The sequence below is a fragment of the Diadema setosum genome, chromosome 18 (assembly GCF_964275005.1).
Source record: "Diadema setosum chromosome 18, eeDiaSeto1, whole genome shotgun sequence".
NCBI classification, from domain to species: domain Eukaryota; kingdom Metazoa; phylum Echinodermata; class Echinoidea; order Diadematoida; family Diadematidae; genus Diadema; species Diadema setosum.
In genome coordinates, this window is record NC_092702.1 from 14,465,731 (window position 1) to 14,537,819 (window position 72,089).

At 38.3% G+C, this 72,089-nt stretch overlaps 2 protein-coding genes across 2 annotated transcripts; both read left to right on the forward strand.

Annotated features, from left to right (window-relative positions):
- Positions 1-38,402: 38,402 nt before the first annotated feature.
- On the forward strand, positions 38,403-41,153 carry LOC140241819 (uncharacterized). Its single transcript, XM_072321574.1, has one exon. The coding sequence runs from the start codon at positions 38,403-38,405 to the stop codon at positions 41,151-41,153; it is 2,751 nt and encodes a 916-aa protein (XP_072177675.1).
- A 31-nt stretch (positions 41,154-41,184) lies between these two features.
- On the forward strand, positions 41,185-42,186 carry LOC140242162 (integrase/recombinase xerD homolog). Its single transcript, XM_072321926.1, has one exon. It carries the CDS (start codon positions 41,260-41,262, stop codon positions 42,184-42,186), a length of 927 nt encoding a protein of 308 aa, XP_072178027.1. The 5' UTR covers positions 41,185-41,259.
- The last annotated feature ends 29,903 nt before the right edge of the window (positions 42,187-72,089 follow it).

Below are 72,089 nucleotides of genomic sequence, written 5' to 3' on the forward strand. Positions count from 1 at the left end.
TTTCGTCACACTTCTTAATCGGGATGTGGATCATTGTAGCCGACTACATTTTGACCTCCGTGATGGGTGTGTGCAATAATTAATTATCGATCTTGCGAACGCGAGATGGCGCCATACAACCGCGTGGTGCATCATGTTTTGCGCTCGCGACGGACTGGACAAGGGTTCCTCAGTTGTGTCGCCTGATATCCTACTGCACTACCAGATGATTCTATAGGGCTCACACCCGTAATACAATGGAATGTCCCAGACCCCTTCACAAATTCGTACCAAAGATACCAAAATAAATGAAGGAAAAAATTGATTAAAAATCAATGATGTAGTTTGGCAAAAAAACTGAATAGCTGTAGATATTGAGTATGAATTCCTCTACAAGCTGCATTTTGGTTGGAAGATGAAAGCTTTTCTGATGGAATTTTAGGGGACTATATTTCATTGGTTACGTGTACGGAAAATAGGTGATTTTTTGAGTGACAAGAACTCGTAGTCTGGCTTTGCGGACCGCTGGACAGAATTTGGATTGAAGAATCCACCCTGAAAATTTAGTGGATGAAAGGGTATATCTCACTTAAGTTATACAGGATAGTGAAGCTGAAACACCTCATTTCTTCCAGCTATTTTACAGAATTTTTTGAAATTTGATTTTTAACACACATCCCTATGGGGAAATATTTATGGGTGTGAGCCCTATAGGTGTGCAGCCAGCTAGTGACCGGGGAGCACACATATGACAGTAGCGACAACGAGGAGCTACACACAGAAAGCGGCATATCTCAAAACCTAGCTGAAGGAGAAAGCGCCCCCTGGAGAATATCCCCGAAGAGATACGTTTTCTTCAGTTTTGAAGGGTGGCTTTGTCATCTATGTCCATGGTGTGTTGGAACCAAGTTTGTTTTTCTTTTTGCACAATACAGTAACATTGGTCTGGGGTACAGTTGTAATTTCACTGGTGGCATTCTATTTGTAGTAGTAGGTCCTACATTGCATTGAGGACTAAAGGGCTGTCAGTAGCTGATAGCCATTATCGTGATGTACTCCATGTACTACACCTGGGGGAATTTTTTTTTTCTTCTTCTTCTGACAAATTTGCTCTCAGCCAGTCAGATGCAAGGATTTCAGTAGCTTAAAACAGTTTGTCTAACAAAAACGCTTGATGAAATGCCCCCTACCCCCCCCCCCCCGATTGTGTAGATATGCTACAGTTAGCGTCTCTTGGTGAGTTTAATGTTTGGTATTTTAGATGGCATTAATTTTCACTATTTTATATCATAGTGTAAAAGTTTCTGCAGTGCATTTATTGTTTGTGTCATTTTGGGGATGACCATGGCATGATAATAATGTATTGGATCTCAAAGGCAGGTTGATTGATGTCCTGAAGGTTTGGTACATGTATATCTGATGTAATTGGTATGTGAATTTCCGCAATCAAAATTACTTTGGAGGGTATGACTGTGGGGCTGAAAACCCTCATTGCAGAGTCAATTATTATAGGGACGATGACTCTCAAGCGAAGAAGAGTTCGTAACTGGACAAGGGTGCATCCGGTATTGCGCCTCGACAGTAGAGGGCGTGCTTTGAGCAGAAAGGGTACCAGCTATAGTGGAGGTCATATTTCTTATTTGTGACCCTGCACCTCAAAACAAACAAAAAGTCGCCAGACATGAATTTTTAGTTAAGACCATATTCTGAAAGAGCAGACTCTAAGCTTTAAAATGATGTATAACTCAAATCAAATGGACTCTCCTAACCTATCTTAATATTGGAAAGAAAGTACAAACTCAGGAAAAGTGTGAACTGAGAAAAGAGGCTCTGAAGTACAGTGTCTACTCAAGCACTTAACTCCTTAATCTTTACCAAACCGTGCTGGCTGTGCTATGAATGGGACAAAAACAGGAAGTAAACCACCAGAGTAACAACAATGAAGGGATTATTAGATTAAACTGAAATTATACATGCCTCATTAACACATTCTGTCCATAGTTAATGCCAACTTTCAAAGCAGTAGCACTATCCTTTTAAAAGTTATTAGAGTTGAAAGTGAAGAGTGTGGACAAGGTTTTTCAGAAATGAAAGAGGGATTCTAAAGACACACCTAATCACACTATTCCGCCAAAAATGTTCGAGATAAACTGCTAAAAAAACAAACTTTTCTGCCCGTTTTATGATACCAAATTTTAGCATAATGTAAAAGAAGACCCACTCTATCAGAAAATATGAAAAAGTCAAGTTCAGCTAGGTTGATCCATTTCACTTATTTTCAGTCCTCACGCAAAATCAGTGTGTGCGACTTTATGTTCGTTTTGAGGTGCACGGTCACATTTGACTTATTAACATCATTAATGTGTTTTTGATGATATTTGCCCCTACATCATATGAGAAATTACACATTAAAGGGTTATAAAGCTTCTCAAAGGGACACTTTTGAAAATCATGCCCTTTGGGTTTTTTTTTTAAATAATAAATCTTGCAGTGTTGATCAGTTCTTCATAAGATGAATACATAGATGCAGGCAGTTGTCCTTGATTATGGGGGTGTCATCATCGGGGAACCGTCATCATCACATTATTGCCTACAAAGTACTTTAAAAGACTTTGTTTTGTCAGACAGACTAACTTTATGTATTTTGAGCTGTTTCAGTGGTAGCCAAAGCAAAGAAATACATTAAAATAACACAGTCATTCAAAGTTTCGTGATACTGATGACTGCTATGTACAAAGATCTAGTACCACAACAACATAATAAGAAAACAAATTGTAGCCAAGCAGAGTTAAAGGGGGGGGGGGGTAGAGGAGAGGGGTGGGGGGGGGGGGGCTAGGAATGAGAAGGGGGAGGGAAGAAGAGATCTGACACAATAGATCAACATAAACCAGCAGAGCTTGTATGGGATGAATACTTCCCATAGACTTTGTTTGATAAGTACTTTATTTTCTGCAAATCAATATACATAAGTTACATAATAATGAACATGTGGGAAATGTATAAAGTAAATTTAAAACAGAGTCGTTTGACTTGCATAAACAACGATATAATAGGAAATTAATGATATGATATACCGTATGCATGTCTATGCAGCAGGGATTACAATAACGAGACATGAAAACTCGTCACATTGAGGACGAGTTAGGTGATACGCTTGTGGTCATCAGATGGCGGTCATCTGTGATCGACAAGAAACGAATGTGATATAGGCACCTTGAAGTTATATTGAGCGTGCATGCGAAACTGTTTCTGTAACCACTCGGCCACGGGTCATCCACGGAAATGGTAAGACAAAAAACAACAACAATGTATAGATATAACAGGGGGAAAGTCAATGCCCACTCAACACAAAAAAGAGGGATATGGCGTGTGTGTGTGTGTCTGTGTGTGTGTATAGGTGCGTTTATATACGAACGTGATTTTTACATAGACGAATATGTAATACACAAAATTGAAAAAAAAAAACCCAGTAAAATAGCTAAGTATACTGTTTCGTGATCTTGTGAGGTTCGAACCCGCAACTTCACGTCTCTGAGACGTCGCCTTTAACCACTCGGCCATACGTCTCGACGAGAAAATATGGGGAACGTTATGGACTTGAAAGACAGTTGTTCAATATATAACACATTCATCGTACGTTGTCAGTTTGCTATTGACATGACGATCTATCGCACGAATATGAGGCAGATATTAGTACCTGTATGAAATTATTATAGGCATGGTTATCAAATTCCCCTAAAATTTCCTTATAATTGCCTTATTTTTACACACAGTTATGCTATCCCTTTAAACTCGTCACAGTTTAATTAGAATCATTAATATCATACATCAGTACCATATTCAGTTCCATAGCTGATCACGTTTGCTAATTAATTAAGATTATTTGTCTAGAATGTGTCATATGGCCAACCTGTATACACACGTATATACACACACAATGCTAAATGCATATGTATCAAACATCTGTAACACAACTTTGAACTAACTGTAGGAATTATCGCTGCACTTATCATCCATACTTTTTATCACTATCTGAAACTCCACAAAAACCACTAATTGACAAATAATCATCAATACAGAAGACTGACTTAAAGGAACAATGCAAATACCTTTTTTACAATGTATAGCTTGTTACATGTATAAATCAGCACAAAGTAACCACGACTACATTGTGTTACTGAATTGGTATGAACAAATTTCATTTTGTTACAATATACTATATCAGTTTGAAAAGCCCAGCCTCCAAAATTTTGCAGCAGTCGAAGTAATGCAGTCTCCAACGCAAAACAAAGGTATACTGTGTGAGTGTGTGCGTATAGGTGTGTTTACATGCAAATGTGATTTCTACATGGACGAAAAGCCCAGCCTGCAAAATTTTGCAGCAGTCGAAGTAATGCAGTCTCCAACGCAAAACAAAGGTATACTGTGTGAGTGTGTGCGTATAGGTGTGTTTACATGCAAATGTGATTTCTACATGGACGAAGGTGTAGTACTCCATTGAAGAAAAAAAAAGTAAAAAAAATAATAATTATTTTCTTTCGTGCTCTTGTGAGGATCGAACCCGTACGTGTGCAACCTCACGTTTCTGAGACGACGCCTCTAACCACTCGGCCATATGTCTCGACGAGAAAATTAGAGGAACGTAAACTTATGTACGTGAAAGACGAATCAGGAATCATTTCGTCCGCATTCCATTCTCATTTTCAGTTTTAAATTGCAAAATTGTCAACCTCATGAGGAGATTTCAAAGAATAAAATGCATGATTACTGCAGCTTATTGTCACAGCTACAACATACTTAAGTTTCAGAGGAAATGAAGCAAAATCAGCTGAGATAAAGGTGCTTAAACGTTGTCAAGTCAATGCATGGTTTCTAAAAAAATCACCTCCCATAGACATAACACCTAAACTTGTCCGATTTTGCGTCTTTACATTTAAACACAATTTAAAGCATGATGACGTCATCAAGTTTCAAATCTATGACATGGACTTGAAAGGTAAATGTTCAAAGTACAACATATCTGAATTTGGGATAATATTGAGCTTAAACAACAGAGATACGAGCAAATGAATGTCAGAAACAGTACCTTAAAAAAATCAATTCCACTTTTTTGATTTCAGATGATGATATGATGACGTCATAATGTATTCATGGAGATATTGATACTTGAAACGTTATTTCCAATTCATATGTTTTTGTAATATGCAATAAAAACATAGGGTAACCAGACGTTTTAAAGAGCTATGGCGAAATAAACAAAGACATGTTTTTCGCTATATTTGCACATAGACGCGCACACGAAATTTCAACTTTGACGCCAACGCATTCCTTTGTTATAGGTCAAAATTGATCGGAAATCAAAGGATATTATTGCTTAATGTATCAGGAATCCAAATCTGTCAAAAAATGCGCATTTTCATTTTGTCTACGCGCACTACGCGCGAAAATGTGCGGACGGACGCGAACGCGCGAAACGCTTAAAATTGTCTGAAACTTCGAGATTTCCCATTGGTAAGTTGTTTTGAGCCTTTTAAAAGTTTGACGCGCGCGTACGCGCCCGTAATAATGTCCTAGGTAATTAGCATTAAAACGTAAGATAGAGCGTGACCTGAACTTAATGTCCACCGAAAATGATACAGAAATGACCTTTAGTTATGAAGTTATGATCGATCATGTAACATGGTCCGAAAATCACAAAATGGCGCCTAGATGACGTCATAGATATGTTACTGTCATGAAAACCTTATTGTGGCTAGATTTTGTCATGAGACATGTTCCCTGAAAATGTCATGTTATTCCGTAATGTCATTCTTGAGATATTGATGACACAAAATTGTCCAGAAAGAAAGAAGACGAGACATGAAAACTCGTCACATTGAGGACGAGTTAGGTGATACGCTTGTGGTCATCAGATGACGGTCATCTGTGATCGACAAAGAAAAGAATGTGATATAGGCACCTTGAAGTTATATTGAGCGTGCATAACCACTCGGCCACGGGTCATCCACGGAAATGGTAAGACAAAAAAAAAAAAAGAAATGTATAGATATAACAGGGGGAAAGTCAATGCCCACTCAACTAACGTGGCCTGGTGAACATCTATATCATTGCTAGACGGAGAAGCGGCCCTGTAACGACTGAGGTCACTATGCCATTTCTGGCAACTTGGGAAAAATACGTCCCGCATACATAAAACCTATAATCGGCTGGTTTTGATACCTTGCCTTTAATCACAATTTTCAGTGTAATGACGTCATCAAATTACAAAACAATGACATCGTCTTGAAAGACAATTGTTCAAAGTACAACACCTCAGTCGTCGTCATTACATACTATGATCGGTTTGACAAAGTCAACCTGCAAAATGTTGCTGCAGTCGAAGCAATGTGGTCTCCAACACACAAAAAAGAGGGATATGGCGTGTGTGTGTGTCTGTGTGTGTGTATAGGTGCGTTTATATACGAACGTGATTTCTACATGGACGAATATGTAATACAAAATTGAAGAAAAAAAAGTAAAATAAAAAAAAAATGTTTCGTGATCTTGTGGGGTTCGAACCCGCAATCTCACGTCTCTGAGACGGCGCCTTTAACCACTCGGCCATACGTCTCGACGAGAAAATATGGGGAACGTAAACTTATGTATGTGAAAGATACATGGGGAATCGTTTAGTCCACATTCCATTTTCATTTTCAGTTTTAAACTGCAAAATTGTCAATCTGATGAGGAGATTTCAAAGAATAAAATGCATGATTACTGCAGCTTATTGTCTCAGCTACAACATATTAAAGTTTCAGAGGAAATGAAGCAAAATCAGCTGAGATAAAGGTGCTTAAACGTTGTTAAGTCAATTGATGCTTTTAAAAAAAATCACCTCCGATAGACAATACACGTAAACTTGTCCGATTTTGCGTCTTTACCTTTAATCACAATTTAAGGTATGATGACGTCATCAAATATCAAAAGCATGACATGGACTTAAAAGGCAAATGTTCAAAGTACAACATATCTGAATTTGGGATAATATTGAGCTTAAACAACAGAGATACGAGCAAATGAATGTCAGAAACAGTACCTTAAAAAAATTAATTCCACTTTTTTGATTTCAGATGACGATATGATGACGTCATATTGTAATTATGGAAATAGTGATACTTGAAACGTTATTTTCAATTCATATGCTTTTGTAATATGCAAGAAAAACATAGGGTCACCTGACGATTTAAAGAGCTATGGCGAAATAAACAAAGACATGTTTTTTCACTATATTTGCACATAGATGCGCACGCGAAATTTCAACTTTGACGCCAGTGCATTGCTTTGTTATTTGTCAAAATCGATCAGAAATCAATGGATATTGTTACTCAAAGTATCAGGAATCCAGATCAGTCAAAAAATGTGCATTTTCATGTTACTGACGCGCTGTGCGCGCGAAAATGCGCGGACGGACGCGCACGCGCAAAATTGTTTGAAACGCTTAAAATTGTCTGAAACTTCGAGATTTCCCATTGGAAAGTTGTTTTGAGCCTTTTAAATGTTTGACGCGCGCTTACGCGTCCTAGATGACGTCCTAGGTAATTAGCATCAGAGAAAGAAAGATAGAGCGTGACCTGAACTTTATGTCCACAAAAACTGATACAGAAAGGACCTTTAGTTATGAAGTTATGATCGATCATGTAACATGGTCCGAAAATCACAAAATGGCGCCTAGATGACGTCATAGATACGTTACTGTCATGAAAACCTTATTGTGGCTAGATATTGTCATGAGACATGTTGACTGAAAGTGTCATGTTACTCCGTAATGTCATTCTTGAGATATTGACGACACAAAATAGGCCAGAAAGAAAGAAGAATAAGAAAAAAGACAGATTTTGACAATCACAATAGGTGATACGCTAAAAGCGTATCACCTAAATAAAAAGAAATAAAGAGAGATTTTGACAATCACAATAGGTGATACGCTGGTAGCGTATCACCTAACGAGACATGAAAACTCGTCACATTGAGGACGAGTTAGGTGATACGCTTGTGGTCATCAGATGACGGTCATCTGTGATCGACAAAGAAAATAATGTGATATAGGCACCTTGAAGTTATATTGAGCGTGCATGCGAAACCGTTTCTGTAACCACTCGGCCACGGGTCATCCACGGAAATGGTAAGACAAAAAAAAAAAGAAATGTATAGATATAACAGGGGGAAAGTCAATGCCCACTCAACTAACGTGGCCTGGTGAACATCTATTGCATTGCTAGACGGAGAAGCGGCCCTGTAACGACTGAGGTCACTATGCCATTTCTGGCAACTTGGGAAAAATACGTCCCGCAGACATAAAACCTATAATCGGCTGGTTTTGATACCTTGCCTTTAATCACAATTTTCAGTGTAATGACGTCATCAAATTACAAAACAATGACATCGTCTTGAAAGACAATTGTTCAAAGTACAACACCTCAGTCGTCGTCATTACATACTATGATCGGTTTGACAAAGTCAACCTGCAAAATGTTGCTGCAGTCGAAGCAATGTGGTCTCCAACACACAAAAAAGAGGGATATGGCGTGTGTGTGTGTCTGTGTGTGTATAGGTGCGTTCATATACGAACGTGATTTCTACATGGACGAATATGTAATACAAAATTGAAGAAAAAAAAGTAAAATAAAAAAAAAAATGTTTCGTGATCTTGTGGGGTTCGAACCCGCAATCTCACGTCTCTGAGACGGCGCCTTTAACCACTCGGCCATACGTCTCGACGAGAAAATATGGGGAACGTAAACTTATGTATGTGAAAGATACATGGGGAATCGTTTAGTCCACATTCCATTTTCATTTTCAGTTTTAAACTGCAAAATTGTCAATCTGATGAGGAGATTTCAAAGAATAAAATGCATGATTACTGCAGCTTATTGTCTCAGCTACAACATATTAAAGTTTCAGAGGAAATGAAGCAAAATCAGCTGAGATAAAGGTGCTTAAACGTTGTTAAGTCAATTGATGCTTTTAAAAAAAATCACCTCCCATAGACAATACACGTAAACTTGTCCGATTTTGCGTCTTTACCTTTAATCACAATTTAAGGTATGATGACGTCATCAAATATCAAAAGCATGACATGGACTTAAAAGGCAAATGTTCAAAGTACAACATATCTGAATTTGGGATAATATTGAGCTTAAACAACAGAGATACGAGCAAATGAATGTCAGAAACAGTACCTTAAAAAAATTAATTCCACTTTTTTGATTTCAGATGACGATATGATGATGTCATATTGTAATTATGGAAATAATGATACTTGAAACGTTATTTTCAATTCATATGCTTTTGTAATATGCAATAAAAACATAGGGTCACCTGACGTTTTAAAGAGCTATGGCGAAATAAACAAAGACATGTTTTTTCACTATATTTGCACATAGATGCGCACGCGAAATTTCAACTTTGACGCCAGTGCATTGCTTTGTTATTTGTCAAAATCGATCAGAAATCAATGGATATTGTTACTCAAAGTATCAGGAATCCAGATCAGTCAAAAAACTGATACAGAAAGGACCTTTAGTTATGAAGTTATGATCGATCATGTAACATGGTCCGAAAATCACAAAATGGCGCCTAGATGACGTCATAGATACGTTACTGTCATGAAAACCTTATTGTGGCTAGATATTGTCATGAGACATGTTGACTGAAAATGTCATGTTACTCCGTAATGTCATTCTTGAGATATTGACGACACAAAATAGGCCAGAAAGAAAGAAGAATAAGAAAAAAGATTTTGACAATCACAAAAGCTTATTAGGTGATACGCTTTTAGCGTATCACCTATTGTGATTGTCAAAATCTGTCTTTTTAGGTGATACGCTTTTAGCGTATCACCTATTGTGATTGTCAAAATCTGTCTTTTTTTCTTATTAGGTGATACGCTATCAGCGTATCACCTATTGTGATTGTCAAAATCTCTCTTTATTTCTTTTTAGGTGATACGCTTTTAGCGTATCACCTATTGTGATTGTCAAAATCTGTCTTTTTTCTTATTAGGTGATACGCTATCAGCGTATCACCTATTGTAATTGTCAAAATTTCTCTTTTTAGGTGATACGCTTTTAGCGTATCACCTATTGTGATTGTCAAAATCTGTCTTTTTTCTTATTCTTCTTTCTTTCTGGCCTATTTTGTGTCGTCAATATCTCAAGAATGACATTACGGAGTAACATGACATTTTCAGTCAACATGTCTCATGACAATATCTAGCCACAATAAGGTTTTCATGACAGTAACGTATCTATGACGTCATCTAGGCGCCATTTTGTGATTTTCGGACCATGTTACATGATCGATCATAACTTCATAACTAAAGGTCCTTTCTGTATCAGTTTTTGTGGACATAAAGTTCAGGTCACGCTCTATCTTTCTTTCTCAGATGCTAATTACCTAGGACGTCATCTAGGACGCGTAAGCGCGCGTCAAACATTTAAAAGGCTCAAAACAACTTTCCAATGGGAAATCTCGAAGTTTCAGACAATTTTAAGCGTTTCAAACAATTTTGCGCGTGCGCGTCCGTCCGCGCATTTTCGCGCGCACAGCGCGTCAGTAACATGAAAATGCACATTTTTTGACTGATCTGGATTCCTGATACTTTGAGTAACAATATCCATTGATTTCTGATCGATTTTGACAAATAACAAAGCAATGCACTGGCGTCAAAGTTGAAATTTCGCGTGCGCATCTATGTGCAAATATAGTGAAAAAACATGTCTTTGTTTATTTCGCCATAGCTCTTTAAAACGTCAGGTGACCCTATGTTTTTATTGCATATTACAAAAGCATATGAATTGAAAATAACGTTTCAAGTATCATTATTTCCATAATTACAATATGACGTCATCATATCGTCATCTGAAATCAAAAAAGTGGAATTAATTTTTTTAAGGTACTGTTTCTGACATTCATTTGCTCGTATCTCTGTTGTTTAAGCTCAATATTATCCCAAATTCAGATATGTTGTACTTTGAACATTTGCCTTTTAAGTCCATGTCATGCTTTTGATATTTGATGACGTCATCATACCTTAAATTGAGTTTAAAGGTAAAGACGCAAAATCGGACAAGTTTACGTGTATTGTCTATGGGAGGTGATTTTTTTTTAAAAGCATCAATTGACTTAACAACGTTTAAGCACCTTTATCTCAGCTGATTTTGCTTCATTTCCTCTGAAACTTTAATATGTTGTAGCTGAGACAATAAGCTGCAGTAATCATGCATTTTATTCTTTGAAATTTCCTCATCAGATTGACAATTTTGCAGTTTAAAACTGAAAATGAAAATGGAATGTGGACAAAACGATTCCCCATGTATCTTTCACATACATAAGTTTACGTTCCCCATATTTTCTCGTCGAGACGTATGGCCGAGTGGTTAAAGGCGCCGTCTCAGAGACGTGAGATTGCGGGTTCGAACCCCACAAGATCACGAAACATTTTTTTTTATTTTATTTTTTTCTTCAATTTTGTATTACATATTCGTCCATGTAGAAATCACGTTCGTATATAAACGCACCTATACACACACAGAGACACACACACACGCCATATCCCTCTTTTTTGTGTGTTGGAGACCACATTGCTTCGACTGCAGCAACATTTTGCAGGTTGACTTTGTCAAACCGATCATAGTATGTAATGACGACGACTGAGGTGTTGTACTTTGAACAATTGTCTTTCAAGACGATGTCATTGTTTTGTAATTTGATGACGTCATTACACTGAAAATTGTGATTAAAGGCAAGGTATCAAAACCAGCCGATTATAGATTTATGTCTGCGGGACGTATTTTTCCCAAGTTGCCAGAAATGGCATAGTGACCTCAGTCGTTACAGGGCCGCTTCTCCGTCTAGCAATGCAATAGATGTTCACCAGGCCACGTTAGTTGAGTGGGCATTGACTTTCCCCCTGTTATATCTATACATTGTTTTTTTTTTTGTCTTACCATTTCCGTGGATGACCCGTGGCCGAGTGGTTACAGAAACGGTTTCGCATGCACGCTCAATATAAGTTCAAGGTGCCTATATCACATTCTTTTCTTTGTCGATCACAGATGACCGTCATCTGATGACCACAAGCGTATCACCTAACTCGTCCTCAATGTGACGAGTTTTCATGTCTCGTTTTTTATTCTTCTTTCTTTCTGCCACATTTTGTGTCGTCAATATCTCAACAATGACATCACGGAATGACATGACATTTTCAGTCAACATGTCTCATAACAATATCTAGCCACAATAAGGTTTTCATGACAGTAACATATCTATGACGTCATCTAGGCGCCATTTTGTGATTTTCGGACCTTGTCACATGATCAATCATAACTTCATAACTAGATGTCATTTCTGTATCATTTTCGCTGGACATAAAGTTCAGGTCACGCTCTATCTTACTTTCTAACGCTAGTTACCCAGGTCATCATTAGGCGCGCGTAAGCGCGCGTCAAAATTTTAAAAGGCTCAAAACGACTTCCCAATGGGAAATCTCGAAGTTTCAGACAATTTTAAGCGTTTCAAACATTTTCTCGCGTGCGCGTCCGTCCGCGCAATTTCGCGCGCAGAGCGCTTAAGAAGCATGGAAATGCAATTTTTTTGACTGATTGGGATTCCTGATACTTTGAGTAACAGTATCCATTGATTTCCGATCGATTTCGACCCATAACAAAGGAATGCACAGGCGTTAAAATTTGAAATTCCGCACGCGCGTCTTTCTGCAAATATAGTGAAAAAACATGTCTTTGTTTATTTCGTCATAGCTCTTTAAATCGTCCGTTGACCCTATATTTCTATTGCATATTACAAAAGCATATGAATTGTAAATAACATTCCAAGTATCAATATTGCCAGAGAAACGCGATGACGTCATCAAATCGTCATTTTATATAAAAAAAAGTGGAATTGATTTTTTTGAGGTACTGTTTCTGACATTCATTTGCTCGTATCTCTGTTGTTTAAGCTCAATATTATCCCAAATTCAGATATGTTGTACTTTGAACATTTGCCTCTCAAGTCCATGTAATGGTTTTGATATATGATGACGTCATCATACTAGAAATTGTGATTAAAGGTAAAGACTCAAAATCAGACAAGTTTACGTGTTATGTCTATGGGAGGTGATTTTTTTTCAAACCATGCATTGACTTGACAACGTTTAAGCACCTTTACCTCATCTGATTTTGCTCCATTTCCTCTGAAACATAAATATGTTGTAGCTGAGACAATAAGCTGCAGTCATCATGCATTTTATATTTTCAAATCTCCTCATCAGGTCGACAATTTTGTAGTTAAAAACTGAAAATGAGAATGCAATCTGTACGGAATGATTCCCGATTGTTCTTTGCAACTGTATATTGGTCGAATCCACGCGGCCACTTGTGGGAAGTTGAATAGCGCCATCTCAGCCAGCACTGTCACGACAGTATAATCATACATTTAAGTTTCGCATAGAATCTCCAGGACAGCCATATGGCGTAATCGCTTAGCGCGCTGGGTGTTCATAACGCCATACCGGAAGGCGAGAAGTTCGACTCCCGCGGAAGTTTTCTCTTTCTTTTTTTTCTTTTTTTTCCGGCAATTCAGCTTTACTCCGATGTCATTTATCGTATTATTTTACCAAGTATACGTAACCCGTGAACACGGCTGCTCTATTTCCCTCGTTTTGTATTGGAGTTTGGAGATTGGGTTTGCTTCATTAATTTTGTCACACTTAATGTTGTAAATTGCCCCTTGTTACAGTGTCCCGCTTGCCACCTTTCGTTTGCTCTTTCCTTTTCTCTTCATTGGTTCTTGTAATATTGTAACAGGATAGGTAGGAACATGTACGTTTAGATAACTGGCAGGAATGGGAGCTGAATTGATTAACTCTAGTCCAGGTGTATGGCGTCTCGCTCATCTCTTTGAAATTCCAGGTTGTTATTGTTTGACCCAATAACGGAGTTGTAGACAGGTTTTATGTTGCTATAGAGGTATCTTGTGCCACATGAATGGAAGGCATCACTGTTTAGTAGTAGTAATGAACTTTTTCATGTTGTAAATGATATAAAGATATGAATTTCACATCCAATCTTCGGGACAGCCGTGTGGCTTTATAGTCGCTTAGCGCGCTGCATGGTCATTATGCACTACCTTAGGACGAGATGTTCGGGACCCGCAGGACGCTATTATTTTTTTTTCTCTCTCTCTCTTTCTTTGTTTTTCTTTTGGCAGTTCAGCCTCATTCCGATGTCATTACCCCACGACACACAGTCACTCAAGTTCCCTTTTTTTTTTTTTTTGTCGGAGGCTGGAGGTTGGATTTGCTTCATTTATCATACGTAATGTTGTAAATTGCCCTTGATATACAGTGCCCCGCTTGCCACCTTTCGTTTTCTCTTTCCTTTTCTCTACGTTTGTTCCTGTTACACTGCACAAGACAGGTCGGAAAATAATTTACATAACTCAACTGGAGCAGGAATGGCAACTGAATAAATTAACTCTAGGACAGGTGTATGGCGTCTCGCTCGTCTCTTTGAAATTCCAGGTTGCTATTGTTTGACCCAATAACGGAATTGTAGACAGGTTTTATGCTGCTATAGAGGTATCTTGTGCCACATGAGTAGAAGGCATCACTGTTTAGTAGTAGTAATGAACTTTTTCATGTCCCTCCATGTCAATTATAGTGTGTTCAAAGGGGTTGTGTGTCTATCTACCAAAGAAAAGGAAAACCTTATTTTCGCCATGGCTATTTCTCTATACGTAACCGTAGGTGATGAGTGTTGTTGGTATCTGAGCAGTGAATAACACAACATCAGGCTAAAATCCCCCTTTTATACGCGCTAAGCGTTCAATTTGATATATCTTTATTTATGTAGTCAATCACTGCTAATGGCGTTACAGAATTATGTTATAACACCTTTCACTGAAAGTTTATAAAGCAAAGTTTATGGACAAGGCAAGCAATTGTACATGAATAATACCAATGATTTCAGAGGGAAATTATGGTATACCTAAATGTAAGGGTATCATTGCTTTGGAATTGCTGAAACAATATCTTGGCACGAGGTCTTCCACCTCTAATAACTGATCCCTTTAAAGATGTGTCGGTCACGGGTGATCGTCATGATTCATCTTTCACGTAGAAGCTTCCGTTCCACACTCTTAGTTCGAGAAGACTTACCATCATACTTCAAATTGTGATTAAAGGTAAAGACTCAAAATCAGACAAGTTGACGTGTTATGTCTAAGGGAGGTGATTTTTTTTTTAAACCATGCATTGACTTGACAACGTTTCACCACCTTTATTTCAGCTGATTTTGCTCCATGTGGTAGTAAGTATGTGGTAGCTCAGACAATAAGCTGCAGTAATCATGCATTTTATTTTTTCAAATCTCCTCATCAGGTTGATAATTTTGCAGCTAAAAACTGAAAATGCGAATGGAATGTTGACGAAACGATTCCTGATTCATCTTTCACATACATAAGTTTACATTCCTCATATTTTCTCGTCGAGACGTATGGCCGAGAGGATAAAGGCGACGTCACAAGATACGTGAGGTTGCACACGTACGGGTTCGAACCCCATAAGAACACGAAACAAAATACTTAACATCTTTTGCTTTTTTTCTTTTATGGAGTATTCACCTTCGTCCATGTAGAAATCACGTTTTCATGTAAACGTACACACACACACACACACACACACACACACACACACACAATATCCCTTTGTTTTGTGTTGGAGACCACATTGCTTTGACTGGCAACTTGGACTTGAAATTACAAATGTTAAAGTGAAGATGGCTCTTAAAAGACCGCATGGCCATGTTTGATTTTTTTTTTTACAATATAAAGACCTATTGGTAAATATTCATTCACATATCCTTTCCAATCAACTTACTTGGACACGCCGACACCACACGAAATTTTCAATTGGTTGCATGACAGAAACAATTTCATCTGAATTATGTAGGACTGCATAAAGAATTGGACTTCACGAATATTTCTCAATATTATATTATACTTCAAGTCGCTACTTAACATTATTTTCGTTGTCGATCACTGAAAATGAGAATGGAATCTGGTCGAAACGATTCCCGATTTATCTTTGTAACTGTATATTGATCGAATCCACGCGGCCACTCGTGGGAAGTTGAACAGCGCTATCAGTCACTTGACGTATATCGCCAAAAAACTGAATATCAATGTAAATTTGTGTTGGGTATAGCATACATAGATAGATTTAAGTTTCGCACAGGATCTTCGGATCTTCCGTGTGGCAGAATCGCTTAGCACGCTGCGTGTTTATAATGCCCGACCGGAAGGAGAGAAGTTAATCGAGTCCCGCAGGACTTTTTCCTTTTATTTCTTTTTTCTTTTCTTTTTTTCAGCAGTTCAGCTTCACTCTGATGTCATGAACACAGCTACTCTATTTCCCTTGTTTTGTATTGGAGTTTGGAGGTTGGGTTTGCTTCATTAATTTTGTCACGCGTAATGTTGTAAATTGCCCCTTGAAACAGTGCCACGCTTGCTACCATTCTTTTTCTCTTTCCTTTTCTCTTCATTTAGATTTTGTTCTTGTTATACTGTAGCAGGATATTTAGGAACGTGTACGTTTACATAACTAACAGGAATGGGAACTGAATTAATTAACTCTAGTCCAGGTGTATGGCGTCTCGCTTATCTGTTTAGAATTCCAGGTTGTTATTGTTTGACAAAAACGGAGTTAAAGACAGGCAGGGAAGGAAGTGACTTGATATTGCTTCATATTATATGAGGAATTTCGGGCAATACCTTTCCAATTAGTGTAGTGATTTTGACAGGGTTCTCTGTCGTTTATTTTCGTCATGGCTGTTTCACTAGTTTAGCCATAGGTGATATGTGTTGTTGGCATCTGGGAGAATAGAACAGATCAGTACCAAACTGGAATAGCCCTATAAGCAATGTGGTAAGCATTCAATTTGTTGCATTATCTTTCTTCTTTAAAGTCAATCACTACTGATCGAATTACACCATATAATATGGCACGTTTCACTGGTAGTTTAGGAAAAGGGAGCTAATTCAATGCAAGATACAATGATATGTGCTACCATTGATTTTAGAGACGTCATTGTGGTGTGGTGCTGGTGGTGGTAAGGGAATCATTGCTTTTAAATTAATGAGACAATCCTTGGAACTTTGCATCAAGAATATAATGCATGTTCGTGCGGCGTTTTTTTTTTTTAATCCTGACGTGGACATTATTTTTCTTTATCTTGTTTTTAATTCAAGAATGTTATATCTGAATATGTTCGATTTAGTTACGGTTTCAATGCATCTTGTTTACCATCTTCTCTGACATTAAATTGATGGTTTTTAAATTTGACATTGTCTGTCTATTTGTCTGTTTATGCTCATAAAACACTGCTATAACAACTAAAACATTTGTTTCACTTGTCACACGCAATGCTATGGATTGCAGTTGTGCATGCAGTTTTCCTTTTGCCACCTCTCGTTTTTCTCTCCCCTTTTCCCTCACTTTGGTTTTGTTATACTGCAGATGGGAATGATTACAATAACATAACCCAACTTGAAGTAGGAATGAGAACTGAATAAATTAACTCTAGGCCAGGTGTATATAGCGTCTCGCTCATCTCTTTGAAATTTCAGGTTGTCATTGTTCTATCAACGGAGTTGAAGACAGGCTTTATGTTGCTATAGAGGTATCTAGCTCCACATGAATGGAATGCATACGCTGTTTAGTATTAGTAATGAACTTTTTCATGTCCATCCCTGCCAAGAAAAGTGTGTTTGACGGGGTTCTGTGTCATTGTGCCTATGAGAAAGCAAAGTTTTATTTTCGCCATGGCTGTTTCTCTATGCGTAGCCGTGAGTGATGGATGTTGTTGGCATCTAGCTGGGCAGTAAAAAACCGAGTATCATGCTATAATACCCCCCCCCCCCGGTTAGGTTCTAAGCGTTCAATGTGATATATATTTCTTCTTCATTATGTCAATCACTGCTGATGGAATTACAGAATTATGCTATGACACGTTTCACTCAAAGCTTAAAAAGCAAAGTTTATGCACTATACAAGTAATGGTGCATGAATCCTATAGACCATTGATTTTAGATGAGAAATTATGATATGCCTATAGTAGGGATGTCATTGATTGGGAATTAATGACACGATTAAGTATTTTCATAATCCTTATCCTTCACTCTAACCTCCGTGAAAATATCATATTTGAATTCAACCAATAAGATGGTAAAAAATGCATGCATTCATGTTTTATCAATATACAATGTATGGACTTTCCAAACATTCAACAGCGATTATCTCAAAATGAACATTGTGTGGGTTAGCACTATATTGCATCGACCCCTTCAATTGTCTATCAAGTTCATGTCGATGTTTTCTAATTTGATGACGTCATCATACTAGAAGTTGTGATTAAAGGCAAGATATCAAAATCAGCGAAGATTACTAATCGCTGCCTCATGTTCCTGTGTTTGATCGTCCAGTCAATACCAAACTGACGACATACGTTGAATATGTTATACTTTGAACAATTGTCTATCAAGTCCATGTCGATGTTTTCTAATTTGATGACGTCATCATACTAGAAGTTGTGATTAAAGGCAAGATATCAAAATCAGCGAAGATTATGTGTTATGTCTATGGGGGGATTTTTTTTTAACCATGCATAGACGATAACGCTCAAGCACTTTTACCTCACTTGATTTTGCTTCATTTCCTCTGAAACTTAAGTATGTTGTAGCTGAGACAATAAGCTGCAGTAATCATACATTTTATTTTTTTTTCAAATCTTCTCATCAGGTTGACAATTTTGCAGCTTAAAACTGAAAATGAGAATGGAAGGTGGACGAAACGATTCCTGATTCATCTTTCACATACATAAGTTTACGTTCCTCATATTTTCTCGTCGAGACGTATGGCCGAGTGGTTAAAGGCGACGTCTCAGAGACGTGAGGTTGCACACATTCATTCATTCATTCATTTTCATTTTCATTTCATTTATTTCATTCCTTCTTTCTTTTTCGTCAAACATAACACGAAATGTATCAGAAGATATAACATAGGCATGTATTCGACTTTACATGGTAGATAATGGTTAACAAATACGAAATTATACATGCATACCGGCAAAATACAAAGTTATGTTTGGAGGATTAAAAAAAAAAAAGAAAGAACTGAGAGGTTCACTGAAAAGCATGCTTGTAAATTGTGAACCACTCAAAAGGATTCTTGTGAATACATTAAACTTTTTTTTTTTTTTTTTTTTTTTTTACAAAGACAGGAGAGAACAAGACAGTAGAAACACAACGACATTACATGACTTTACAGTAGGGTATACCATGACACATGCGGGTTCGAACCCCACAAGATCACGAAACAAAATACTTTAGCCATTTTACTTTTTTTTTTCTTCAGTGGTGTATTACATATTCGTCCATGTAGAAATCACGTTCGTATAGAAACGCACCTATACACACACACACACAATATCCCTCTTTCTTGTGTTGGAGACCACATTGCTTCGATTGCTGCAAAATTTTGCAGGCTGACTTTATCAAACCGATTATAGTATAAGTAATGACGACTACGGAGGTGTTGTACTTTGAACAATTGTCTTTCAAGACCATGTCATTGTTTTGTACTTTGATGACGTCATCACACTGAAAATTGTGATTAGAGGTAAAGACTCAAAATCGGACAAGTTTACGTGTTATGTCTATGGGAGGTGATTTTTCTTTTAAACCATGCATTGACTTGACAACGTTTAAGCACCTTTATCTCAGCTGATTTTGCTTCGTTTCCTCTGAAACTAAAGTATGTTGTAGCTGAGACAATAAGCTGCAGTAATCATGCATTTTATTCTTTGAAATCTCCTCATCAGGTTGACAATTTTGCAGTTTAAAACTGAAAATGAGAATGGAATGTGGACGAAACGATTCCTGATTCATCTTTCACACACATAAGTTTACGTTCGTCATATTTTCTCGTCGAGACGTATGGCCGAGTGATTAAAGGCGACGTCTCAGAGAAGTGAGGTTGCTTACGTGCGGGTTCGAACCCCACAAGATCACGAAACAAAATACTTTGCTATTTTACTTTTTTTTCTTCAATGGTGTATTACATATTCGTCCATGTAGAAGTCAAGTTCGTATATAAACGCACCTATACACACACACACACACACACAATATCCCTCTTTTTTGTGTTGGAGACCACATTGCTTCGACTGCTGCAAACTTTTGCAGGCTGACTTTGTCAAACCGATCATAGTATGTAATGACGACGACGGAGGTGTTGTACTTTGAAAAATTGTCTTTCAAGACCATGTCAATAAGCCAGTTCGGGGTTAGCTCATGGGCACATGGGTACAAATGACCTTTCTTCTTTCTCAGTTGATTAGGCACTCCACTAGTTTCAAGCGACAGAAGGCATGAGCTTGCCCAACGTAACAATTTATGGAATTCATCAGTCATGTTCAAACAAAGGATGAACTTGCATAGACCAGGTGACCAGAATGATCCTTCCATTGACATTTTGGAAAGCATCCATTTCATTATTTTGCATTGAATGTATTAACAATCTCTTTCTATTGATATTGTCAGACACCGCTTTTGCTGTCATGTGGATGTGCTGGCAAGCACCACTTATAGGGATCAGTTGAATAATCATTACATTACAGATGCTTATCTCAGTGAATTTAAAAACCACCATGCTCTGCTGGTACAGATGACCTTTTTCTGCTCATGCTCAAAGTGGAACCCCGAACTGGCTTATTGTTTCGTACTTTGATGACGTCATCACACTGAAAATTGTGATTAAAGGCAAGGTATCAAAACCAGCCGATTATAGGTTTTATGTCTACGGCACGTATTTTTCCCAAGTCGCCAGAAATGGCATAGCGACATCAGTCGTTACAAGGCCGCATTTCCGTCTAGCAATGCAATACATGTTCACGCGGCCCCGTTTGTTGAGTGGGCATTGACTTTTTCCCCCTGTAATATCTATACATTTTTTTTTTGCCTAACCATTTCCGTGGATGTCCCGTGGCCGAGTGGTTAGAGAAACGGATTTGCATGCACGCTGAATAATTTCAAGGTGCCTATATCACATTCTTTTCTTTGTCGATCACGGATGACCGACATCTGATGACCCCAAGCGTATCACCTAACTCGTCCTTAGTGTGACGAGTTTCATATCTCGTTCTTCTTTCTTTCTGGCCTATTTTGTGTCGTCAATATCTCAAGAATGACATTACGGAGTAACATGACATTTTCAGTCAACATGTCTCATGACAATATCTAGCCACAATAAGGTTTTCATGACAGTAACGTATCTATGACGTCATCTAGGCGCCATTTTGTGATTTTCGGACCATGTTACATGATCGATCATAACTTCATAACTAAAGGTCCTTTCTGTATCAGTTTTTGTGGACATAAAGTTCAGGTCACGCTCTATCTTTCTTTCTCAGATACTAATTACCTAGGACGTCATCTAGGACGCGTAAGCGCGCGTCAAACATTTAAAAGGCTCAAAACAACTTTCCAATGGGAAATCTCGAAGTTTCAGACAATTTTAAGCGTTTCAAACAATTTTGCGCGTGCGCGTCCGTCCGCGCATTTTCGCGCGCACAGCGCGTCAGTAACATGAAAATGCACATTTTTTGACTGATCTGGATTCCTGATACTTTGAGTAACAATATCCATTGATTTCTGATAGATTTTGACAAATAACAAAGCAATGCACTGGCGTCAAAGTTGAAATTTCGCGTGCGCATCTATGTGCAAATATAGTGAAAAAACATGTCTTTGTTTATTTCGCCATAGCTCTTTAAAACGTCAGGTGACCCTATGTTTTTATTGCATATTACAAAAGCATATGAATTGAAAATAACGTTTCAAGTATCATTATTTCCATAATTAAAATATGACGTCATCATATCGTCATCTGAAATCAAAAAAGTGGAATTAATTTTTTTAAGGTACTGTTTCTGACATTCATTTGCTCGTATCTCTGTTGTTTAAGCTCAATATTATCCCAAATTCAGATATGTTGTACTTTGAACATTTGCCTTTTAAGTCCATGTCATGCTTTTGATATTTGATGACGTCATCATACCTTAAATTGTGATTAAAGGTAAAGACGCAAAATCGGACAAGTTTACGTGTATTGTCTATGGGAGGTGATTTTTTTTAAAAGCATCAATTGACTTGACAACGTTTAAGCACCTTTATCTCAGCTGATTTTGCTTCATTTCCTCTGAAACTTTAATATGTTGTAGCTGAGACAATAAGCTGCAGTAATCATGCATTTTATTCTTTGAAATCTCCTCATCAGATTGACAATTTTGCAGTTTAAAACTGAAAATGAAAATGGAATGTGGACAAAACGATTCCCCATGTATCTTTCACATACATAAGTTTACGTTCCCCATATTTTCTCGTCGAGACGTATGGCCGAGTGGTTAAAGGCGCCGTCTCAGAGACGTGAGATTGCGGGTTCGAACCCCACAAGATCACGAAACATTTTTTTTTTTTATTTTACTTTTTTTCTTCAATTTTGTATTTCATATTCGTCCATGTAGAAATCACGTTCGTATATAAACGCACCTATACACACACACAGACACACACACACGCCATATCCCTCTTTTTTGTGTGTTGGAGACCACATTGCTTCGACTGCAGCAACATTTTGCAGGTTGACTTTGTCAAACCGATCATAGTATGTAATGACGACGACTGAGGTGTTGTACTTTGAACAATTGTCTTTCAAGACGATGTCATTGTTTTGTAATTTGATGACGTCATTACACTGAAAATTGTGATTAAAGGCAAGGTATCAAAACCAGCCGATTATAGGTTTTATGTCTGCGGGACGTATTTTTCCCAAGTTGCCAGAAATGGCATAGTGACCTCAGTCGTTACAGGGCCGCTTCTCCGTCTAGCAATGCAATAGATGTTCACCAGGCCACGTTAGTTGAGTGGGCATTGACTTTCCCCCTGTTATATCTATACATTGTTTGTTTTTTTTGTCTTACCATTTCCGTGGATGACCCGTGGCCGAGTGGTTACAGACACGGTTTCGCATGCACGCTCAATATAAGTTCAAGGTGCCTATATCACATTCTTTTCTTTGTCGATCACAGATGACCGTCATCTGATGACCACAAGCGTATCACCTAACTCGTCCTCAATGTGACGAGTTTTCATGTCTCGTTATTTAGGTGATACGCTTTTAGCGTATCACCTATTGTGATTGTCAAAATCTGTCTTTTTTCTAGTTCTTCTTTCTTTCTGGCCTATTTTGTGTCGTCAATATCTCAAGAATGACATTACGGAGTAACATGACATTTTCAGTCAACATGTCTCATGACAATATCTAGCCACAATAAGGTTTTCATGACAGTAACGTATCTATGACGTCATCTAGGCGCCATTTTGTGATTTTCGGACCATGTTACATGATCGATCATAACTTCATAACTAAAGGTCCTTTCTGTATCAGTTTTTGTGGACATAAAGTTCAGGTCACGCTCTATCTTTCTTTCTCTGATGCTAATTACCTAGGACGTAAGCGCGCGTCAAACATTTAAAAGGCTCAAAACAACTTTCCAATGGGAAATCTCGAAGTTTCAGACAATTTTAAGCGTTTCAAACAATTTTGCGCGTGCGCGTCCGTCCGCGCATTTTCGCGCGCACAGCGCGTCAGTAACATGAAAATGCACATTTTTTGACTGATCTGGATTCCTGATACTTTGATTAACAATATCCATTGATTTCTGATCGATTTTGACAAATAACAAAGCAATGCACTGGCGTCAAAGTTGAAATTTCGCGTGCGCATCTATGTGCAAATATAGTGAAAAAACATGTCTTTGTTTATTTCGCCATAGCTCTTTAAAACGTCAGGTGACCCTATGTTTTTATTGCATATTACAAAAGCATATGAATTGAAAATAACGTTTCAAGTATCATTATTTCCATAATTACAATATGACGTCATCATATCGTCATCTGAAATCAAAAAAGTGGAATTAATTTTTTTAAGGTACTGTTTCTGACATTCATTTGCTCGTATCTCTGTTGTTTAAGCTCAATATTATCCCAAATTCAGATATGTTGTACTTTGAACATTTACCTTTTAAGTCCATGTCATGCTTTTGATATTTGATGACGTCATCATACCTTAAATTGTGATTAAAGGTAAACACGCAAAATCGGACAAGTTTACGTGTATTGTCTATGGGAGGTGATTTTTTTTAAAAGCATCAATTGACTTAACAACGTTTAAGCACCTTTATCTGAGCTGATTTTGCTTCATTTCCTCTGAAACTTTAATATGTTGTAGCTGAGACAATAAGCTGCAGTAATCATGCATTTTATTCTTTTAAATCTCCTCATCAGATTGACAATTTTGCAGTTTAAAACTGAAAATGAAAATGGAATGTGGACAAAACGATTCCCCATGTATCTTTCACATACATAAGTTTACGTTCCCCATATTTTCTCGTCGAGACGTATGGCCGAGTGGTTAAAGGCGCCGTCTCAGAGACGTGAGATTGCGGGTTCAAACCCCACAAGATCACGAAACATTTTTTTTTTTTTTTTTTACTTTTTTTTTCTTCAATTTTGTATTACATATTCGTCCATGTAGAAATCACGTTCGTATATAAACGCACCTATACACACACACAGACACACACACACGCCATATCCCTCTTTTTTGTGTGTTGGAGACCACATTGCTTCGACTGCAGCAACATTTTGCAGGTTGACTTTGTCAAACCGATCATAGTATGTAATGACGACGACTGAGGTGTTGTACTTTGAACAATTGTCTTTCAAGACGATGTCATTGTTTTGTAATTTGATGACGTCATTACACTGAAAATTGTGATTAAAAGCAAGGTATCAAAACCAGCCGATTATAGGTTTTATGTCTGCGGGACGTATTTTTCCCAAGTTGCCAGAAATGGCATAGTGACCTCAGTCGTTACAGGGCCGCTTCTCCGTCTAGCAATGCAATAGATGTTCACCAGGCCACGTTAGTTGAGTGGGCATTGACTTTCCCCCTGTTATATCTATACATTGTTTTTTTTTTGTCTTACCATTTCCGTGGATGACCCGTGGCCGAGTGGTTACAGAAACGGTTTCGCATGCACGCTCAATATAACTTCAAGGTGCCTATATCACATTCTTTTCTTTGTCGATCACAGATGACCGTCATCTGATGACCACAAGCGTATCACCTAACTCGTCCTCAATGTGACGAGTTTTCATGTCTCGTCTTCTTTCTTTCTGGACAATTTTGTGTCATCAATATCTCAAGAGTGACATTACAGAATGACATGACATTTTCAGGGAACATGTCTCATGACAATATCTAGCCACAATAAGGTTTTCATGACAGTAACATGTCTATGACGTCATCTAGGCGCCATTTTGTGATTTTCGGACCATGTTACATGATCGATCATAACTTCATAAATAAAGGTCATTTCTGTATCATTTTCGGTGGACATTAAGTTCAGGTCACGCTCTATCTTACATTTTAATGCTAATTACCTAGGACATTATTACGCGCGCGTACGCGCGCGTCAAACTTTTAAAAGGCTCAAAACAACTTACCAATGGGAAATCTCGAAGTTTCAGACAATTTTAAGCGTTTCGCGCGTTCGCGTCCGTCCGCACATTTTCGCGCGTAGTGCGCGTAAGCAACATGAAAATGCACATTTTTTGACAGATTTGGATTCCTGATACATTAAGCAACAATATCCATTGATTTCCGATCAATTTTGACCTATAACAAAGGAATGCGTTGGCGGCAAAGTTGAAATTTCGTGTGCGCGTCTATGTGCAAATATAGCGAAAAACATGTCTTTGTTTATTTCGCCATAGCTCTTTAAAACGTCTGGTTACCCTATGTTTTTATTGCATATTACAAAAACATATGAATTGGAAATAACGTTTCAAGCATCAATATCTCCATGAATACATTATGACGTCATCATATCATCATCTGAAATAAAAAAAGTGGAATTAAATTTTTTAAGGTACTGTTTCTGACATTCATTTGCTCGTATCTCTGTTGTTTAAGCTCAATATTATCCCAAATTCAGATATGTTGTACTTTGAACATTTGCCTTTCAAATCCGTGTCATAGTTTTGAAATTTGATGACGTCATCATGCTTTAAATTGTGTTTAAAGGTAAAGACGCAAAATCGGACAAGTTTACGTGTTATGTCTATGGGAGGTGATTTTTTTAGAAACCATGCATTGACTTGACAACGTTTAAGCACCTTTATCTCAGCTGATTTTGCTTCATTTCCTCTGAAACTTAAGTATGTTGTAGCTGTGACAATAATCTGCAGTAATCATGCATTTTATGTTTTGAAATCTCCTCATGAGGTTGACAATTTTGCAATTTAAAACTGAAAATGAGAATGGAATGCGGACGAAACGATTCCTGAGTCATCTTTCACGTACATAAGTTTACGTTCCTCTAATTTTCTCGTCGAGACGAATGGCCGAGCGGTTAGAGGCGTCGTCTCAGAAACCATGAGGTTGCACACGTACGGGTTCGATCCTCACAAGAGCACGAAAGAAAATAATAATTTTTTTTTTTTTTACTTTTTTTTTCTTCAATGGAGTACTACACCTTCGTCCATGTAGAAAACACGTTTGCATGTAAACACACCTATACGCACACACTCACACAGTATACCTTTGTTTTGCGTTGGAGACTGCATTACTTCGACTGCTGCAAAATTTTGCAGGCTGGGCTTTTCAAACTGATATAGTATATTGTAACAAAATGAAATTTGTTCATATCAATTCAGTAACACAATGTAGTCGTGGTTACTTTGTGCTTATTTACACATGTAACAAGCTATACATTGTAAAAAAGGTATTTGCATTATTCCTTTAAGTCAGTCTTCTGTATTGATGATTATTTGTCAATTAGTGGTTTTTGTGGAGTTTCAGATAGTGATAAAAAGTATGAATGATAAGTGCAGCGATAATTCCTACAGTAAGTTCAAAGTTGTGTTACAGATGTTTGATACATACATTTAGCATTGTGTGTGTGTGTGTGTATACGTGTGTATACAGGTTGGCCATATGGACACATTCTAGACAATTAATCTTAATTAGCAAACGTGATCAGCTATGGAACTGAATATGGTACTAATGTATGATGTTAATGATTCTAATTAAACTGTGACGAGTTTAAAGGGATAGCATAACTGTGTGTAAAAATAAGGCAATTATAAGGAAATTTTAGGGGAATTTGATAACCATGCCTATAATAATTTCATACAGGTACTAATACCTGCCTCATATTTGTGATAGATTGTCATGTCAATAGCAAACTGACAACGTACGATGAATGGGTTATATATTGAACAACTGTCTTTCAAGTCCATAATGTTCCTCATATTTTCTTGTCGAGACGTATGGCCGAGTGGTTAAAGGCGACGTCTCAGAGACGAGAGGTTGCGGGTTCGAACCCCACAAGATCACGAAACAAAATACTTAGCTATTTACTGTTTTTTTTTCCTCAACTTTGTATTACATATTCGTCCATGTAGAAATCACGTTCGTATATAAACGCACCTATACACACACACAGACACACACACACGACATATCCCTCTTTTTTGTGTGTTGGAGACCACATTGCTTCGACTGCAGCAAACTTTTGCAGGTTGACTTTGTCAAACCGATCATAGTATGTAATGACGACGACTGAGGTGTTGTCCTTTGAACAATTGTCTTTCAAGACGATGTCATTGTTTATTAATTTGATGACGTCATTACACTGAAAATTATGATTAAAGGCAAGGTATCAAAACCAGCCGATTATAGGTTTTATGTCTGCGGGACGTATTTTTTCCAAGTTGCCAGAAATGGCATAGCGACCTCAGTCGTTACAAGGCCGCTTTTCCGTCTAGCAATGCAATAGATGTTCACACGGCCACGTTAGTTGAGTGGGCATTGACTTTCCCCCTGTTATATCTATACATTGTTTTTTTTTTTTTTTTGTCTTACCATTTCCGTGGATGACCCGTGGCCGAGTGGTTACAAAAACGGTTTCGCAAGCACGCTCAATATAACTTTAAGGTGCCTATATTACATTCTTTTCTTTGTCGATCACAGATGACTGTCATCTGATGACCACAAGCGTATCACCTAACTCGTCCTCAATGTGACGAGTTTTCATGTCTCGTTTCTTTTTAGGTGATACGCTATCAGCGTATCACCTATTGTGATTGTCAAAATCTCTCTTTATTAGGTGATACGCTTTCAGCGTATCACCTATTGTGTTTGTCAAAATCTTCCTTTCTTTCTTTTTATTCTTCTTTCTTTCTGGCACATTTTGTGTCGTGAATATCTCAACATTGACATGACGGAATAACATGACATTTTCAGTCAACCTGTCTCATGACAACATCTAGCCACAATAAGGTTTTCATGACAGTAACATATCTATGACGTCATCTAGGCGCCATTTTGTGATTTTCGGACCATGTTACATGATCGATCATAACTTCATAACTAAAGGTCATTTCTGTATCATTTTCATTGAACATAAAGTTCAGGTCACGCTCTATCTTACTTTTTAATGCTAATTACCTAGGACATCATTACGCGCGCATTAGCGCGCGTCAAACTTTTAAAAGGCTCAAAACGACTTCCCAATGGGAAATCTCGAAGTTTCAGACAATTTTAAGCGTTCCGCGCGTTCGCGTCCGTCCGCGCATTTCCGCGCACAGTGCGCGTAAGCAACATGAAAATGCACATTTTTTGACAGATTTGGATTCCTGATACATTAGGTAACAGTATCCAGTGATTTCCGATCAATTTCGACCTATAACAAAGGAATGCGCTGGCGTCAAAGTTGAAATTTCGTGTGCGCGTCTATGTGGAAATATAGCGAAAAACATGTCTTTGTTTATTTCGCCATAGCTCTTTAAAACGTCAGGTGACCCTATGTTTTTATTGCATATTACAAAAGCATATGAATTGAAAATAACGTTTCAAGTATCAATATTTCCCTAAATACATTATGACGTCATCATATCATCATCTGAAATCAAAAAAAGTGGAATTAATTTTTTGAGGTACTGTTTCTGACATTCATTTGCTCGTATCTCTGTTGTTTAAGCTCAATATTATCCCAAATTCAGATATGTTGTACTTTGAACATTTGCCTTTTGAGTCCATGTCATGGTTATGAAATTTGATGACGTCATCATACCTTAAATTGTGATTAAAGGTAAAGATGCAAAATCGGACCATACTACGTGTTATGTCAATGGGAGGTGATTTTTTTTTCAAACCATGCATTGACTTGACAATGTTTAAGCACCTTTATCTCAGCTGATTTTGCTTCATTTCTTCTGAAACGTAAGTATGCTGTAGCTGAGACAATAAGCTTTAGTAATCATGCATTTTATTTTTTGAAATCCTATCATCAGGTTGACAATTTTGCAGTTTAAAGCTGAAAATGAGAATGGAATGTGGACAAAACGATTCCCGATTCAGCTTTCACATACATAAGTTTACGTTCCTCATATTTTCTCGCCGAGACGTATGGCCGAGTGGTTAAAGGCGACGTCTCAGAGACGTGAGGTTGCGGGTTCGAACCCCACAAGATCACGAAACAAAACACTTAGCTATTTTACTTTTTTTCTTTAATTTTGTATTACATATTCGTCCATGTAGAAATCACGTTCGTATAAACGCACCTATACACACACACAGACACACACCATATCCCTTTTTTTTTGTGTTGGAGACCACATTGCTTCGACTGCTGCACAATTTTGTAGGCTGACTTTGTCAAACCGATCATAGTATGTAATGACGACGACGGAGGTGTTGTACTTTGAACAATTGTCTTTCAAGACCATGTCATTGTTTTGTACTTTGATGACGTCATCACACTGAAAATTGTGATTAAAGGCAAGGTATCAAAACTAGCCGATTATAGGCTTTATGTCTACGGCGCGTATTTTTCCCAAGTTGCCAGAAATGGCATAGCGACATCAGTCGTTACAAGGCCGCATTTCCGTCTAGCAATGCAATACATGTTCACGCGGCCACGATTGTTGAGTGGGCATTGACTTTTTCCCCCTGTAATATCCATACATTTCTTTTTTGCCTTACCATGTCCGGGGATGTCCCGTGGCCGAGTGGTTAGAGAAACGGTTTTGCATGCACGCTCAATATAACTTCAAGGTGCCTATATCACATTCTTTTCTTTGTCGATCACAGATGACCGACACCTGATGACCCCAAGCGTATCACCTAACTCGTCAGCGTGACGAGTTTCATATCTCGTTCTTCTTTCTTTCTGGCCTATTTTGTGTCGTCAATATCTCAAGAATGACATTACGGAGTAACATGACATTTTCAGTCAACATGTCTCATGACAATATCTAGCCACAATAAGGTTTTCATGACAGTAACGTATCTATGACGTCATCTAGGCGCCATTTTGTGATTTTCGGACCATGTTACATGATCGATCATAACTTCATAACTAAAGGTCCTTTCTGTATCAGTTTGTGTGGACATAAAGTTCAGGTCACGCTCTATCTTTCTTTCTCTGATGCTAATTACCTAGGACGTCATCTAGGACGCGTAAGCGCGCGTCAAACATTTAAAAGGCTCAAAAGAACTTTCCAATGGGAAATCTCGAAGTTTCAGACAATTTTAAGCGTTTCAAACAATTTTGCGCGTGCGCGTCCGTCCGCGCATTTTCGCGCGCACAGCGCGTCAGTAACATGAAAATGCACATTTTTTGACTGATCTGGATTCCTGATACTTTGAGTAACAATATCCATTGATTTCTGATCGATTTTGACAAATAACAAAGCAATGCACTGGCGTCAAAGTTGAAATTTCGCGTGCGCATCTATGTGCAAATATAGTGAAAAACATGTCTTTGTTTATTTCGCCATAGCTCTTTAAAACGTCAGGTGACCCTATGTTTTTATTGCATATTACAAAAACATATGAATTGAAAATAACGTTTCAAGTATCATTATTTCCATAATTACAATATGACGTCATCATATCGTCATCTGAAATCAAAAAAGTGGAATTAATTTTTTTAAGGTACTGTTTCTGACATTCATTTGCTCGTATCTCTGTTGTTTAAGCTCAATATTATCCCAAATTCAGATATGTTGTACTTTGAACATTTGCCTTTTAAGTCCATGTCATGCTTTTGATATTTGATGACGTCATCATACCTTAAATTGTGATTAAAGGTAAAGACGCAAAATCGGACAAGTTTACGTGTATTGTCTATGGGAGGTGATTTTTTTTAAAAGCATCAATTGACTTAACAACGTTTAAGCACCTTTATCTCAGCTGATTTTGCTTCATTTCCTCTGAAACTTTAATATGTTGTAGCTGAGACAATAAGCTGCAGTAATCATGCATTTTATTCTTTGAAATCTCCTCATCAGATTGACAATTTTGCAGTTTAAAACTGAAAATGAAAATGGAATGTGGACAAAACGATTCCCCATGTATCTTTCACATACATAACTTTACGTTCCCCATATTTTCTCGTCGAGACGTATGGCCGAGTGGTTAAAGGCGACGTCTCAGAGACGTGAGATTGCGGGTTCGAACCCCACAAGATCACGAAACATTTTTTTTTTTATTTTACTTTTTTTCTTCAATTTTGTATTACATATTCGTCCATGTAGAAATCACGTTCGTATATAAACGCACCTATACACACACACAGACACACACACACGCCATATCCCTCTTTTTTGTGTGTTGGAGACCACATTGCTTCGACTGCAGCAACATTTTGCAGGTTGACTTTGTCAAACCGATCATAGTATGTAATGACGACGACTGAGGTGTTGTACTTTGAACAATTGTCTTTCAAGACGATGTCATTGTTTTGTAATTTGATGACGTCATTACACTGAAAATTGTGATTAAAGGCAAGGTATCAAAACCAGCCGATGATAGGTTTTATGTCTGCGGGACGTATTTTTCCCAAGTTGCCAGAAATGGCATAGTGACCTCAGTCGTTACAGGGCCGCTTCTCCGTTTAGCAATGCAATAGATGTTCACCAGGCCACGTTAGTTGAGTGGGCATTGACTTTCCCCCTGTTATATCTATACATTGTTTTTTTTTTTTGTCTTGCCATTTCCGTGGATGACCCGTGGCCGAGTGGTTACAGAAACGGTTTCGCATGCACGCTCAATATAACTTCAAGGTGCCTATATCACATTCTTTTCTTTGTCGATCACAGATGACCGTCATCTGATGACCACAAGCGTATCACCTAACTCGTCCTCAATGTGACGAGTTTTCATGTCTCGTTTCTTATTAGGTGATACGCTTTTAGCGTATCACCTATTGTGATTGTCAAAATCTGTCTTTTTAGGTGATACGCTATCAGCGTATCACCTATTGTGATTGTCAAAATTTCTCTTTTTAGGTGATACGCTATCAGCGTATCACCTATTGTAATTGTCAAAATTTCTCTTTTTTTTTATTCTTCTTTCTTTCTGCCACATTTTGTGTCGTCAATATCTCAACAATGACATCACGGAATGACATGACATTTTCAGTCAACATGTCTCATAACAATATCTAGCCACAATAAGGTTTTCATGACAGTAACATATCTATGACGTCATCTAGGCGCCATTTTGTGATTTTCGGACCTTGTCACATGATCAATCATAACTTCATAACTAGATGTCATTTCTGTATCATTTTCGCTGGACATAAAGTTCAGGTCACGCTCTATCTTACTTTCTAACGCTAGTTACCCAGGTCATCATTAGGCGCGCGTAAGCGCGCGTCAAAATTTTAAAAGGCTCAAAACGACTTCCCAATGGGAAATCTCGAAGTTTCAGACAATTATAAGCGTTTCAAACATTTTCTCGCGTGCGCGTCCGTCCGCGCAATTTCGCGCGCAGAGCGCTTAAGAAAGATGGAAATGCAATTTTTTTGACTGATTTGGATTCCTGATACTTTGAGTAACAGTATCCATTGATTTCCGATCGATTTCGACCCATAACAAAGGAATGCACAGGCGTCAAAGTTGAAATTCCGCACGCGCGTCTTTCTGCAAATATAGTGAAAAAACATGTCTTTGTTTATTTCGTCATAGCTCTTTAAATCGTCCGTTGACCCTATATTTCTATTGCATATTACAAAAGCATATGAATTGTAAATAACATTCCAAGTATCAATATTGCCAGAGAAACGCGATGACGTCATCAAATCGTCATTTTATATAAAAAAAGTGGAATTGATTTTTTTGAGGTACTGTTTCTGACATTCATTTGCTCGTATCTCTGTTGTTTAAGCTCAATATTATCCCAAATTCAGATATGTTGTACTTTGAACATTTGCCTCTCAAGTCCATGTGATGGTTTTGATATATGATGACGTCATCATACTAGAAATTGTGATTAAAGGTAAAGACTCAAAATCAGACAAGTTTACGTGTTATGTCTATGGGAGGTGATTTTTTTTCAAACCATGCATTGACTTGACAACGTTTAAGCACCTTTACCTCATCTGATTTTGCTCCATTTCCTCTGAAACATAAATATGTTGTAGCTGAGACAATAAGCTGCAGTCATCATGCATTTTATATTTTCAAATCTCCTCATCAGGTCGACAATTTTGTAGTTAAAAACTGAAAATGAGAATGCAATCTGTACGGAATGATTCCCGATTGTTCTTTGCAACTGTATATTGGTCGAATCCACGCGGCCACTTGTGGGAAGTTGAATAGCGCCATCTCAGTCAGCACTGTCACGACAGTATAATCATACATTTAAGTTTCGCATAGAATCTCCAGGACAGCCATATGGCGTAATCGCTTAGCGCGCTGGGTGTTCATAACGCCATACCGGAAGGCGAGAAGTTCGACTCCCGCGGAAGTTTTCTCTTTCTTTTTTTTTTTTTTTTCCGGCAATTCAGCTTTACTCCGATGTCATTTATCGTATTATTTTACCAAGTATACGTAACCCGTGAACACGGCTGCTCTATTTCCCTCGTTTTGTATTGGAGTTTGGAGATTGGGTTTGCTTCATTAATTTTGTCACACTTAATGTTGTAAATTGCCCCTTGTTACAGTGTCCCGCTTGCCACCTTTCGTTTGCTCTTTCCTTTTCTCTTCATTGGTTCTTGTAATATTGTAACAGGATAGGTAGGAACATGTACGTTTAGATAACTGGCAGGAATGGGAGCTGAATTGATTAACTCTAGTCCAGGTGTATGGCGTCTCGCTCATCTCTTTGAAATTCCAGGTTGTTATTGTTTGACCCAATAACGGAGTTGTAGACAGGTTTTATGTTGCTATAGAGGTATCTTGTGCCACATGAATGGAAGGCATCACTGTTTAGTAGTAGTAATGAACTTTTTCATGTTGTAAATGATATAAAGATATGAATTTCACATCCAATCTTCGGGACAGCCGTGTGGCTTTATAGTCGCTTAGCGCGCTGCATGGTCATTATGCACTACCTTAGGACGAGATGTTCGGGACCCGCAGGACGCTAATAATTATTTTTTTTTCTCTCTCTCTCTTTCTTTGTTTTTCTTTTGGCAGTTCAGCCTCATTCCGATGTCATTACCCCACGACACACAGTCACTCAAGTTCCCTTTTTTTTTTTTTTTTGTCGGAGACTGGAGGTTGGATTTGCTTCATTTATCATACGTAATGTTGTAAATTGCCCTTGATATACAGTGCCCCGCTTGCCACCTTTCGTTTTCTCTTTCCTTTTCTCTACGTTTGTTCCTGTTACACTGCACAAGACAGGTCGGAAAATAATTTACATAACTCAACTGGAGCAGGAATGGCAACTGAATAAATTAACTCTAGGACAGGTGTATGGCGTCTCGCTCGTCTCTTTGAAATTCCAGGTTGCTATTGTTTGACCCAATAACGGAATTGTAGACAGGTTTTATGCTGCTATAGAGGTATCTTGTGCCACATGAGTAGAAGGCATCACTGTTTAGTAGTAGTAATGAACTTTTTCATGTCCCTCCATGTCAATTATAGTGTATTCAAAGGGGTTGTGTGTCTATCTGCCAAAGAAAAGGAAAACCTTATTTTCGCCATGGCTATTTCTCTATACGTAACCGTAGGTGATGAGTGTTGTTGGTATCTGAGCAGTGAATAACACAACATCAGGCTAAAATCCCCCTTTTATACGCGCTAAGCGTTCAATTTGATATATCTTTATTTATGTAGTCAATCACTGCTAATGGCGTTACAGAATTATGTTATAACACCTTTCACTGAAAGTTTATAAAGCAAAGTTTATGGACAAGGCAAGCAATTGTACATGAATAATACCAATGATTTCAGAGGGAAATTATGGTATACCTAAATGTAAGGGTATCATTGCTTTGGAATTGCTGAAACAATATCTTGGCACGAGGTCTTCCACCTCTAATAACTGATCCCTTTAAAGATGTGTCGGTCACGGGTGATCGTCATGATTCATCTTTCACGTAGAAGCTTCCGTTCCACACTCTTAGTTCGAGAAGACTTACCATCATACTTCAAATTGTGATTAAAGGTAAAGACTCAAAATCAGACAAGTTGACGTGTTATGTCTAAGGGAGGTGATTTTTTTTTTTAAACCATGCATTGACTTGACAACGTTTCACCACCTTTATTTCAGCTGATTTTGCTCCATTTCCTCTGAAACTTAAGTATGTGGTAGCTCAGACAATAAGCTGCAGTAATCATGCATTTTATTTTTTCAAATCTCCTCATCAGGTTGATAATTTTGCAGCTAAAAACTGAAAATGCGAATGGAATGTGGACGAAACGATTCCTGATTCATCTTTCACATACATAAGTTTACATTCCTCATATTTTCTCGTCGAGACGTATGGCCGAGAGGATAAAGGCGACGTCACAAGATACGTGAGGTTGCACACGTACGGGTTCGAACCCCATAAGAACACGAAACAAAATACATCTTTTGCTTTTTTTCTTTTATGGAGTATTCACCTTCGTCCATGTAGAAATCACGTTTTCATGTAAACGTACACACACACACACACACACACACACAATATCCCTTTGTTTTGTGTTGGAGACCACATTGCTTTGACTGGCAACTTGGACTTGAAATTACAAATGTTAAAGTGAAGATGGCTCTTAAAAGACCGCATGGCCATGTTTGATTTTTTTTTTTACAATATAAAGACCTATTGGTAAATATTCATTCACATATCCTTTCCAATCAACTTACTTGGACACGCCGACACCACACGAAATTTTCAATTGGTTGCATGACAGAAACAATTTCATCTGAATTATGTAGGACTGCATAAAGAATTGGACTTCGCGAATATTTCTCAATATTATATTATACTTCAAGTCGCTACTTAACATTATTTTCGTTGTCGATCACTGAAAATGAGAATGGAATCTGGTCGAAACGATTCCCGATTTATCTTTGTAACTGTATATTGATCGAATCCACGCGGCCACTCGTGGGAAGTTGAACAGCGCTATCAGTCACTTGACGTATATCGCCAAAAAACTGAATATCAATGTAAATTTGTGTTGTGTATAGCATACATAGATAGATTTAAGTTTCGCACAGGATCTTCGGATCTTCCGTGTGGCAGAATCGCTTAGCACGCTGCGTGTTTATAATGCCCGACCGGAAGGAGAGAAGTTAATCGAGTCCCGCAGGACTTTTTCCTTTTATTTCTTTTTTCTTTTCTTTTTTTCAGCAGTTCAGCTTCACTCTGATGTCATGAACACAGCTACTCTATTTCCCTTGTTTTGTATTGGAGTTTGGAGGTTGGGTTGCTTCATTAATTTTGTCACGCGTAATGTTGTAAATTGCCCCTTGAAACAGTGCCACGCTTGCTACCATTCTTTTTCTCTTTCCTTTTCTCTTCATTTAGATTTTGTTCTTGTTATACTGTAGCAGGATATTTAGGAACGTGTACGTTTACATAACTAACAGGAATGGGAACTGAATTAATTAACTCTAGTCCAGGTGTATGGCGTCTCGCTTATCTGTTTAGAATTCCAGGTTGTTATTGTTTGACAAAAACGGAGTTAAAGACAGGCAGGGAAGGAAGTGACTTGATATTGCTTCATATTATATGAGGAATTTCGGGCAATACCTTTCCAATTAGTGTAGTGATTTTGACAGGGTTCTCTGTCGTTTATTTTCGTCATGGCTGTTTCACTAGTTTAGCCATAGGTGATATGTGTTGTTGGCATCTGGGAGAATAGAACAGATCAGTACCAAACTGGAATAGCCTATAAGCAATGTGGTAAGCATTCAATTTGTTGCATTATCTTTCTTCTTTAAAGTCAATCACTACTGATCGAATTACACCATATAATATGGCACGTTTCACTGGTAGTTTAGGAAAAGGGAGCTAATTCAATGCAAGATACAATGATATGTGCTACCATTGATTTTAGAGACGTCATTGTGGTGTGGTGCTGGTGGTGGTAAGGGAATCATTGCTTTTAAATTAATGAGACAATCCTTGGAACTTTGCATCAAGAATATAATGCATGTTCGTGCGGCGTTTTTTTTTTTTTTTAATCCTGACGTGGACATTATTTTTCTTTATCTTGTTTTTAATTCAAGAATGTTATATCTGAATATGTTCGATTTAGTTACGGTTTCAATGCATCTTGTTTACCATCTTCTCTGACATTAAATTGATGGTTTTTAAATTTGACATTGTCTGTCTATTTGTCTGTTTATGCTCATAAAACACTGCTATAACAACTAAAACATTTGTTTCACTTGTCACACGCAATGCTATGGATTACAGTTGTGCATGCAGTTTTCCTTTTGCCACCTCTCGTTTTTCTCTCCCCTTTTCCCTCACTTTGGTTTTGTTATACTGCAGATGGGAATGATTACAATAACATAACCGAACTTGAAGTAGGAATGAGAACTGAATAAATTAACTCTAGGCCAGGTGTATATAGCGTCTCGCTCATCTCTTTGAAATTTCAGGTTGTCATTGTTCTATCAACGGAGTTGAAGACAGGCTTTATGTTGCTATAGAGGTATCTAGCTCCACATGAATGGAATGCATACGCTGTTTAGTATTAGTAAATGTATTTGCCTGCGTTACGCAGTATAGCTGGCAAATATTGTTTAGACGGCATAAGTGCGAACACTTAATTGTTTTCAGGAACGCATGACGGAATGCATTGTATCCGTCATGCGAGTGGAGGGAAATTTGAATATGAAATGTGATAGATTCCTGTGTAGGGAGCGGTGAGGAAGAAGAGGCATTCTAGCCTTGCACTCCATTGCTAGCACGTTCGAATTTGGGCCTCTCACAATCTACCTTCGTTTTACGCGGTTTCTCAATATGGATGCAGCCAGGATAGCCGACATGATTGACTCTAAAGTCAATCAGAGCCAAAACCGCCTTTTATCAGACCTCGATAATCTAATTTCAAACAGACTGAGCAATTTTCAGCAATCTTTGAACGAATCTCAGAAAGCTCTCAGTGACGCGCAAGTAGCCAAAATTGAAGAAATGCATGCGGACAACTACAAATTTCAACGCAAGGGCAACGAGGAACAGTACAAAGTCAACATCAAAGTTCAGAGGAAGTTGAGGGAAACAGAACAGATTCTGAAAGAAGAAAACGATATTACAACATCTGTTGCCGACGCGAAAGCAAAAATCGCGGAAGGTATTGACATTATAGACAAACGGCAAAAGTTAATCAAAATGGCCGACAGTTCACCCTTGGGGTGGAAGATGGTAGCAGAGTACGAGAATAACTCTTTAGCCGACAATTCCGACGATGAAAAGCGGATGTTCAAAGCAGAGGCTGGAGCCGAGAGGAAAGCGAAAAAAGTCAAAAAGCAGTGGGAGCCAAGGCGATTCCAACCATACGCCATGAACCGATCATCATGGAGGCCGATTCACACTGGCGCCAAAGACCAAGAAAATCATGCTTCAACCAGCCGCGGAGGAGTAGACGAACGCAAGAGGCCGGGGCTTTGTTTCGCCTGCGGTAAACCCGGTCACTGGAAGGCTGACTGTCTAGCAAGAGGCAATAGATCCGACCAGATAAGTGGATCAGAATTTATTCACGTAGCTAAAGAGAATGACACAGAGTCTAAGTTAGATTCGATAGAAAGGGATCAATTTGATAGTACAAGTGACTTGAAGGCACTGCCCAAAAATAGTGGCAATAAGATTAATGTGTCCCCTGTTGGGAGATTGAAACAAAATGTGAATAAGTGGGCCGATTTCGGGGCCAGTAGGGAAATCTTGGATATTATTGAGAATGGCTACAAATTGCCTTTGCACACATTGCCTGATAGTAAAGAGCTTCGTAATAATAGATCCGCTTTAAATCATGGCATGTTTGTGGAAGAGGAGATTGGAAGGTTATTGGAGAAGGGTTGTGTGACAGAAGTTAAAACAAGGCCCACTGTTGTGAATCCTTTGACAGTTTCGGAGAATAAGGACAAATGTAGGCTCGTTTTGGACTGCAGACACATTAATCCACATTTATTCAAGCAAAAGTTTAAATATGAAGATACATCAGTGGCGAAGGATGTGTTCGAAGAAGGGGATCATGTGTTCACATTTGATCTTAAATCTGCATACCATCATGTAGAGATTTTTGAACCACACAGACAGTATTTAGGATTTTCGTGGTGTTCTGAAGGTCAAACAAGGTATTTCGTGTTTAATGTGTTACCATTTGGAATTTCCACGGCGGGTTATGTTTTTACAAAAATAACACGGGTTCCAGTCACCTACTGGAGAGCACAAGGGAAAAAGATTGTCATGTTTCTAGACGACGGGATTGCGGGATGCAGCGATAAGACAGAGGCGATAAAGATGAGCGGGTCAATTAAATCAGAATTGAACGAATTGGGTTTCCTTTTAGCGGATGAAAAGTGCGAGTGGGAACCTAGCAGTAACGCAACCTGGCTAGGATTGGATTGGAATTTTACATTGGGAGTAGTTCATGTAACGGACCGCAGGATACAAAAATTGAAAAAGTCAGTCGAAAGCATTTTGACCAAAGTGAACAGAGGTAACAGGCTTGTTTTGGTACGCGAACTAGCAAGTGTTGCTGGGCAAATCATTTCCACTCAACCCGCAGTCGGGTTAGTAGTTCAGTTGAAAACGAGAGAAATATTCAAGTGCATTAATAGCAGGGCTTCGTGGAATGCCCCAGTGTTAGTTTCTGACGAGGCGGTATCAGAGTTTAAGTTTTGGTATAAGAACATAGAACGGGTGAATGGCATCCCTATGACATTCGTGAAACCATGTAACGCTACTTTGTTTACAGACGCGTCGGCCACTGGGTACGGCGCCTACGTATGTGAAGATTCCAATCTGGAATTGGTTGGTTTCTGGAAAGAACAAGAAAAAGAGTATAGCTCTTCGTGGAGAGAAATTGAAGCTCTGAGCAGAGCACTAAAATCGTTTGGTTCGTGCCTGGAAGGGCAGAGTGTCCGTTGGTTTACGGATAATAGAAATGTCACGAGAATTGTCCAGAAAGGAAGTAGAAGCCGGCAATTACAGAGCATTGCCCTTGAAATTCATGAAACTTGTGAAAAGTTTGGTTTAACCATAATTCCGGTTTGGATTCCTAGAGAACAGAATACACGAGCTGATAACCTCAGTAAAATTATAGACAGCGATGATTGGTACATAAGTCCAAATGTATTTGGTTATCTGGATCGCAGATGGGGGCCACACACAGTAGACAGATTTGCATGCGATTATAACTCACAGTGTAGAAGGTTTAATTCCAGATGGGGATGTCCAAATTCAGAAGGGGTAGACGCATTTAAACAGGCCTGGAGTGACGATGTTAATTGGTGGGTGCCACCACCGCGGCTGGCAGCCAGGGTTATAGATAAGGCAGTACAAGATTGTGCCAATGGTACCCTAGTTGTGCCGCAGTGGAAATCTGCTCCATTTTGGCCAAAAATTTTCAAAGGAGGCAAATTTGCTCCTTTCATTGAGAATTCATTTATGTTTTCTTCAAAGGAAGTAAAGAAAGGAAAGGGTAACAATGGCATCTTTGGTTCTTCGAGAACAACGGATTTCACTTTAATCGCATTGAAATTACGTTTTTGATCTTGTTTATCGCATCGCGACAGGTCTAGGACTATCAGCTGCGATCACAGATGAGATCAAGGCATCCGGAACGCAGACAAGGAATCTTCTTAATTTAGCCGGCAGCATGGCATCTCATTTAGTGCAGTCCAGGAGCGATGGCACCTCAAACAAGTATTACTCATCTTTTCGTAAATGGGAAGCGTTTATCACCGCAGAGGGCGGTAGAGCGATTCCGGCAGAGCCCATACACGTTGCACTGTACTTGACGAGTCTGATCGACGCGGGAAAGTCGCCTAGCGTCGTTCAAAGCGCCATGTATGCCATTAAATGGGCCCACGGTATGAGGGGTCTAGAGGATCCTACGACCAATAATTTTGTGTTAAATTTGATCGAAGCAGCAAAAAGGAAGAATTACAAAAAAGTATCCAAGAAGGATATTTTGTCAAATGAGCAACTTGTGCGCCTTTGTGACAATCACAGTGACACCCATGACATTCTGGTTCTTCGCGATTTAGCGTTCATCGTTCTTTGTTTTAGTGGATTTTTTAGGTTCGACGAAGCTCGTTCCTTGAAGTGTAACGATATTACTTTTCATGATAATTACATGTCTGTGTACGTTTCGAAAAGTAAGACTGATCAATTCAGGAAGGGAGATGAAGTAGTCATCAGCAAAGGTCTGACAAATGCATGCCCCATGAGAATTTTGAAACGTTATATGGAGTGTGCAAAAATAGACCCAAAGTCGGGTCATTTTCTGTTCAAGCCTGCATACGCCAATAAAGGCAAAGTGTCTTTGATACATAAAAACAAGTCCATGAGTTACACAAGAACACGCGAGACGGTTGTAGCTCGCCTGAAAGAGGTCGGCGAAGGCTTGAATTTGGGTCTTCACTCATTAAGAGCCAGTGGAGCAACGGCTGCTGCCAGGGCCAAAGTGAAGGACAGAATATGGAAAAGGCACGGTAGATGGAAAGGAGACAGGGCCAAAGATGGCTATATAGAGGATAGTCTGGAAGAAAGACTATCAGTCACCCAGGCGTTACATTTGTAAATAAATGGTAGTTGTATGAGGCAGAGCATAGGTCATTATGTAATTGAGACATAAATATACAGTTATGCCGGAGATTTAAATTTCTCACCTTGTTCAGAGAATACAAGTAAAATATTTATATTCCGGCTTATATGAAAACTGGGGGCAATAATGTTGTTTACTCTCATACGATTTTTGTCGTCCTTGATACGTTTTGATACGTTTTATGAAACATTACTAGAAATTGTTTGAGGAACGACCATGTTTCATAGTATCCAATCTTGGCATTTCGGAAAAATATGACCCGGAAAACGCCCTTCTTTGTGGTAGTCATTCTAGTAGCTCGGCAGGCTATATCCCAAAATATTGGATTGAGTATATTTTGTGGTGTCAAAAGTAAGGTGAAGGCTGTTAAAATGAGTGGATGATGGATGGGCAGTGTTTTGAACGATAGAGTGATGAACATGTATTTGCCTGCGTTACGCAGTATAGCTGGCAAATATTGTTTAGACGGCATAAGTGCGAACACTTAATTGTTTTCAGGAACGCATGACGGAATGCATTGTATCCGTCATGCGAGTGGAGGGAAATTTGAATATGAAATGTGATAGATTCCTGTGTAGGGAGCGGTGAGGAAGAAGAGGCATTCTAGCCTTGCACTCCATTGCTAGCACGTTCGAATTTATAAATTTATTAGAAACAAATCAAATTGATGTTTATGCTTACGACTTTGGTCTCAGCCATAGCCATAGGGTTTTTCCAGAGTTTTGCGCTTATTAATTTTTATCTCTGTTTTTTTCACCCCGGGCTATTTCGTTAATTAGCCCTGTTATACCTTGTTATATCGATTTCCAAAGAAATCGGGATCCGTGTCAGAAGATCGATATGCACATCGATATGAAATATGTCAAGACATATATGCAATTATTTTTATTATGTTGATCTCGATAATTAGAGATTTCTCTTAATAAAGGCCAGCTCTTCGTGCTAGTAGCTCGGCAGGCTATATCCCAAAATATTGGATTGAGTATATTTTGTGGTGTCAAAAGTAAGGTGAAGGCTGTTAAAATGAGTGGATGATGGATGGGCAGTGTTTTGAACGATAGAGTGATGAACTGAACTTTTTCATGTCCATCCCTGCCAAGAAAAGTGTGTTTGACGGGGTTCTGTGTCATTGTGCCTATGAGAAAGCAAAGTTTTATTTTCGCCCTGGCTGTTTCTCTATGCGTAGCCGTGAGTGATGGATGTTGTTGGCATCTAGCTGGGCAGTAAAAAACCGAGTATCATGCTATAATACCCCCCCCCCCGTTAGGTTCTAAGCGTTCAATGTGATATATATTTCTTCTTCATTATGTCAATCACTGCTGATGGAATTACAGAATTATGCTATGACACGTTTCACTCAAAGCTTAAAAAGCAAAGTTTATGCACTATACAAGTAATGGTGCATGAATCCTATAGACCATTGATTTTAGATGAGAAATTATGATATGCCTATAGTAGGGATGTCATTGATTGGGAATTAATGACACGATTAAGCATTTTCATAATCCTTATCCTTCACTCTAACCTCCGTGAAAATATCATATTTGAATTCAACCAATAAGATGGTAAAAAATGCATGCATTCATGTTTTATCAATATACAATGTATGGACTTTCCAAACATTCAACAGCGATTATCTCAAAATGAACATTGTGTGGGTTAGCACTATATTGCATCGACCCCTTCAATTGTCTATCAAGTTCATGTCGATGTTTTCTAATTTGATGACGTCATCATACTAGAAGTTGTGATTAAAGGCAAGATATCAAAATCAGCGAAGATTACTAATCGCTGCCTCATGTTCCTGTGTTTGATCGTCCAGTCAATACCAAACTGACGACATACGTTGAATATGTTATACTTTGAACAATTGTCTATCAAGTCCATGTCGATGTTTTCTAATTTGATGACGTCATCATACTAGAAGTTGTGATTAAAGGCAAGATATCAAAATCAGCGAAGATTATGTGTTATGTCTATGGGGGGATTTTTTTTTTTTAACCATGCATAGACGATAACGCTCAAGCACTTTTACCTCACTTGATTTTGCTTCATTTCCTCTGAAACTTAAGTATGTTGTAGCTGAGACAATAAGCTGCAGTAATCATACATTTTATTTTTTTTCAAATCTTCTCATCAGGTTGACAATTTTGCAGCTTAAAACTGAAAATGAGAATGGAAGGTGGACGAAACGATTCCTGATTCATCTTTCACATACATAAGTTTACGTTCCTCATATTTTCTCGTCGAGACGTATGGCCGAGTGGTTAAAGGCGACGTCTCAGAGACGTGAGGTTGCACACATTCATTCATTCACTCATTTTCATTTTCATTTCATTTATTTCCTTCCTTCTTTCTTTTTCGTCAAACATAACACGAAATGTATCAGAAGATATAACATAGGCATGTATTCGACTTTACATGGTAGATAATGGTTAACAAATACGAAATTATACATGCATACCGGCAAAATACAAAGTTATGTTTGGAGGATAAAAAAAAAAGAAAGAACTGAGAGGTTCACTGAAAAGCATGCTTGTAAATTGTGAACCACTCAAAAGGATTCTTGTGAATACATTAAACTTTTTTTTTTTATTTTTTTTTTTACAAAGACAGGAGAGAACAAGACAGTAGAAACACAACGACATTACATGACTTTACAGTAGGGTATACCATGACACATGCGGGTTCGAACCCCACAAGATCACGAAACAAAATACTTAGCCATTTTACTTTTTTTTTCTTCAGTGGTGTATTACATATTCGTCCATGTAGAAATCACGTTCGTATAGAAACGCACCTATACACACACACACACAATATCCCTCTTTCTTGTGTTGGAGACCACATTGCTTCGATTGCTGCAAAATTTTGCAGGCTGACTTTATCAAACCGATTATAGTATAAGTAATGACGACTACGGAGGTGTTGTACTTTGAACAATTGTCTTTCAAGACCATGTCATTGTTTTGTACTTTGATGACGTCATCACACTGAAAATTGTGATTAGAGGTAAAGACGCAAAATCGGACAAGTTTACGTGTTATGTCTATGGGAGGTGATTTTTCTTTTAAACCATGCATTGACTTGACAACGTTTAAGCACCTTTATCTCAGCTGATTTTGCTTCGTTTCCTCTGAAACTAAAGTATGTTGTAGCTGAGACAATAAGCTGCAGTAATCATGCATTTTATTCTTTGAAATCTCCTCATCAGGTTGACAATTTTGCAGTTTAAAACTGAAAATGAGAATGGAATGTGGACGAAACGATTCCTGATTCATCTTTCACACACATAAGTTTACGTTTGTCATATTTTCTCGTCGAGACGTATGGCCGAGTGATTAAAGGCGACGTCTCAGAGAAGTGAGGTTGCATACGTGCGGGTTCGAACCCCACAAGATCACGAAACAAAATACTTTGCTATTTTACTTTTTTTTCTTCAATGGTGTATTACATATTCGTCCATGTAGAAGTCAAGTTCGTATATAAACGCACCTATACACACACACACACACACACACACACACACACAATATCCCTCTTTTTTGTGTTGGAGACCACATTGCTTCGACTGCTGCAAACTTTTGCAGGCTGACTTTGTCAAACCGATCATAGTATGTAATGACGACGACGGAGGTGTTGTACTTTGAAAAATTGTCTTTCAAGACCATGTCAATAAGCCAGTTCGGGGTTAGCTCATGGGCTCATGGGTACAAATGACCTTTCTTCTTTCTCAGTTGATTAGGCACTCCACTAGTTTCAAGCGACAGAAGGCATGAGCTTGCCCAACGTAACAATTTATGGAATTCATCAGTCATGTTCAAACAAAGGATGAACTTGCATAGACCAGGTGACCAGAATGATCCTTCCATTGACATTTTGGAAAGCATCCATTTCATTATTTTGCATTGAATGTATTAACAATCTCTTTCTATTGATATTGTCAGACACCGCTTTTGCTGTCATGTGGATGTGCTGGCAAGCACCACTTATAGGGATCAGTTGAATAATCATTACATTACAGATGCTTATCTCAGTGAATTTAAAAACCACCATGCTCTGCTGGTACAGATGACCTTTTTCTGCTCATGCTCAAAGTGGAACCCCGAACTGGCTTATTGTTTCGTACTTTGATGACGTCATCACACTGAAAATTGTGATTAAAGGCAAGGTATCAAAACCAGCCGATTATAGGTTTTATGTCTACGGCACGTATTTTTCCCAAGTCGCCAGAAATGGCATAGCGACATCAGTCGTTACAAGGCCGCATTTCCGTCTAGCAATGCAATACATGTTCACGCGGCCCCGTTTGTTGAGTGGGCATTGACTTTTTCCCCCTGTAATATCTATACATTTTTTTTTTTTGCCTAACCATTTCCGTGGATGTCCCGTGGCCGAGTGGTTAGAGAAACGGATTTGCATGCACGCTGAATAATTTCAAGGTGCCTATATCACATTCTTTTCTTTGTCGATCACGGATGACCGACATCTGATGACCCCAAGCGTATCACCTAACTCGTCCTTAGTGTGACGAGTTTCATATCTCGTTTCTTTTTATTCTTCTTTCTTTCTGGACAATTTTGTGTCATCAATATCTCAAGAGTGACATTACAGAATGACATGACATTTTCAGGGAACATGTCTCATGACAATATCTAGCCACAATAAGGTTTTCATGACAGTAACATGTCTATGACGTCATCTAGGCGCCATTTTGTGATTTTCGGACCATGTTACATGATCGATCATAACTTCATAAATAAAGGTAATTTCTGTATCATTTTCGGTGGACATTAAGTTCAGGTCACGCTCTATCTTACATTTTAATGCCAATTACCTAGGACATTATTACGCGCGCGTACGCGCGCGTCAAACTTTTAAAAGGCTCAAAACAACTTACCAATGGGAAATCTCGAAGTTTCAGACAATTTTAAGCGTTTCGCGCGTTCGCGTCCGTCCGCACATTTTCGCGCGTAGTGCGCGTAAGCAACATGAAAATGCACATTTTTTGACAGATTTGGATTCCTGATACATTAAGCAACAATATCCATTGATTTCCGATCAATTTTGACCTATAACAAAGGAATGCGTTGGCGGCAAAGTTGAAATTTCGTGTGCGCGTCTATGTGCAAATATAGCGAAAAACATGTCTTTGTTTATTTCGCCATAGCTCTTTAAAACGTCTGGTTACCCTATGTTTTTATTGCATATTACAAAAACATATGAATTGGAAATAACGTTTCAAGCATCAATATCTCCATGAATACATTATGACGTCATCATATCATCATCTGAAATAAAAAAAGTGGAATTAAATTTTTTAAGGTACTGTTTCTGACATTCATTTGCTCGTATCTCTGTTGTTTAAGCTCAATATTATCCCAAATTCAGATATGTTGTACTTTGAACATTTGCCTTTCAAGTCCATGTCATAGTTTTGAAATTTGATGACGTCATCATGCTTTAAATTGTGTTTAAAGGTAAAGACGCAAAATCGGACAAGTTTACGTGTTATGTCTATGGGAGGTGATTTTTTTAGAAACCATGCATTGACTTGACAACGTTTAAGCACCTTTATCTCAGCTGATTTTGCTTCATTTCCTCTGAAACTTAAGTATGTTGTAGCTGTGACAATAATCTGCAGTAATCATGCATTTTATTCTTTGAAATATCCTCATGAGGTTGACAATTTTGCAATTTAAAACTGAAAATGAGAATGGAATGCGGACGAAACGATTCCTGATTCATCTTTCACGTACATAAGTTTACGTTCCTCTAATTTTCTCGTCGAGACGAATGGCCGAGCGGTTAGAGGCGTCGTCTCAGAAACCATGAGGTTGCACACGTACGGGTTCGATCCTCACAAGAGCACGAAAGAAAATAATTATTTTTTTTAACTTTTTTTTTTCTTCAATGGAGTACTACACCTTCGTCCATGTAGAAAACACGTTTGCATGTAAACACACCTATACGCACACACTCACATAGTATACCTTTGTTTTGCGTTGGAGACTGCATTACTTCGACTGCTGCAAAATTTTGCAGGCTGGGCTTTTTAAACTGATATAGTATATTGTAACAAAATGAAATTTGTTCATATCAATTCAGTAACACAATGTAGTCGTGGTTACTTTGTGCTGATTTACACATGTAACAAGCTATACATTGTAAAAAAGGTATTTGCATTGTTCCTTTAAGTCAGTCTTCTGTATTGATGATTATTTGTCAATTAGTGGTTTTTGTGGAGTTTCAGATGGTGATAAAAAGTATGAATGATAAGTGCAGCGATAATTCCTACAGTAAGTTCAAAGTTGTGTTACAGATGTTTGATACATACATTTAGCATTGTGTGTGTGTGTGTATACGTGTGTATACAGGTTGGCCATATGACACATTCTAGACAATTAATCCTAATTAATTAGCAAACGTGATCAGCTATGGAACTGAATATGGTACTAATGTATGATGTTAATGATTCTAATTAAACTGTGACGAGTTTAAAGGGATAGCATAACTGTGTGTAAAAATAAGGCAATTATAAGGAAATTTTAGGGGAATTTGATAACCATGCCTATAATAATTTCATACAGGTTATAATACCTGCCTCGTAATCGTGTGATAGATCGTCATGTCAATAGCAAACTGACAACGTACGATGAATGTGTTATATATTGAACAACTGTCTTTCAAGTCCATAATGTTCCCCATATTTTCTTGTCGAGACGTATGGCCGAGTGGTTAAAGGCGACGTCTCAGAGACGTGAGGTTGCGGGTTCGAACCCCACAAGATCACGAAACAAAATACTTAGCTATTTACTGTTTTTTTCCTCAACTTTGTATTACATATTCGTCCATGTAGAAATCACGTTCGTATATAAACGCACCTATACACACACACAGACACACACACACGCCATATCCCTCTTCTTTGTGTGTTGGAGACCACATTGCTTCGACTGCAGCAAACTTTTGCAGGTTGACTTTGTCAAACCGATCATAGTATGTAATGACGACGACTGAGGTGTTGTACTTTGAACAATTGTCTTTCAAGACGATGTCATTGTTTTGTAATTTGATGACGTCATTACACTGAAAATTATGATTAAAGGCAAGGTATCAAAACCAGCCGATTATAGGTTTTATGTCTGCGGGACGTATTTTTTCCAAGTTGCCAGAAATGGCATAGCGACCTCAGTCGTTACAAGGCCGCTTTTCCGTCTAGCAATGCAATAGATGTTCACACGGCCACGTTAGTTGAGTGGGCATTGACTTTCCCCCTGTTATATCTATACATTGTTTTTTTTTTTTTTTGTCTTACCATTTCCGTGGATGACCCGTGGCCGAGTGGTTACAGAAACGGTTTCGCAAGCACGCTCAATATAACTTTAAGGTGCCTATATCACATTCTTTTCTTTGTCGATCACAGATGACTGTCATCTGATGACCACAAGCGTATCACCTAACTCGTCCTCAATGTGACGAGTTTTCATGTCTCGTTTTTTATTCTTCTTTCTTTCTGCCACATTTTGTGTCGTCAATATCTCAAGAATGACATTACGAAATAACATGACATTTTCAGTCAACATGTCTTATGACAAAATCTAGCCACAATAAGGTTTTCATGACAGTAACATATCTATGACGTCATCTAGGCGCCATTTTGTGATTTTCGGACTTTGTCACATGATCGATCATAACTTCATAACTAGATGTCATTTCTGTATCATTTTCGGTGGACATGAAGTTCAGGTCACGCTCTATCTTACTTTTTAACGCTAGTTACACAGGTCATCATTACGCGCGCGTAAGCGCGCGTCAAAATTTTAAAAGGCTCAAAACGACTTCCCAATGGGAAATCTCGAAGTTTCAGACAATTTTAAGCGTTTCAAACATTTTCTCGCGTGCGCGTCCGTCCGCGCAATTTCGCGCGCAGAGCCCGTAAGCAACATGAAAATGCAATTTTTTTGACTGATTTGGATTCCTTATACTTTGAGTAACAATATCCATTGATTTCCGATCGATTTCGACCTATAACAAAGGAATGCACTGGCGTCAAAGTTGAAATTCCGCGTGCGCGCTTTTCTGCAAATATAGTGAAAAAACATGTCTTTGTTTATTTCGCCATAGCTCTTTAAATCGTCCGTTGACCCTATATTTCTATTGCATATTACAAAAGTATATGAATTGTAGATAACATTCCAAGTATCAATATTGCCAGGAATACGCGATGACGTCATCATATCGTCATTTTAAATAAAAAAAGTGGAATTGATTTTTTTGAGGTACTGTTTCAGACATTCATTTGCTCGTATCTCTGTTGTTTAAGCTCAATATTATCCCAAATTCAGATATGTTGTACTTTGAACACTTGCCTCTCAAGTCCATGTGATGGTTTTGAAATATGATGACGTCATCATACTAGAAATTGTTATTAAATGTAAAGACTCAAAATCAGACGAGTTTACGTGTTATGTCTATGGGAGGTGATTTTTTTTCAAACCATGCATTGACTTGACAACGTTTAAGCACCTTTACCTCATCTGATTTTGCTCCATTTCCTCTGAAACATACGTATGTTGTAGCTGAGACAATAAGCTTTAGTAATCGTGCATTTTATGTTTTCAAATCTCCTCATTAGGTTGATAATTTTGTAGTTTAAAACTGAAAATGAGAATGCAATCTGTACAGAACGATTCCCAATTTTTCTTTGCAACTGTATATTGATCGAATCCACGCTGCCACTTGTGAGAAGTTGAATAGCGCCATCACAAGTCAACTAGTCACGATAGTATTATTATATATTTAAGTTTCGCATTCACTCTTCAGGACAGCCGTGTGGCGTAATCGCTTAGCGCTGGGTGTTCATAACGCGATACCGGAAGGTGAGAAGTTCGACTCCCGCAGGACTTTTCCCGTTCTTTTTGTTTTTCTTTTCTTTTTTTTTTCGGCAGGTCAGCTTTACTCCGATGTCATTTATCATATCATTTTATCAAGTGTACGTAACCCGTGAACACGGCTGCTCTATTTCCCTTGTTTTGTATTGGAGTTTGGAGGTTGGGTTTGCTTCATTAATTTTGTCACACTTAATGTTGTAAATTGTCCCTTGTTACAGTGTCCCGCTTGCCACCTTTCGTTTGCTCTTTCCTTTTCTCTTCATTGGTTATTGTTATACTGTAACAGGATAGGTAGGAACATGTACGTTTGAATAACTTGCAGGAATGGGAGCTGAATTGATTAACTCTAGTCCAGGTGTATGGCGTCTCGCTCATCTCTTTGAAATTCCAGGTTGTTATTGTTTGACCCAATAACGGAGATGTAGACAGGTTTTATGTTGCTATAGAGGTATCTTGTGCCACATGAATGGAAGGCATCACTGTTTAGTAGTAGTAATGAACTTTTTCATGTTGTAAATGATATAAAGATATGAATTTCATATCCAGTCTTCGGGACAGCCGTGTGGCTTTAGAGTCGCTTAGCGCGCTGCATGGTCATTATGCACTACCTTAGGACGAGATGTTCGAGACCCGCAGGACGCTATTATTTTTTTTTTCTCTCTCTTTCTTTGTTTTTCTTTTGGCAGTTCAGCCTCATTCCGATGTCATTACCCCACGACACACAGTCACTCAAGTTCCCCTTTTTTTTTGTCGGAGGCTGGAGGTTGGATTTGCTTCATTTATCATACGTAATGTTGTAAATTGCCCTTGGTATACAGTGCCCCGATTGCCACCTTTCGTTTTCTCTTTCCTTTTCTCTACGTTTGTTCCTGTTACACTGCACAAGACAGGTCGGGAAATAATTTACATAACTCAACTGGAGCAGGAATGGCAACTGAATAAATTAACTCTAGGCCAGGTGTATGGCGTCTAGCTCATCTCTTTGAAATTCCAGATTGTTATTGTTTGACCCAATAGCGGAATTGTAGACAGGTTTTATGTTGCTATAGAGGTATCTTGTGCCACATGAGTAGAAGGCATCACTGTTTAGTAGTAGTAATGAACTTTTTCATGTCCCTCCATGTCAGTTATAGGGGTTATAGGGGTTGTGTGTCTATCTGCCAAAGAAAAGGAAAACTTATTTTCGTCATGGCTGTTTCTCTATACGTAGCCGTAGGTGATGAGTGTTGTTGGTATCTGAGCAGTGAATAACACAACATCAGGCTGAAATCCCCCTTAGTTATACGCGCTAACCGTTCAATTGATATTTATCATCTTGATTTATGTAGTCAATCACTGCTAATGGACGGTTACAGAATTATGTTATGACACCTTTCACTGAAAGTTTGTAAAGCAAAGTTTGTGGACAAGGCAAGCAATTGTACATAAATAATACCATTGATTTCAGAGGGAAATTATGGTATACCTAAATGTAAGGGTATCATTGCTTTGGAATTGCTGAGACAATATTATCTTGGCACGAGGGCTTCCACTTCTAATAACAGATCCCTTTGAAGATGTGTCAGTCACGGGTGATCGTCATGATTCACCTTTCACGTAGAAGGTATACGTTCCACACTCTTAGTTCGAGAAGACTTACCATCATACTTCAAATTGTGTTTAAAGGTAAAGACTCAAAATCAGACAAGTTGACGTGTTATGTCTATGGAAGGTGATTTTTTTTTTTAACCATGCATTGACTTGACAACGTTTAAGCACCTTTATCTCAGCTGATTTTGCTCCATTTCCTCTGAAACTTAAGTATGTGGTAGCTCAGACAATAAGCTGTAGTAATCATGCATTTTATTTTTCAAATCTCCTCATCAGGTTGATAATTTTGCAGCTAAAAACTGAAAATGAGAATGGAATGTGGACAAAACGATTCCTGAATCATCTTTCACGTATAAGCTTACGTTCCTCATATTTTCTCGTCAAGACGTACTGTCATGGCCGAGAGGATAAAGGCGACGTCACAAGAGACGTGAGGTTGCACACGTACGGGTTCGAACCCCATAAGAGCACGAAACAAAATATTTATATCTTTTGCTTTTTTCCTTTTATGGAGTATTCACCTTCGTCCATGTAGAAATCACGTTTTCATGTAAACGTACACACACACACACACACACACACACACACACAATATCCCTTTGTTTTTTGTTGGAGACCACATTGCTTTGACAGGCAACTTGGACTTGAAATTACAAATGTTAAAGTGAAGATGACTTTTAAAAGACCGCATGGCCATGTTTGAATTTTTTTTTTTTTTTGCAATATAAAGACCTATTGGTAAATATTCATTCACATATCCTTTCCAATCAACTTACTTGGACACGCCGACACCACTACACGAAATTTTCAATTAGTTGCATGACAGAAACAATTTCATCTGAATTATGTAGGACTGTATAAAGAATTGGACTTCACGAACATTTCTCAATATTACTTCAAGTCGCTACTTTACATTATTTTCGTTGTCGATCACTGAAAATGAGAATGGAATCTGGTTGAAACGATTCCCGATTTATCTTTGTAACTGTATATTGATCGAATCCACGCGGCCACTCGTGGGAAGTTGAATAGCGCTATCAGTCACTTGACGTATATAGCCAAAAAACTGAATATCAATGTATAGCATACATAGATATATTTAAGTTTCGCACAAGATCTTCGGATCTTCCGTGTGGCAGAATTGCTTAGCACGCTGCGTGTTTATAATGCCCGACCGGAAGGAGAGAAGTTAATCGAGTCCCGCAGGACTTTTTCCTTTTATTTCTTTTTTCTTTCTTTTTTTCTGCAGTTCAGCTTCACTCTGATGTCATGAACACAGCTACTCTATTTCCCTTGTTTTGTATTGGAGTTTGGAGGTTGGGTTTGCTTCTTTAATTTTGTCACACGTAATGTTGTAAATTGCCCCTTGAATTAAAACAGTACCCCGCTTGCCACCATTCGTTTTCTCTTTCCTTTTCTCTTCATTTGTTCTTGTTATACTGTAGCAGGATATTTAGGAACGTGTACGTTTATATAATTAACAGGAATGGGAACTGAATTAATTAACTCTAGTCCAGGTGCATGGCGTCTCGCTTATCTCTTTGGAATTCCAGGTTGTTATTGTTTGACCAAATGACGGAGTTAAAGACAGGCAGGGAAGGAAGTGACGTGATATTGCTTCATAATGAGGAATTTCGGGCAACACCTTTCCAAGTGTAGTGATTATGACGGCGTTCTCTGTCGTTTATTTTCGTCATGGTTGTTTCACTAGTTCAGCCATAGGTGACATATGTTGTTGGCATCTGGGAGAATAGAACAGATCTGTACCAAACTGGAATAGCCCTATAAGCAATGTGGTAAGCGTTCAATTTTTTGCATTATCTTTCTTCTTTAAAGTCAGTCACTACTGATCGAAACACACAATATAATATGACACGTTCTATTGTTAGTTTAGGAAAAGGGAGTTACTGCACGATGCAATGATAAATGTGCTACCATTGATTTTAGAGACGTCATTGTGGTGTGGTACTGGTGATGGTAAGGGAACCATAGATTGCTTTTAAAGTAATGAGACAATCATTGGACCTTTGCATCAAGACCGTATTCCCATCTAGAATATAATGCATGTTCGTGCGGCGTTTTTTTTTTTTAATCCTGACGTGGGCATTTTCTTTTTCTTGTTTTTAATTCAAGAATGTTATATCTAAATTTGTTTCTTTCCCCTAACATTTTTTTTTTGTTGAATATAAAGTTGGACGTTCCGTGACCGAGTAGAAAAGCAGCGATTTAGTTAGAGTTTCAATGCATCTTGTTTACCATCTTCTCTTACATTAAATTGATGGTTTTTATATTTGACATGGTCTGTCTATTTGCCAGTTTATGCTCATAGAACACTGCTATAACAACTAATACATTTGCTTCACTTGTCACACGCAATGATATGGATTGCAGTTGTGCATGCAGTTTTCCTTTTGCCACCTCTCGTTTTTCTCTCCCCCTTTCCCTCACTTTGGTTTTGTTATACTGCAGATGGGAATGATTCAATGACATTACAATAACATAACCCAACTTGAGGTAGGAATGAGAACTGAATAAATTAACTCTAGGCCAGGTGTATATAGCGTCTCGCTCATATCTTTCAAATTTCAGGTTGTCATTGTTCGACCAACGGAGTTGAAGACAGGCTTTATGTTGCTATAGAGGTATCTCGCGCCACATGAATGGAATGCATACGCTGTTTAGTATTAGTAATGAACTTTTTCATGTCCATCCCTGCCAATAAAAGTGTGTTTGACGAGGTTCTGTGTCATTCTGCCTACGAGAAAACAAAGTTTTATTTTCGTCATGGCTGTTTCGCTATGCGTAGCCGTGGGTAATGGATGTTGTTGGCATCTGGGCAGTAAAGAACCGAGTATCATGCTATAATACCCCCCCCCCCCCCGTTAGGTTCTAAGCGTTCAATACGGTGATATATCTTTCTTCTTTATTATATCAATCACTGCCGATGGAATTACTAAATTATGTTATGACACGTTTCACTGAAAGCTTAAAAAACAAAGTTTATGCACGATACAAGTAATGGTGCATATAGACCATTGATTTTATGTGAGAAATTATGATATGCCTATAGTAGGGGTGTCATTGATTAGGAATTAATGAAACGATTAAGCACTCCTTCCACTTCTAACTGTCTCCTTTGAATGTGTGTCGATCACGTGAGATCGTCATAAATTATCATTCACGTATAAGCTTACGTTCAAAGTGTACTCTTAGTTAGAGGAGACCTATAGTTACATGGTTAAAGGCGATGTCTCTTTCGCTGGAGCCGTACGTTTGGCCCATTTTTCTTTTGCCCTTTTCTCTTTAATTGAGGTATCACTTTCGTCCAGGATAAATCACATTCTCATGTAAACAGACTCACTTGCTCTATATCCCTTGTTTTGTATCGGAGGCTTCATTTGTTTTAATGCTGGTAAATCTCACAGGCTTGTATATAGCTGTAAGAGATCTCTGAACTGAGCATTGTAATAGCAAGATTAGAGGGAGTCATATTGGTTATGTAAATAATGGTCAAAGGTCATGTTTTAAAAGGCCACTGTTAATGCCAGGATGGTTACAAACACTTAATTGTCATATTTTATTTGTACGTGCCGAGGATCGCTTGGACCCCGTTTACAGTGCGAGGCTCTGCCGCGGCTCGGCCGCGCCGAGCCCACCTTCATTTCGGTGTAAACGCGCAAAAGGCCAAATGCGGGGCCAAAATTGGCCTCGCATTATGCCACGCTCTGGAGGTGGTCTCGGCCGCGGTCGAGCCGCGGTCGCGCCCGGCCTTTTTCTCAGTGTAAGCGCAAACTGGGCTAAATGCGCGGCCAATTTTAGTCTGGCTTCCAAACCCTCGCCTGTACTATTTCGCTATTCAGGATATTAACCACTTTAACGTCGAAAACTAGGATAGTTTAAGGTGGTTTTGTCCTGCAAAGGATTTTCTCCTTCGGCAAAGGCCTTTGCCCGAACGGCGACTTCGTCGCCACGGAATTCAGTTGGCAAAGGATCTGAAAACCAGACAATACCAAATTGCGTTTGTTTAAAAGTAGAGCGCCACTACGACAAAATATTGAAAGGTTTGAATCAAAAGTGCGGCCGAGCCCGGCAGTGTAAACGGACTAAATTGCGGGGCTCGGCCTCGCAATTGAGGTTGGCCTTGGCCGCGGCTCAGCCGCGGCTCAGCCCAGCCCCGCACCGTAAACGGGGTCTAAGTTTATGCACTGTACGTACTCAAAAAGTCCGTAAATCGATTTAGTCGCACACGCACAGAATTTCCACTTAGTTTGTGTGACAGAAAAACAAATGTGATCTGAATAATGTAGGCCCAAAAAAGTTCAACTAAGTATCTCATTATAACTTCAATGTGCTATATTACATTCTTTTCTTTGTCGATCACGGATGACCGACATCTGATGACCCCAAGCGTATCACCTAACTCGTCTTCAGTGTGACGAGTTTCATATCTCGTTTCTTATTCTTCTTTCTTTCTGGCCTATTTTGTGTCGTCAATATCTCAAGAATGACATTACGGAGTAACATGACATTTTCAGTCAACATGTCTCATGACAATATCTAGCCACAATAAGGTTTTCATGACAGTAACGTATCTATGACGTCATCTAGGCGCCATTTTGTGATTTTCGGACCATGTTACATGATCGATCATAACTTCATAACTAAAGGTCCTTTCTGTATCAGTTTTTGTGGACATAAAGTTCAGGTCACGCTCTATCTTTCTTTCTCAGATGCTAATTACCTAGGACGTCATCTAGGACGCGTAAGCGCGCGTCAAACATTTAAAAGGCTCAAAACAACTTTCCAATGGGAAATCTCGAAGTTTCAGACAATTCTAAGCGTTTCAAACAATTTTGCGCGTGCGCGTCCGTCCGCGCATTTTCGCGCGCACAGCGCGTCAGTAACATGAAAATGCACATTTTTTGACTGATCTGGATTCCTGATACTTTGAGTAACAATATCCATTGATTTCTGATAGATTTTGACAAATAACAAAGCAATGCACTGGCGTCAAAGTTGAAATTTCGCGTGTGCATCTATGTGCAAATATAGTGAAAAAACATGTCTTTGTTTATTTCGCCATAGCTCTTTAAAACGTCAGGTGACCCTATGTTTTTATTGCATATTACAAAAGCATATGAATTGAAAATAACGTTTCAAGTATCATTATTTCCATAATTAAAATATGACGTCATCATATCGTCATCTGAAATCAAAAAAAGTGGAATTAATTTTTTTAAGGTACTGTTTCTGACATTCATTTGCTCGTATCTCTGTTGTTTAAGCTCAATATTATCCCAAATTCAGATATGTTGTACTTTGAACATTTGCCTTTTAAGTCCATGTCATGCTTTTGATATTTGATGACGTCATCATACCTTAAATTGTGATTAAAGGTAAAGACGCAAAATCGGACAAGTTTACGTGTATTGTCTATGGGAGGTGATTTTTTTTAAAAGCATCAATTGACTTAACAACGTTTAAGCACCTTTATCTCAGCTGATTTTGCTTCATTTCCTCTGAAACTTTAATATGTTGTAGCTGAGACAATAAGCTGCAGTAATCATGCATTTTATTCTTTGAAATCTCATCAGATTGACAATTTTGCAGTTTAAAACTGAAAATGAAAATGGAATGTGGACAAAACGATTCCCCATGTATCTTTCACATACATAAGTTTACGTTCCCCATATTTTCTCGTCGAGACGTATGGCCGAGTGGTTAAAGGCGCCGTCTCAGAGACGTGAGATTGCGGGTTCGAACCCCACAAGATCACGAAACATTTTTGTTTTATTTTACTTTTTTTCTTCAATTTTGTATTTCATATTCGTCCATGTAGAAATCACGTTCGTATATAAACGCACCTATACACACACACAGACACACACACACGCCATATCCCTCTTTTTTGTGTGTTGGAGACCACATTGCTTCGACTGCAGCAACATTTTGCAGGTTGACTTTGTCAAACCGATCATAGTATGTAATGACGACGACTGAGGTGTTGTACTTTGAACAATTGTCTTTCAAGACGATGTCATTGTTTTGTAATTTGATGACGTCATTACACTGAAAATTGTGATTAAAGGCAAGGTATCAAAACCAGCCGATTATAGGTTTTATGTCTGCGGGACGTATTTTTCCCAAGTTGCCAGAAATGGCATAGTGACCTCAGTCGTTACAGGGCCGCTTCTCCGTCTAGCAATGCAATAGATGTTCACCAGGCCACGTTAGTTGAGTGGGCATTGACTTTCCCCCTGTTATATCTATACATTGTTTTTTTTTTGTGTCTTACCATTTCCGTGGATGACCCGTGGCCGAGTGGTTACAGAAACGGTTTCGCATGCACGCTCAATATAAGTTCAAGGTGCCTATATCACATTCTTTTCTTTGTCGATCACAGATGACCGTCATCTGATGACCACAAGCGTATCACCTAACTCGTCCTCAATGTGACGAGTTTTCATGTCTCGTTCTTCTTTCTTTCTGGCCTATTTTGTGTCGTCAATATCTCAAGAATGACATTACGGAGTAACATGACATTTTCAGTCAACATGTCTCATGACAATATCTAGCCACAATAAGGTTTTCATGACAGTAACGTATCTATGACGTCATCTAGGCGCCATTTTGTGATTTTCGGACCATGTTACATGATCGATCATAACTTCATAACTAAAGGTCCTTTCTGTATCAGTTTTTGTGGACATAAAGTTCAGGTCACGCTCTATCTTTCTTTCTCTGATGCTAATTACCTAGGACGTCATCTAGGACGCGTAAGCGCGCGTCAAACATTTAAAAGACTCAAAACAACTTTCCAATGGGAAATCTCGAAGTTTCAGACAATTTTAAGCGTTTCAAACAATTTTGCGCGTGCGCGTCCGTCCGCGCATTTTCGCGCGCACAGCGCGTCAGTAACATGAAAATGCACATTTTTTGACTGATCTGGATTCCTGATACTTTGAGTAACAATATCCATTGATTTCTGATCGATTTTGACAAATAACAAAGCAAAGAACTGGCGTCAAAGTTGAAATTTCGCGTGCGCATCTATGTGCAAATATAGTGAAAAAACATGTCTTTGTTTATTTCGCCATAGCTCTTTAAAACGTCAGGTGACCCTATGTTTTTATTGCATATTACAAAAACATATGAATTGAAAATAACGTTTCAAGTATCATTATTTCCATAATTACAATATGACGTCATCATATCGTCATCTGAAATCAAAAAAGTGGAATTAATTTTTTTAAGGTACTGTTTCTGACATTCATTTGCTCGTATCTCTGTTGTTTAAGCTCAATATTATCCCAAATTCAGATATGTTGTACTTTGAACATTTGCCTTTTAAGTCCATGTCATGCTTTTGATATTTGATGACGTCATCATACCTTAAATTGTGATTAAAGGTAAAGACGCAAAATCGGACAGGTTTACGTGTATTGTCTATGGGAGGTGATTTTTTTTAAAAGCATCAATTGACTTAACAACGTTTAAGCACCTTTATCTCAGCTGATTTTGATTCATTTCCTCTGAAACTTTAATATGTTGTAGCTGAGACAATAAGCTGCAGTAATCATGCATTTTATTCTTTGAAATCTCCTCATCAGATTGACAATTTTGCAGTTTAAAACTGAAAATGAAAATGGAATGTGGACAAAACGATTCCCCATGTATCTTTCACATACATAAGTTTACGTTCCCCATATTTTCTCGTCGAGACGTATGGCCGAGTGGTTAAAGGCGCCGTCTCAGAGACGTGAGATTGCGGGTTCGAACCCCACAAGATCACGAAACATTTTTTTTTTTATTTTACTTTTTTTTTCTTCAATTTTGTATTACATATTCGTCCATGTAGAAATCACGTTCGTATATAAACGCACCTATACACACACACAGACACACACACACGCCATATCCCTCTTTTTTGTGTGTTGGAGACCACATTGCTTCGACTGCAGCAACATTTTGCAGGTTGACTTTGTCAAACCGATCATAGTATGTAATGACGACGACTGAGGTGTTGTACTTTGAACAATTGTCTTTCAAGACGATGTCATTGTTTTGTAATTTGATGACGTCATTACACTGAAAATTGTGATTAAAGGCAAGGTATCAAAACCAGCCGATTATAGGTTTTATGTCTGCGGGACGTATTTTTCCCAAGTTGCCAGAAATGGCATATTGACCTCAGTCGTTACAGGGCCGCTTCTCCGTTTAGCAATGCAATAGATGTTCACCAGGCCACGTTAGTTGAGTGGGCATTGACTTTCCCCCTGTTATATCTATACATTGTTTTTTTTTTTTTGTCTTACCATTTCCGTGGATGACCCGTGGCCGAGTGGTTACAGAAACGGTTTCGCATGCACGCTCAATATAACTTCAAGGTGCCTATATCACATTCTTTTCTTTGTCGATCACAGATGACCGTCATCTGATGACCACAAGCGTATCACCTAACTCGTCCTCAATGTGACGAGTTTTCATGTCTCGTTGTAGTTAAGAAGCGATTATGCAGAGGGCCGCCATTGTAAGCATTGCTTGAAAAAATGGCCGGCCCGAGGAAAAGGTAGGGTAGGTATTCGTAACAATACATATTCTGCTGCGAACATAGCAGGGGAAAATAAACTCTGACGTGTGATGGTGGTGAATGTGCGTGCAAATGCTTGAAAGTGCACAAGGGCAGATAGGTTAGAATTTAGAATAATAGAATTGGTTTGCTGGAAGAGGGAACGATATTCGATGTTGCTATCGGGAGACCAACATAAGTCGTAGATTATTTGTTTTTAGTTCGAATTTGAAGTATACTGTAATAAAATGTGCTTTTTTAAGTTTGCTTTGAATGAAAACAAGGACATTGTTTCAACTCCTCAGGAAGAGTGTTCCATATATCCGGACCGTGATGCCTGATCGACTTTTGAGCAAGTAAAAGCTTTGGATTACTTAAATGAAAATCATGGGAACGACGGGTAGGGTATGAGTGAATATGGTCATTGGTTACTAGGGCATTATGAAAAAATGGTAATAAATTTCGAGTGTGTTTATACATAAATATGGCAGTTAGGTATAAATGTATATCATGGGCCTTTAGAGTTTTTAGGCGATAAAATATGGGATCAGTACGAGCCAAGAAATTTGAATGTGTACATATACGAAGAGCCTTTTTCTGGAGAAGAAAAATTGTGTTCAATTTAGTTTTGCTACAGTTGCCCCATATAATATTACAATACATTACATATGGTAAAAATAAGGTGTTATATAACATTATTAAAGTTTGATCGTTAATCAAATATTATATTCTCCTTAAAACACCAGTTGCTTTAGATATTGCTGTTGTAATATTCTGAACATGAGTATTCCAAGTTAGATTGCTATCTATAGGGTCACTCCCAGGAACTTGGTTGAATGTTTCTCAGCAATATTTATATCATCAATGAAAATACTTTGAGGAAGGGTGGGTTGGGATTGAAGCGTATGAAAGTGTATAAAACATGTCTTATCAATATTAAGTGAAAGCTTGTTACTTCTAAACCATTTCGAGATGTTGCTTAATTCCATATTTAATGTATCAACTAGTGTTACAATGTCCTTGTGGGAATAAAAAACGTTGGTGTCGTCTGCAAATAAGATGAAGTTTAAACGAGGAGAGGAATTGATAATATCATTAATGTAAATCAAAAAAAGTAGGGGCCCGAGGATAGATCCCTGAGGGACACCACATGACAGGTTAGAATATGATGAGTGACTGGATTTGAATGCAACATATTATTTACGATGACTTAGATAACTTCTGAACTATGACAAAGTAATCCCTCTCACGCCATAATTATGTAATTTTTCAAGTAAAATGTCATGTCAATAGTGTCAAATGCTTTACTAAGATCCATAAAGACTCCAATTATATGCTCCTTTTTAGTAAGCGCATCAATAATATTGTCGACAGATTTGATTATAGTATAGTCGGTAGAAAATCCTTTCCTAAAACCAAAGTGATTCGCATTTAATATTTCATTTTCAATCATGAACGAGCAGAGACGCTTGTAAACTACTTTTTCTAAAATTTTCGATATTGCAGGTAACAATGAGATGGGTCTATAGTTTCTCACCATTGATGGATCTTCTCTTTTATAGATGGGGATAACTTTGGCGATTTTGAAGGAGTCTGGATACTTACCGTTAAGTAGGGATAGATTAAATATAAGGGTGAGAGGGGCTGCTAGGGGGTAAATTATTTTTTTTCAACAAATTCACCCTTAAGTTATCAGGCCCACATGATTTACTACATTTCAGAGATCGAACAATATCAATAATTTCCGGTTAATTAGTTGGAGTAAAAAACAAAGAATTTTGATTACTTTCACGTACGTAATCTTTATAATTTTTGATATCATTTATGGGAATAGATGCTGCTAAAGAAGGACCAACATTGACAAAGAAATTGTTTAAAAATATTTGCAATTTGGTCGGGATTGATAATAACATTATCATAATGAGTAATGCTATCGGGACATTCCGTAGGATTCTTTTTAAGTATTTCATTAACGGTCCGCCAAAGAGCACTTTTAACGTCCTTATTAGATTCGAGTTTATTTGAAATATATGATTTACGTGAAACTCGAATCAACGTAGTTATTTTGTTTCTATATATGTTTTATACCTTTTCACGTTTTCAGGAGTAGGTTTTCTCAGAGATACTATGAAGAGTTTGTTTGCAAAAACCGATAAGTCCATATTTGCCAAACGGAGATATTTGCGATTAAAGGTCAAGAAAAATAAAGAGAATGATAAGAAAATTTGTGCTTCTTTTGACCATAACTTCATAAATGTACTTTTATACGTAGTGACCAATATATCATTTAAAAGGTATTATTTTGTACTTTATGACAGAGACCGTACTTCAAAATCTTCAAAAATGGACTTATCGGTTTTTGCAAACAAACTCTTCTTTTGTAAAGACGATTTCGAGTAAGAATGGAATGTATAAGGCCTTGAGTAATCCAGGGTTGCCGAGCTCTTTTCCTTCCATTTCTTTTGGGAGTTAAAGGAATATGTTTATCATAATAATCTAATCGTTTTTGTTAGAAAATTTCGTAAGAAGAATTAACATCTTGGAGTTCAAAAACGTCATTCCATTGTTCTTCGAATAAGTCCTGATTCAATGAATCAATATTTTGTGGCGATGCATTTCTATGCATTTTCAAATATTGTTTGGGTTGGCGGCGTATTGGAGTTGTTACAGATGGGTCTAGGGCAATTACCCCCTGGGCAATTACCCCGCACCCTTCCCCTGGCCCTAATCCTAATCCTAATCCTGAACCTAACCCTAACCCTAACCCAAACTCCTAACCCTAAACCTAACCCTAACCCTAATTTTTACTCTTACCTTACCACTAACCAGTATTTGGCCGGGGGGTAATTGCCCTCCGGGGGTAATTGCCCGGATACGGTTACAGATTTATCATTAATCATAAAAATCGGTAGGTAGTTGGTAGGTGATCAGATATATCTGAATAAAGAATGCCGTTCATGCAGGTTTCAGTTATAACGTTAGACAGTATATTGTCTATTAATGTTTTACTATGGGTGGTGTTGTTTATTCTGGTGGGTTTATTGATGTGGGGATGCAGAGAGTTGGAAAATAATATGTCATGGAAATGGGTGGGTTGTAATAAATCTATATTGTAATCTCCCATAAAAAAAAAAACGGATTTCTCTCTCCAAGAATTTCATTAACACATTGGTCGAAGTTATCAAAAAAAGATTGAATGTCATTTTGTGGAGGACGGTAAATGGTACCAACTATAATATTTTTCTCATTATCATTTAAGATTTCAATGAATAAACTTTTTGCTCCCTGAATACGCAAATCGGTTCGAATTTTAAAATTAATTTGATTATTAACGTACATGGCAATCCCACCTCCTATGCCACGCTCTCTGTCATTACGAATAAAATTGTAATTTTCAATGCCAAATAGGTCCGGGGAATTGGTGTGCAACCATGTTTCTGTAACTACTATAACGGAAAATGGAAAATCATAGAGAGGAACTTAAAAATAGTTCAAACTTTTCAAAATTTGTATTTAAGCTTCTTAAATTAAGATGGATTAAACTGAAATTAGCACAGATCTGATTTGCCTTATTGAAAAAAAAAATTGACTGTTAAATTCATTGATAGTGAAGTACTGGCTTGTGTGGTTGACCAGCTGTTGGTCATCTATTCCAAAATCAGAATCCATTTACAATGAGTGACATTACGTGATAGCAGCATATCATGGTGCAACGGGAAGTGCAGTGCACATCGTATACACGGGGTGCATACGATGAGGTGCATCGGTGCGTGATGTGCCGTAACAGACTGTGGTTGTGCATGTGCGTGTGTGTGAATGTATGTGTGCTGATGGATGTGTGGGAGTGAAGAAGGATGCGAGGTGCGACATGATAAATCATTGTGAAACTTCATTTTATGAATTACAAAATTAGCGATTGTTTTGCACATCTCAACTGAATAATACTTTCAATGAAACATAAGGACGCTCCATAGCGATCAAAAATACGTACTAAAAAAAAACTCAATTTCGAATCGAGCTCTACTTGTCGAGAAGACCATAACAAACAAAATCATTGTGTATTATGATACAAACAAACTTGTCATTAAAGCTGACAACTCGCAGCAATGACAACAAAATATCAATTACTTAATATCATTTATCATTTATCCAATCTCAACAATATTCATTTAATTTTAAATTATTTGTATTATTAAACATTTATCCGATCTCAACAATAATCTTTTAAGTATGCAAGGACCTTTAAAATATATTTCTTTTTATCTAGGTGTATAAAATTCAAATCAAATACAAAAAATAAGAATGTCCATTTAGAACGGAAAAGATCCAGAAGGAAAAAGCAACAAGCGAGGCATGTTGAGGTCTGGTGTGACATGGAATAAATAACCCAACGGGATTTTCACAATGTGTTAAAGGATCGTGCATACCCGTGTAACCCTATGTTGCTCACAACAGTACTTAAAGACCTATGGTCCACTGAATGGCGGACACTGGCTGTACAATATATACAGAAAAACAGGAAAAACCACTGCATGTGCGAAAAGTATATATTTAAAAAAAAAAAATCACTGTAACCACTCAAGTGGAATCGTTTCAACCAAACGATAATCCAGCCAAAGGCTCGCTAAGGTTTGTATGAAGTACGGGGAAATAGAATAATTTGTTTTGGTCGGACACACCATGTGAGAAAAAGAAAACCCCCACATAGGTACAAAGGTTCTTCACACTTTATAATATAAAACAACATGCCAGATTGAAGTGTTCATAACGTAAAAGTATTTACTTCGGACCGTTTATCAGAACTATAAAAAAGACGAAAAAACCAAACAAACAACGCTATTAGTGATTGTGCCTCAAGCTGCTCTTCTTTACTTTTGTATTATCAGTTAAAAAAAAAATAACTTATCAATTATCTATAACAAAGGACATACTTGTAAGACGATGACGGAGCAGACACCAAAGTGGCGAAGTTACACCATATTCATTAGTATCATGTATAACTTGTACTAAAGGTCATGTAGGCTGCTCACACTAAAACTGAATTTCATTATGAGACGGGTGGACTTAGACCCCGTTTACAGTGCGAGGCTCGGCCGCGGCTCGGCCGCGGCCGTGCCCAGCCCCGCTTCAGTGTAAACGCGCAAAAGGCCAAATGCGAGGCCAAAATTGGCCTCGCATTTGGCCTCGCTCTGGAGGTGGTCTCGGCCGCGGCCGAGCCGCGGCCGAGCCCGGCCTTTTCTTGGTGTAAACGCAAACTGGGCCAAATGCGCGGCCAATTGCGCGGCAAATTTTAGTCTGGCTACCAAACCCTCTGCCTGTATCTTTCGCTATTCAGGATATTAACCCCCTCAACGTTGAAAACTAGTATAGTTTAAGGTTGTTTTGTCCTGCAAAGGATTCTTTCCTTCGGCAAAGGCCTTTGCCCGAACGGCGACTTCGTCGCCACGGAATTCATTTGGCAAAGGGTCTGAAAACCAGACAATACCAAATTGCATTTGTTTACAAGCAGAGCGCCACTACGACAAGATATTGAAAGGTTTTAATCAAAAGCGCGGCCGAGCCCCGGCAGTGTAAACGGACAAAATTGCGGGGCCCGGCCTCGCAATTGAGGCTGGGCTCGGCCGCGGCTCGGCCGCGGCTCGGCCCAGCCCCGCACTGTAAACGGGGTCTTTGTGACAAACACTTTTTTTTTTTTTGCGTGAATAGCACAGTTCATAGTGTGAGGATCATGAATAATGTAGATGGTTTGGGCTGATATCAATACATGTACAAAAGGGAAAAAGAATTCAAAAGAGGCCAAGCAGGCGAGTATGAAGAGCACGTCCAATAAGTACATAAATTACACTAACGGGATTATTCCACCCACCTGACAGAAAGAACGGGAAATACTTGCAAAACAATAACAGGGCAGATACCAAAGTGGCAAAGTTTGAGAGTTCATTAACATCATACATTACTTGGACTATCGGTCCTGCAGGTTGGTCACAATAAAACTGGATTACATTATGAGACGGGTTAACTAAAAAAAAAACAAAACAAAAAACAAAACAAAAAACAAAACAAAACAAAAAAACGGGAGATACTTGTAAGACAATAACAGGGCAGATACCATGCAAGATTGTGAAATTTCAGAGTTCATTAACATTATTCATTACTTGTACTATCGGTCCTGTAGATTGCTAACAATAAAACTGGATTACATTATGAGGCGGGTTGGCTAAGTGATAAACACTTCTTGCATGAATGTGTACAGTCCAGTGTGAGGGTCATGAATAATGTAAAAAAAAAAAAAATAGGCTGATATGGATACATGTACAAAAAGGAAAAGGAATTCAAAAGAGGCCAAGCGGGGCGTGTAGTATGAAGAGCACGTCAATGAGTACACAAATTACACTTACGGGATTATTCCGCCCACCTGACAAAAGAGAAAAATGGTGTTGCATGACTTATGTACTGCATATTCCAACTGGAAACCAAGGTATTTTCAATAGCCTAAGACTCAGACTCATCGAATTTTATATAATTTATTCAATGTTACCGGTATTACTTGTCACTCAAAAAATTACCTATTTTCCGTATACGTACCCAATGAAATATAGTCCCCTCAAATTCCATCAGAAAAGCTTTCATCTTCCAACCAAAATGCAGTTTGTAGAGGAATTCATACTCAATATCTACAGTTATTCTTTTTCTTTTTTTTTGCCAAGCTACATCATTGATTTTTAATTATTTTTTTTTTCATTTATTTTGGTATCTTTGGTACGAATTTGTGAAGGGGTCTCGGACATTCCATTTTATTTACAGGTGTGAGCCCTATAGTGGATGTCATATTTCTCATTTGACTTTTTAACATCATAAATGTGTTTTTGATGATATTTTCCCCTACATCATATGGGAAATTACACATTCAAAGGTTATAAAGCTTCTCAAAGGGACACTTTTGAAAATCAATCTTTGTTACGAATTTGTGAAGGGGTCTGGGACATTCCATTTTATTTACAGGTGTGAGCCCTATAAAGCCAGCCCGAAGTGGTTTCTCTGCAAATTGCCTTTAAGACCCCGTTTAAAGTGCGGGGCTGTTCCGAGCCGCGGCCGAGCCCAGCCTCAATTGCGGGGCCGAGCCCCGCAATTTTGTCCCTTTACACTGCCGGGCTCGGCCGCGCTTTTAATTCAAACCTTTCAATATTTTGTCGTAGTGGCGCTCTGCTTGTAAACAAACGCAATTTGGTATAGCCTGGTTTTCAGACCCTTTGCCAACTGGATTCCGTGGCGACGAAGTCGCCGTTCGGGCAAAGGCCTTTGCCGAAGGAAAAATCCTTTGCAGGACAAAACCACCTTAAAGGGATGGTACAGTATTGGTGGAGATGAGAGTTGGACCTTTAGCTTTTTGCGAGATACCAAGAAATAACTTATGATATAGTACAGAACATACCATTTGAAGAGGAATTCAAAGTTTATTTGAAGAAAATCGGGTTTGGCAATGACTGAAACATCCAAAAACAAAGTAAAACAAAGCGATTGTAATAAAGTGTGGGTCCCACACTTTATCAGAGTCGTCTTTTTTTGATATCTCAGCCATTTCAAAACCTATTTTCATCAAATAAACGTTGAATTCCTCATAGAATTACACGCTTTTTCATATTTCATAAGAGGTTTCTCATTATCTCACCAAATAATGTTAGAAACCTGAAATTAGGTCTCAACCAAAACTATCTATCCCTTTAAACTATACTAGTTTTCGACGTTGAGGGGGTTAATATCGTGAATAGCGAAATAGTACGGACAGAGAGTCTGGAAGCCAGACTAAAATTGGCCGCGCATTTGGCCCAGTTTGCGTTTTAAGCGTCTTTGGTTTACACCAAGAAGAGGCCGGGCTCGGCCGCGGAGTGCTCGGAGGAGGGCTCGGCCGCGGCTCGGCCGCGTCCGAGCCTCGCACTGTAAACGGGGTCTAAGTCAACACTTGCCTCGTTAGTGTCAATTCTGTGCAGTGATACCTCTATCTCAACCACACACACACAAACCATCTAATTCTATACATGCTTCCTCTCGGTCAAACTCCTCATAACATTGTATAAGTCATTTCGTAGTTCCGCTTTGCTTATGACCAGAAAAGAGGTCATTTGCCCAACAGACATATGGGTTTTGAAACTCACTGAGATGAGCATCTGCCATGTAATGCTTATTTACGTAATCTTTACAAAAAGTGCTTGCCAACACAACCACCTCACAAACACAGTCTAGTATTTGGCTTAAAAAATGACAGAACAATTTTGTTAATACAGTTATCGCAGAGCAATGAATGGATGCTTCCCACTGGTCACCTGCTGGTTTACGCATGCACACTCTTTGTTCGACCATGAATTCCATAAATTGCTACGTCGGACAAGCCTATACGTTATGTCGCTTTAAGAATAAGTGAAGTGCTTATCCATGTGAGAAAAAGAAAAGCCATTTTCCTAAATGTTCACAAGATGGTCTGTACACACCGATAATAATTATACATAAATAATGTCCATGATGGAAAATACCAGAATTGGCAAAAAAGGCAAACACTTCGGCAGAAGTAAGCAAATGATGTATATAATTCATCATAAGTATATTTTTATATATTATTTTCTTCAACGGATACACTTAAAATTGCATAATTAGTTAATCTTTACAACTGCAAATGTATTTCATGGAAGAATTGATTTTACGATGGCTTCCTGGAATCGACGTCTTCTTATACCAGCAGTGTTTCTATTTAGTTTCCTCACATGTCACATGGAGGCCTTGCCATATTTGTTTGTATTTTATAATTAATTTGCAATTTAGTTCTTGGTAGTATACGTTTAAAATTAAGTTGTAAAATGTGGAATATGAAACAATTAAACCAAACTAAATCAAACAAGAGTATGTCAGCTGCCGTCCTTTGCCTGAATACAAGCAACTATGCTTTGTTTTGCAGACAAGACTGTCTGTGTCATTTCTTTACCCATGAAAGCTTCGTCCGATTTTTAGAATAAGCTTATCTACGTCACTTAGCAGTATCGATTACTGAGTTTCTTTCAGCTGAATGTAAGCGTAACCAGTTGCCGTCTTTTCGACCTTCTCATAATCCTTTCCCCCAATCCCAATCAATGGCATTATAAATACCTTCAAAGCACACAGCATAGTGACGAGTCAGTATGCCAGCTATGCCAGTTGGTTCAGGTTATACTTGTACGTGATGTAAAAGCAAATTGTGCGCCTGATACACACAAGAGGTCTAATCATTGTTCTTACACCTTTTGATCTGTTTGATGCACTCTCGAACATGTGTATAAGAAACTCTCAGGGCTCAGTGAAATACAGAGTCAGTCGTCAAATGGAAAGATTTTTTTTTTTTAATTAAATGACAGCATAGTTACTCTGTTCGAGAGCTACGGCGCTCTCCTACAATAGGCCTAATGTAATCAAGAAACATGCTCGTGTGAGAAAAGCTCTAACTATGCAAAGTGCAACGGCCAACCCCTTTCCGTTTGGTATAATAGATCCCAAATATGTTGGTTTTGCAGAGGTTGAGCAAAATATGACAAACAGAATGTTAGGATTTCTATAGAGATCGGACATTTTCAATCTCCTCATGTTTCACCGAAATATAATTGTTTTCTTTCACAGCCATAATCATTCTGTTTAGGTGTGTTGATGACAACACAAACCCACCGATGTCCTACTAGTTTGAGCACGAGGCATGTTGAATATATCACGTTTTGGTGGATTGTATGAAAGATTACAGTTTGTTTCTTTTTTTATATGGTTCATTAATACCAAAAGGAAATCATGTTCGTTATTCGCGAAGGTTGATTTTCCAAAACATACAATTATGCATACCTATGTAAATTAGCTGTTGATCCCAAAATAGAATAAGTTTATCCGAGCATGATTGTGACGCAGTCATTCTTAAGGTTCGTTATCACTCAGGTAAGTTAATCCGAAAATAAGGGGAAAAACGCGTAAGTATAAGGACCCTTATTTGCGAACCTCATTTCGTTTTCGGATTAAGAAAAACTGAAAAATAACGAACTTTCTTTTTTATTTTCGGATTAACGGACCTTGGGAATAACGACCTTCATGGTGTGACCACTATAAAATCTATAGCTCCTTTCCTCCATGATTATTGAGTTATTGGAATTAGAAGGATGTGATGTTAATGTGATTTTAAAGTGATTTCTTGTAGAAATCAGACATAATGACTGTATCTTATCTCAAAAGGTAACTTGTGAGGTCGAGATATCATCGTCTCCTCTGATTTGTATATTATCATGTGGTTGCCAGGACACTGTTGTTACCTGTTTGTTGCTCTTTCGTAAAATAGGGGGAAAATAAACAATGACTGTTTTTAATCAAATCTTTACCATTTTGTCTTTAAAAAGTAAGGTCAATTAAGAAAAGCTAAGGAATTGCACAACAGAAATAATTTGCTGCTGTTTTGGGTTTCTTAATTTAGAACGGGTGATCATCCATCGGAATTTATTGTGCATTTCTGCCATCTAGCTATAATCCGCCCATTGTCACATTCTTGCTTATGAGATACAACTCAATAAAATCGAAGCAACGAGAGAAGCGGACTCGGGAGAATGGGCTAAGCCCATCGTCACGGGTCTGTTGCTTATTGCAAGGGTCATCTGTGACAAAGAGATCGATAGGGCTGCAGAGGTTGACTTTACCCCCGGCTAATCCTTCGTGCTTGATAGTGTCCGAATTAATGAGAACTATTGCCCCACATCATGTACTTTTGAAAAGGAATCTACACCTACGTGACCTACGCTAATCCCCAGAACAGCCACACGCCCATGATGGTTGGA

Coding starts and splice junctions, on each gene's coding strand:
- LOC140241819 (XM_072321574.1), top strand. CDS start 38,403: ATGGATGCAGCCAGGATAGCCGACATGATTGACTCTAAAGTCAATCAG.
- LOC140242162 (XM_072321926.1), top strand. CDS start 41,260: ATGGCATCTCATTTAGTGCAGTCCAGGAGCGATGGCACCTCAAACAAG.